The sequence below is a fragment of the Folsomia candida genome, unplaced genomic scaffold (genome assembly GCF_002217175.1).
Source record: "Folsomia candida strain VU population unplaced genomic scaffold, ASM221717v1 Fcan01_Sc032, whole genome shotgun sequence".
Classification (NCBI taxonomy): domain Eukaryota; kingdom Metazoa; phylum Arthropoda; class Collembola; order Entomobryomorpha; family Isotomidae; genus Folsomia; species Folsomia candida.
The window spans coordinates 1,047,925-1,108,872 of record NW_019091224.1 but is presented as its reverse complement, the minus strand read 5'-3'; the positions used below and the strand labels follow the sequence as shown (position 1 = coordinate 1,108,872).

Below are 60,948 nucleotides of genomic sequence, written 5' to 3'. Positions count from 1 at the left end.
AAAAGATTGTCATCAAAATATTCAAACTGTCAAAATCCAACAATTACGAAATCACAAACACGAAAAATACCGTTTTGGTTCATTAAAAAATTCACCAAAACTCCAATTTTGCTACGATTTTCAAAATAATTATATATTCGTGATCCCAGATAGTTGCTTTATCATATTCAATGGCAATCTCAACTTTTGTGAAATTTTGATTTTTCCAAGTCATACATATGTACCCTCGCTCAGGGATTTGAAAATTAAAAAAATTGAAGTTTGACATTGGATATGATATATCATATATTGCAGTACTATAGTACTGCAACATATCCAAAGGGCATCCAGATCGGTGATTCTGTCGGTGACGGGTTGTCCTCCTAACTTCTTAATCAACAGCCTACATAAGTATATCAATGTGTATGAGTTTTGGTAAGATTAGTTAATCTGCGTATAACTTCTATGATACACTTTGGGTGAGGAACACGATGTGATCACCTACAATATTCCGCTACGTATATTTCAACCAACAAATTAAGATTAGCGACATGTTGTTTAATGTCGCTGGACCCCAGTATATATGTAATGAATTGTAGTTTTCGCTAACTCTAAAATTATTTCGTACGCGTATTAATTCCTTCAGTTAAATTGGGATAAAATTTATTTATTCAATTTTTTTAAAAATTATTTTATGTTCTAAATTAATCAAGTGTCTTTTCAACTATCTTAAGCTGGAAATGTCTGTCTGCAACGAAAGTGAAAGTTATTTTCCGTGACCGAAGTGAAAGTAAAGAAAGTAAAGTTTCAAATGGCGCGAAAATTCAAAATAAATTAAATTTAAAATATTAAAGACGAAGTCAACTCACACGGGACACTTTTAGCATGGGTGGAGAGTCCAGGGTACCCACTATGTTTTTTAGAATCTACTAGGACCCTAGATGAAGCATCCATTCATATTTCCGTGTAAAACTCATATTTGGCGCCGTGGCGTGGCGCCACATTCGCCAAATTGGAATGTTTTTAATTTTAAAACCGCCTTAAATTTTGAAATCCTGGAGGGATTTTCAAAATTTTTGACCAAAATCATGGCCATGAGTCGAATTTTCGAATTCTATGAAATTTTTGAAAAGATTAATTTTTCAATTTTTTCGAAAGTTTTGAGATTTTTTAGGCATTGGATTCGTCGACAAGATCGTCAAAATATCTCGAAAAATAAAATTTTTGTATGTTTCATTTTTTCTGAAAATTTTTACCTTTGTGATCATTTTAAGCATAAAATTTTGAAAATCCCACGGAAATTGCAAAAGTTATAGAGGTTTGAAATTGGTCGAAAACGCAGATTTTGAAGTTTGGCGCCACGCCATGGCGTCAAATATGAGTTTTACACGGAAATATGAATGGATCCTTCATCTAGGGTCCTAGTAGATTCTAAAAACATAGTGGGTACCCTGGACTCTCCACCCATGCTAATAGTATACCTGGTCAGACCAGTTACATGTTTTGTTTCTACCAAACAACCCCAGATAACCTTCCTAAGATAACCATCCCCCAGATAACCTCCCTAAGATAACCATCCCCCAGATAACCTCCCTAAGATAACCATCCCCCAGATAACCTCCCTAAGATAACCATCCCCCACATAACCTCCCTCCGATAACGCCCCAAGATAACCTCCCTCCGATAACCACCCCAAAATAACCATGCCCTTAAGTATTCTCCAATTCAATTTTTTGAATTTATTTTATTTTGAATTTTCGCGCCATTCGAAAATTGCTTCCTTTACTTTCACTTCCGTTTCAGAACATTTGCTTTCACTTCCGTTGCCAACATAGACAGCTGTGCTCATAAACAACATGGCCAACGGTGACTCTGATGATGGTCCACCAGTTGTTGTGCGTGCTGTGCTGTGCTGTGCATGCTCATAAGCAACTAGACCAATTGTAACTCCGATGATGGTCCACCAGTTGTTGTGCGTGCTGTGCTGTGCTGTGCTGTGCTGTGCGTGCTGATAAGCACACACGGCAAGTGGTGTACCATCATCAGAGTCACTTTCTGCCATGTTCCTTATAAGCTGGAAATGTCTCTTGGCGACGGAAGTGAAAGCAATTTTGGTGTGACGGAAGTGAAAGTTGGGAAAGTGATTTGATTATGAACTCCTTTGGAAAGTCGATAAGGCACTTCAGACATATCAATTGTAACTGGTTTTGGACCCTGAGCACGAATTTGACATTCAATTTGACCTACGAGGCCCCGGTGACCGTGTGGGGGAGGCTAAGGGTCACACGTGTCGAATACACGTCAGGCGTATCAATTCTGACTGATTTTGAACGCTGAACATGAATTTGATACTCAATTTGACCTTCGACACCCCCTGACCGTGTCGCCGTGGCGGAAGATCACACGTGTCGAATACACGTCAGGCGTATCAATTCTGACTGATTTTGAACGCTGAACATGAATTTGATACTCAATTTGACCTTCGACACCCCCTGACCGTGTCGCCGTGGCGGAAGATCACGCGTGTCGAATACACGTTAGGCGTATCAATTCTGACTGATTTTGAACGCTGAACATGAATTTGATACTCAATTTGACCTTTGACCTTCGACACCCCCTGACCGTGTGGGAGTGGCAGGAGGTCACACGTGTCGAATACACGTCAGGCGTATCAATTCTGACTGATTTTGAACGCTGAACAGGAATTTGATACTCAATTTGACCTTCGACGGACCCGTGACCGCGTGAGCGAGGCTAATTATGAAAAAATGTCTTAAAAGTCCCACAGGATTAGTTTTCATTATGTCTAACTGTTCTTAAATATTTTCCACTTTCACGTTCGTTACACATATCTTTGACTTACGTCTACAACAGAGAGTTTCAGCTAATGAGGCACAGAGGGTATCCGTCCATAAGGGTAGGTGTGGACGTGTCCACCGGCCGGACCTTGGGTCCGGCCGTACCACAGACCGGGGCCGTGAAATCTTGTATGGTCAAAATCAAATAGTTGAACGTGCGCAATATGAATATGAAAAGTACTTATAATTCATAGTTATAATTGCTGATTAAAATTGCAACTTGTGTTGAGCTTTCATTGAGTTTTATTTTGCCCCAACGAAACGCACTTGCGCGAAGTTCTTTGGTGATTTTGGTTATTTGTACCACAAGTTTCTGTTCCAAATATTGAAAAGAAGGCATTGTCGCTAATAATTTATCATTTTCTAATTTTAAGTGCTTGAACAAATTGTTAATTCTAATACCAAAATCGACCATTCGATCCATTGGTGGAGTGGAAAGACTTAAATGTAAGTAAATAAATATTTAGCTGGATTTCTTTTTACTTTAGGAGAAATATAATTCTACATTAATTAAACACGATTATTTTATCTGCGTACAAATCTGATGACGACTTAATAATTAATTAACAAATCAAACTATATTGCAGTTGGTATTTGTTTCTTAAATAATATATTAAGCATTTAGTTAGGTTTGAGTTATTAATTACACTTCATAGATTATTGTGGCAATTTTTAATATAGTTATCAAATTATTTAGATGGGCCGACCCCCCGAAAATCTGAAGCCTGTTGCCGGAAGGAAGGAACCTGGCGGCGCTGAGAAAGAGAGGAAGCGGAAAATGGAGGCCGAACAAAAGTTGAAGGATCAAAAAATTGCAAAAACGTTTTTTAAGCCTAATGAATCCAAATCTACAGAAATTGACTCCACGGAATCAGCTTCTCCATGTAGCGATATCCCTAGTATGTTTGACATACAAATCAATCAATAATCGGTTATCAAATTTATTATTTGACTTGTCGCAGGCAAAAATTTATCAGATACTCTGAAAATTCCTTCGAAAGATGCTGAGAAAACCGCTATTGCAAACTTCAACCCCAATATACATCCCACTCGGCTTGAATTCGACCAATCTGACCCAAGTTCCTGGCCTACTCCACTAACGGGGATGAGCAGAAATTTAATTCTCCTCGACGGTCCTAAGCAGCACATTCTAGAATCTTATCCAAAATTAAATGGCTATCGGTTCTCGCTTAAATACTTGCAAAAGCGAGATTGGTTACTATACAGTGTAACTACTAATAGTTTATTTTGTTATTGTTGTTGTCTATGGGATGGATCAGCAACGTCATTATCCTGGACGAATTTTGGGAACGGCCAATCTGGATTCAACGGATACAAGAATCAATCCATAAGAATTAAGTCCCACGAAGAAACTGCCAGTCACTTCCGTTCGATCCTGAAGTGGAGGGAATATACTACCCTTCAACAGAAGTCCAGATTATTAGACTCATTTTAAGCAAAAGTCATGGATGCGGAGATTTCATTCTGGATTGATGTGCTGACTTCAATTTTGGATGCAATATTATTTCTTGCGAAAAACAAGTTACCATTCATAGGATCTTCTAAAGATATAAATTCCCCAAACTGCGGAAATTTCTTGGCCCTGATTAAGTACACGGCTAAATATAATCCGACGTTGGCCCTTCATATTGCCAGGCTGGAAAAAGGATCACCAAGTTATTTATCGCCACGTATACAGAATGAATTTATTACTACAGCAGGGGAGTCAGTACGAAAATCTATTTATCAAGATGTGAAGAAAAGAAAATATTTTGCCATTATGTTCGACGCCACGCCAGACATTTCTAAGAAAGAACAAGTGTCACAGATAATTCGTACTGTTCACTCTGACGCAATTGATACATACATCGAAGAATCGTTTATCGATTTCGTTCACTGCGAAGGGAAAACCGGCCTGGAAATCTCAAACATGATTATTCAAAAGTTGAAGGAGGATGGTCTACAAATTGAAAACTGCCGCGCCCAGGTTTATGACAATGCGAGTAGTATGTCGGGAATTTATAAAGGGGTTCAGACAAGGATTAAGGAAGTAAACCCTTTGGCAGAATATGTTCCATGCGTCCCACACTCCCTAAACCTTGTAGGCCAGAATGCGATGCAGAAAACCCTGGTGGCAGTACTTTTACTCGGTCAGGTGCAAAATATTTATACCTTTTTTTCCGCTTCTACGAGTCGGTGGAATTTGCTAAAAACCTTCGTCAAGAGAACCCCCAAAAATCAGAACGCAACTCGTTGGTCGTCCAAATCTGATGCAGTGCATATTCTGTTGGAAGAATTTGGCGGAGTAATTAACTGTCTTCAATTTATGATGGATTCCGAAAATACTAACATGCAGACAATCGCCGACGCCCACATTCGCTTCAACGACATCTATAATCATCGTTTTATTCTCGGCCTTATTATTTGGGATAAAATTCTGTATAGAATTAATATTTGCAGTAAGGCTGTCCAATCAATTTCTTGCAATGTGGACTCCGCAACCAAGCATCTTCAATCGTTACTTGACTGGATAAAGCAATTTCAAATTGACGGATGGGAAAAAAGTGTAAAAAAAGCGAGCTCTAAATGTGAAGAAATGGGAATTGAACTGGAATCAGGGTTCAACTATAGAGCAACAAGAAACTCGGTCCCTGCCAGATTTCGAGATCCGGATGAAATTAATTCAGTCCCTCTCTCCAATGTTGAAAAGTTCAAGGTCGAGTTTTTCGACAAAATAATGTATTCCCTGGTAGAAGAATTTGAACAACGATTCAGTGCACTGAGGCAGGTTTGCTCGCATTTCCAATTTCTATGGGGGAAAACCTTAGACGAAGCGAAAGAAGAGGACCTTGCAGATTTGGTCAAGATTCTTGCAGCGAAGTACCCGCAGGATTAGGACGTGGATCGATTATTCCGCGAAGTAGGATTTCTGAAGTCAGCAATTTCAACGTTTCTACCGGAAGATAAAAACGTTAAAGATTGTACAGCACTCGAAGTTCTGAAGATTCTGTCAGAAAATAATTTGGCTTCCCAGTTTGAAAATTGTCACACAGCTTTGAGAATTTTCTTGACATTTCCTGTCAGTGTGGCCTCGAATGAGCGATCATTCTCAAAATTGAAGATAATTAAGAATTATCTTCGCTCGACCATGTCGCAAGAACGTCTCAGCAACTTGTCTATTCTATCGATTGAGAGCGAACGAGCAGATAAGTTATCATTCACAGAAATAATTACTGAGTTTGCGACAAACAAGTGTAGAAGAGTTCCTTTGCTAAAGTCAACCACGCAGGAGATGGATGAGGATAGTTAAGAGCCAACCACCATAACTGTTTTTTGTTATTTATTTCATGAAAATTAGCTAGTGATTCATTATAATACAAAGCTTTAATAATTTTGGGTGACTCAAATTAACCAAATAAATTTCTTCAATTAAAGGAATAACAAAGTTGTGCACAAATGTTTTAAATTGCATTACATGATTTAATTAAATGACCGTGGTGCAAATTTTGGCATCCATTTATATGTATGGATATGTAGTGTATATCTTATATATGTATAAATTAAGATACGTAACATACCGGCCGGACTTTTAGAAATTCCACAGGCCGTACCAATCCCAGGATACCCACTGATGAGGCAATGAAATATTTAAATAAGTCCTGCCTGGCGGGAGACAGGCTTATACGCTAGTTAGTAAATATATTTTACAAATTTGGGGATTAATTTTAGTCAGGTCAACTTTGTTAATATTTAATACGAGTTACACACATGTTGTTTGATATTTTTTCTTATTATGTTTTTGCAGAAACTCCTCGCAAAATTTTTTCATACACAATGCGTTTTAACGTTAGGAATTATTACTTAAATTTTAATGATATTATATATAGTTTAAAGTCATATTCTTATCCAATAGTTTTAAAATTAGTGTTATGACTCATGAGCTCAAATAAAATTTAGGAAACGGTTACTTCAAATCTTTTTTATTGCGTATTGGCGTCTTTAGAGCAGTATATTACGAAGAATATGTGATATCAATCAAGATTATTAAGCAGGTTATTTATAAATGGTCTACTGGAAATCAAATTGTGGAGAAAATAAATTGAAAATAATAATTACTTCTTAAGTCGTATGTACATACTTATACATAATACAAATGACCTAGGATGACACTTGAATATAATTGAATTGTTTGTGCTTTTACATATCTGTACTTTGTTTAGCTTTATTATACTTCGCATCGGTAAAGGTCTGCTAAGCATTCCAAGCATGGTTGAATTTTTAAAAGAAGACACCAATTTTCGAAAACTTGTCAACCATGATCCCTCCTCAGTGACCTCGGAGGGCGTTGGTGAGCGTAAAATTACGGTCAATTTCTCATCTTAAAGGTAAAGCTCAATTAATCTCGAATTTTATGTCACACCATCGCCTTCCGAGGTCACTGAGGAGGGATCATGGTTGACAAGTTTTCAAAACTTGGTGTCTTCTTTTAAAAATTCAACTATAATAGAACCTTTAATAGAATCTTTCAAGGTAGAATCTTTCAAGGTGGTTGCGCTTAAAGAAATCGTGAAGAAATATTCCAAGAAGTGGAAACTTCTGATTAAAATACTCAGCATATTTCCCCTTGCAAAATTTCCCATTCTCTCCAAAGTAACAATCCTCATTTACCTCTTCTTTCTGGCTACTAAAATGTGCCAGTTTATCTCTAATTAGTTCTATGAGCTTGATGCACGACTTGCTGTCATTGCTATAATTTTTTTTCCAACTGGCGGACAATAACGCTACAAAGTTGCTGGACATTTCTTGTTCAAAATCAAATTCAGATCCAGTCTCTTGGAGATGATATTTACTGTACGCTTTGTCCAGGTCTTCTAGTGTTTGCAATTCCTTTACCTTATTGTCTAAGATACCTGCTACATCTTGTACAAATTCCAGAAACTTAAAATTATCCCAATGAAAAGGATGTTTCAAAACAGTTTGAATTGTCGGACGTTCTGTTGGTTCCCTTTTTACCATTTCAAGTACGAGCTTAATCAGTGGGATATCATTATCACTCATTTTTTTCATCATTTTTTTCAAGTCTCCAGGATTTCCAGATAATACATTGTGTGCTCTAAACACAATATTACCAAATAATTTTTCTCCTTGGGAGATACCATAAAAGTAAGTCTGCCCTAAACAGAATATGTCAATGGCAGTTGTGTTTGGAAATTTTATTGGAAGTTTGTCGTCATTGACCTGATTATAATCTTGAAGTACCTCGGGCGCCATCCAATCATAGGTCCCCTTCCCCACTGAATCTGTCTGGTCAGAATTCAGCTCTATGATTCTGCTTATTCCAAAATCACCCAGTTTTGCAAGGTCATTATGGTCATTATTAGCAAATATCATTATGTTAGAGGGCTTGATATCCCTGTGAATAATATTCTTGCCATGCAAAAATTCCAGACCTTGGCTAGCATCATTCAAATATTTTATGCATGACTCTTTTGTCCAGGCAGAGACATTAGGTTTTCCAGTTACAACATCATCTAAAGTTCCCAATGCCAATTCCATTGCTATAAAGTATGCACAATTTTTAGTATCTTCATATCTAGCATAATAACCAACTATGTTAACTAAATCTGGAGTAGTTAATTTCCTCCAAACTTCAAGCTCATTTTCAAATATCTTATAATGATTCTTAGGAATACGCTTAACCGCAGCTTTTCTATCTTGAACCTCATGAAAGCCACCGTATACAATCGATGTTGCACCATTCCCAAGAACGTTATTAGGGTAGTAGACAATGCTATCGCCAGCACGGGAGTAGTCAGGCACAACGTTTATGGTCAAATTTACTTGACGCTTTTTTACTTTTCCTACAGAAAAATAATAATAATAGGAAATTTTATGTCCGACGGATTTGGTTTAGGAGAGAGGATGACGGATACGTTCCATCGCTTTTCGCATCGATTTCACTGAATCAAATAAAATTAATTGTAAATGCAATTGTGGGTACAAGGACAAATGTACCACAACATTTTTTGAATTCTGTGCAACCACACCCCCTATAAAAATAAAGGAAGAAAGTTCGGAAAAATGAGAAAGTCAATGTACATCGTGTAGAACAAGAGTTAGACCTATACTTGCATTTGCAATTTGACTTCCCCTTGGAATATGAACATTTTAATGCATCAAGAGTTTCAAAATTCGAAAATTGGCGGTTTTTTTACATACACAGAAATCCTTAAAAACCGAATGGTACCAGCCATTTACTTCGGACAACCCGATGCCAGATTTTTCTCCTTGGGAACAGCTACATTTTCAGCTTTTGTTGCCCGAAGGGAAACGCTGGTACCATGAGAAATTTGGGGTCAAAGTTTCTGAGGGAGGGACTTATACGGCAAGTGCCGTAACTAACGAGGGCTAGTGATATATCAACACATCATTTTTTTGTATTTTGATAAGCCTACATTTAAGTAACCCAGTATAGTTAATTAAATGAGACGCATGATTGAGTGAGGTTGACAAAGTGCGACGGATACGGCACTGACGCACGAATCCGCGCGATGGTGGTGGATACCCACCAGAACCCAAGTTTAACACTTTGTCTTGCGAAATATGGAAAATGCTTTTGTGGAACACTTCCTCTGGTTTAACTCTTAGATTTATAGTTATTTACGCGATTTTTTAGGCATGATTCGGGTTTATCCCCTCTTGTCTGAGGAACGAATTAAGAGTCTAAAATAAATAATTACATATGCAAATTTACAAAACTAATTAACTTATGAAAAAACTTACCAATTATTTAATGTCACCAGAAATTGTGATGGAAATTACGATGTTTTTTATAATTAGAAATGAAATTATTTGGTGTAATTTAGACATGAACTTATTTGGTGGAATATAACACTTGAACCGGATGGACGAGAAGACTGGGAATATAATGAGTGGATACTGGAGATTAATTTTCATGATTCAATCCATTATTGTACATATGCAGTGGATCCCTATCTAATCTAACTTCAGACCATAATTTTGTAGTAGGAATTAAAGTAGAAATTATATAATATGCATACAAATAAAAATATGTAATTGCCATCGGCTGGTGAATCGACGAATGTAGGATCTACTTGACAATACCAGACATGCACTAATCAGTCAGATAAGAAATTTATGACGATTAATTACAATGGGTTTTTGAGCCATCACTGTTCCAATGTTATCAGAGCGAAATAAATATGAGGCATTACCTAAAATGAGACATCATACTTTCCGTTATGAGTTGAACGTCAGGCACAGTTTGATATACGTGAATGAACCGAATTAACTTTAACAGGTACAAAGCACTACTAAGGGGCGAAATCTCTTTATAGATAAGATTGTTATGTCCGTCCGCCCGTTGGTCTGATAACGTGTGAGCGAAACAAAATTTTTTTAGACTCATAACGTCAAATGGCAAGGGTACTTCGAGGATATGAAATATGGGCTACACATGTCAAGGTCAAAAAAGGTTAAATTGCATATGCATGTAAACCTTAACGGGAATTTAACCCTACTAAAAATTAGTAATTCAATAGTCACCTCCATTTGGACCTGTACGGTAACGAAAGATCATGAAATGGTCACTAAATACATTACATTTCGTACACTCAAAACAAAATTGTACCCAAATCAATTCCGGGCGGTGTCAATATGTGACTTAACCGCATTGGAATTAAATTAACTCGCGCGCGGATATAATATTCATAATTCGTCACCTCAACGGAGTTGTTTGTTAAAATGAGGTAACCGTATCTTCACCACGCTGTTACGATAGTTCGCGCGGGATATAATTTCGGAGATAATATTATTTCCGTGGCCGTTATGTTCGTTATCACTGGAGGACGGTTATGATTTTTTGTGGATATTAACACCACTTTGCTAAGAGTGTATATATGTATGTATGTACCTGTCACAAAGTTCTAAGACGTGTATATTTTAACAGATTTTGACGGGCAAAAACAATGCGATATGCATTTTGACGTATGCCACACCTCCTTTCATCCCTTGATGACATGCGTTGTAACAGTTTATTACATTTTTAATCACAAGTATATACGTAGAATAGAATCATGCTCTTCAAGAAGAACACAACTGAATTGTAATATACATATTTATTTATTATAGAGTGCAGCCCTACTAAGCTAAGGCTTTGGCCGTCTGTCCGTCCTTCCTTTCGTCTGTCCGTTTGTAAGCAGGATAGCGGGAGAACGAATTGATATTATTGAGATATGTTTGCGGAATCATACGTTTGACCTCAGGAGGCGGATAGTATAAACTTTTGGGTCAATCAGACCAGTCCCCCCCCCGCATCCAAGAGGTGTGGTCGCATAATTTTTGGGGGGAATTACTTGATTTACCCTTGTTTCATTGCGTTTGCTAAAATTTATTAAAGCAGCAATCACATTTATGACACATACACATTTATGTAATTCCCACCATCTGGGGATTCGACGTAGGGTCAAAGGATTAGGAAATTACATATTTGCCAGAGTCAGAGCTTATGGAACCGTAATGTCGTTCTGTCCTCCGCCTGACACGATAGAGTCAAAAGGTTGAACCGAATGACATGAAATTTCGGCCATACCTATAAATATTTGGTAAACTTTAGAAACGATTTAGAACATATGTAAAATAGCAGTGGCTCGTAAAGGTGGGTGGGGTATTATATGCCAAACCCGTGGTAAAAATACTAAAATTTGGAACAGAAATTGCGGTTGAAAATCAGAGTTGTTGGCTCAACGTTTATCAGAAACCCATCTGATCGATCGATTTTTCGGATTTTCAGAAATATCCGATCCGACCCGTTTTTTAGATTTTCCAAAATGTCCGATCCAATCGGACGGCCACGGATTACAAAAACGGATATCCGACTCAAATCTGTTTAAGCTGTTTCTATCTTAACTTACATACATATGCGGCAGGCCAAGTAAGCATGTGACATTTACAAATCAATAGCAATTTTCAACCGTGTCAAACGAACATAAAAAAGTGGCGTCAGCCGCATCACACTTTCAAATTCTAAACCACACCCCCTGGCGCTGTGGAGGGTGTTCCGATCGACCAAATTTGCGAACTCGACCGAGAACTAAAATTTAGAAACACAACGGCGAAAACCGCTTTTGATTATGTAGAGGCGTTCTGACATATCCTGCTTACAGACGGACAGACGGACGGACAAAGCGATAGCATAAAGCGGCTGACGCCACTTGATAACTACTAATACTAGCTACTAATTTATTGTGTAATAATTGTATAATCTAACAATTTTTTTTCATCAACGAAATTTATATCTACGTTAGAAATCTTAACTTGACCGTGCTATTGTTCAATAGCACGGTCAAGTTAAGATTTCTACTTACTTAGAAGAAAATTATCGATACATGTAATGTGTATGTGAGCATGTCCAAACTTATTTTTGCTTGTTCGTATTGAGCGTTTCCTGCAAAACGAATTCGATTCGGTATCCGATGACAGTTGTTTATCCAACTCCAAAAATTGCATATTTCAACTCGACCAGACTCTATCCTATCCGATCGGGTTTTCCAACCATCCTATGTTGCCCCGAACGCGTTTATCGTGTATTACAACTTATCACAACGAAAAACCAGTAAAAAATATTCGCTTAAAAATTGTTTATCCAATACGTGTTAAAATTATTTGACGTTGTTCTGGAAAATCTGTTGTGTATTCAAGTACTACCATACATTCTACATATATGCGCCAAATTATTTACAAAGGGAGGTTAAACTACTTGTGCCTAGTAGTGGTAACTCTATGCATGCATGATACGAGCAGTTTTCATATGCATACCTGTGCAGCTTCACTCTTTTACCGCAAAGCGAGGCTTCCTTCACGATGAAGGAGTGAAGGAGAGTGAAGCTGAGTGAGGGATTTGAAAACTTTGATCGAGTGAGTGAAGGAGAGTGAAGCCGTCACGGTGAAGGAATGACAAAATGAAGGGAGTGAACTTCACTTCACTAATCTTTCCCTCCTTCACTGGTGAGTGGTGAGGAAACAATTTGGGAACAATGGAGATGGAACAATTTGGGAGATTTGCATGGGGCTCAATGAGATTTGTCAGAGAAAATGTGAAATTTTATGGGGTAACATGAGATTTGTATGGGACAATACTCGATTAGTAAGGGGCTATGTGAGATTCGCGTGCGGAAATAATTTACTGAAACAATATGATCCAGCAAATGCAAAAAAGCCATTATGGTAGCGCGAGTGAGGGAAAGAACGTGAGTGAGTGAGGGAAAAGAGTGAAGGATTTTTCGCTCAATATAGAAGTGAGTGACGCTTCACGAAGCCTCCCTTCATTTAATGAGGGAGAGTGAGGGATTGTTTCACTCGGGGTGAAAAGAGTGAAGCTGAGTGAAGCTAAACCCATTTGCACAGCTATGTTCATATGTTATGTATGTTGCTTATTCTACATACGTATTGTGAATTTGTGAATCAGTAAAATTCATAAGTACATGCATGATGAATTATTTCAACATCATGTGTTTGCTTTAATGATATGGGTTTCCTCATGCAGCCGCTGAAACGATTCTGATAAGCAGTTTTATAACTGATAACAGTTTATAACAGTTTTATACTGATAACATGTTTTTCAGGACAGAATCAACGTTTGATCAAGGCTGAAAATTGCAAATTATTCATCCGCTGGTGTCACCAAGTTATAAATTAGCAGACAGCATAACTGATAACCAGGTTTATCCACATTTCCTTACTTCTGCATTGTTAATTTTAACCTCAAAATTATTCCAGCTAAATTTGACTAAACTGTACTGAAATACACAAACTAATTGTACTTAATTCAATTGGATGACAATTAGAAAGAATGGGAATTCAAGGTGAGCTGTTCACAGTATATGAATCTATATCAAAATATATCTATATTTTGTCACTGTTTTATCCCACTTGGCAAAGATTCTGAGCGACCATCGGTGAAGGACGCCAATCCAGGAATAAAATTGGATAAAGTTGCCTGGACAAAATCTAATAAATATTCGAGACATTTTATCCGTAAGTAAATTAGTACTTTCTCCAATCTATTATGTAGTTGTTGTTTGTCGTATGCCCCAGATTCAATTAAAGTCTACTAATGCATTCATTCATTAGATGGTCAAAACAGAAGAAAACATGGCAACCGAGCTAATCAGGATAGACACGAATTTAAGGATATTGAAGATATGAGGCAAGTTGGGACATCTAAAATTTACTACAACCCAAAACAACTTGAGCTTGGTTGTTCAACAACCTTGGTATATAAAGGTTACTTTGCTTCACCTAAGACAAAGGCTGCCGTAAAAGTTATCCTATTACGTAATCATGAAGTAATTAAGGAGGATTTTGCGATTTGGCAAAAAATTAAAGGGGGCGTTAACATAATAAAGTACTATGGTTATTTCGACATAAAGAATAATGGAGCACCAATGCGTTACGTGGCGATGGAAGTGGCAACCTCAACGTTGAAGCGCCAGGTCAAAGAATTAAGATTATCTACTCATGACATCCAGGGTTACTTAAGGGATGCAGCAAAGGGGATCGAATGGCTGCACAGCAAAAATATCATTCACAGGAATATTAAACCAGACAATATTTTAATTATGCAAAACGGTAGGGCCAACCTAAGTGAGTTTGGTCTAGTTAAAGTTATAAATCCTGACGGGGATCAATTTGACTCACTGGGGAGGGGAGTTTTTGATTGGATGGCCCCTGAAGCTATTACGTCATGTGTGGATTCTGTTGAGCTAAATGCGACAAAATCATTAGATATATTTGCATTTGGTGTAACAATCGCTTATGCGGTGCTAGGGGGGAAACATTTATTTGGGCCCCCTCTATTTCGTGCTGTCAATATAATTCAGGGGAAGGTTATATATATGGATAAAGTCGCATCTGTCATAGATGAGAGACACGTCACAATTATAAAAGAAATGGTGAAAACGAATCCGTCAAGTAGACCAACGATAAGCAATATTATTAAAAATGCATTTACGGACTAAGAAAAAATTTGATAAAAATAGAATACAATAAAAATAAGAAATCAAAATAAATCGTCACGAACGTCGAAAATGAACTATAGGCTCATTCTGTAAGGGGATGTAAGGGGATGTAAAGATTAAATTTCAGTAATATCTCACTTTCCCCCCGACACGACGCCTGAGTGTGACCGTGACCTCGGTATTGTACCATATGTTGAGGCCAGACCTTAAAAATCTTGACTCGTTCAAAAGTTATCCTATAGTGTTAAAAACACCCAATGAGGTGTGGCAGCGTTGTCACATATTCTTTTGAGTTAAATATAAGTACTTGTTTAAATTAAATACTTACGTAAAATTAATTAGTTTAGTTAAAATTTTTCCTTCATCTGAATATGTAAACTTAAGTATAACCAAATTTAAATATTTGGTATCCTATTTTGCACGGTTTGGGAGGACATTTTTTAAACAACAATTTATTGATAGCTTTCGGATCTTCTTGATCCTTCTTCAGTCAATTGATTGTATAAAATTTTTTTTTTTTTTTTAAATAATTTAAATTTAAATAATTGTCACTTCGTATGTAAAATAAGCAGAATTTTATTAGCTCATTCCATTTGTTTCATAATAAATAAAGCATTAAAAAACATTGTAATAATAATTACGTCGCAATTAAATTGCTTCGCTATGTGTGTACACACGTACGTAACGTCATGTGTGCTTTATACATTTTTATTTTCAATAGATCTAATGTATCTATCATAAACCATGCATTTGATAAAAATAAATTATGGGCCGTAATCCTTTTAATCTGGACCGCATTCCCTCTAAGTTAGGATTTCATTACCTCAATTAAAATTTTAAGGCTCCAGTAATCTTGTAGGCCATACTAGATTACTTTTGCGGTGGGGGAAAAACTACTACAATGACAGTTTATTTTATTTTATTTTTATTTTCGGTCGTACATAAATGTAACATCAGCACAAAAATTATATTTGACCGTATGCACGTATGGGCGTACTCATAAACACCAGGTGGCTGGAAAGTTGTTTTAAAAAACTTAACAGTCTTGCAAGACTTTGACAAAAATTTTCCTCCGAAAATATGGGATTGTTGGTTTTTTAAATTCGTTTTTGTTATTAATTTTTATTCGCTACCCAGTACACAGCAAATGAAATTTTTTATGTCATAGGATAATTGCCAATTATCCTATGAAATAAAAAATGAAAAATATTAGTGTACCCAATTAATAATTGGGTACACTAATGGGGATATTAGTGGGGATATTAAGTAAAATATTGCCGTGAGTACGCCCAGTGATGATGGCTTCGCGTGAGTACAATCGATCCAGAGCGAAGTGAAGAGCGTACATAAGTATTTACATTATAAAGAATCTTGTAGAGTCGCGTCGATACACTCTAAACAAAATTTTAATGAATCATTACTGCGCGGAGTGCATATATGACTCTACCGCGATAGTAATGATTTGGTATTAAAACAATACTATATGGTAAAAAAAGTAACACAAGTTAGTGTTAAAATTATTACCAAAAAGTGTTATTTTATTACTAAATCTATACCAACCTGGTGTAAATTTTTAATTCCGTCACGGTAGAGTCATATATCTACTCCGCTTGTTTTTTTTTATTACCAAGTTGCTAAGAGTGTATGTACTCGAATATAGATACTCCGTTCATACTGATATTGTCCGCTTATCTAACAAATTTACAATTTGTGTATAAGTTACATAAGCATTGTTCCTCTCAAAGTTAATTACTTCAGTTAATCACAATAATGCCAGCATTTGAAGATACTTAACTTTACATTTAGAGAGACTTTACATAATTTTTAGTTGTTCTGGAAAATTCAGCAGGAACAATCCACGTATAATTTGTGTATATTATTAATGGACAATTAGTGATCCTTGAAGGAGTTTAATCTCGCACAAACATTTTGCAAAGATAAATTAGAGATTGATTTGTGTATTTATGTTGCTACATGCATATAATTAAAATCTTGCAGAAACGAGATGAACTTTGGAACACGTTTCTCAAGACTCTTTATGCTGCGCATGTTATGTATTGCAAAGCCGGAGAGATAAAGATTAATGGTAATTTGAATTAAATTTTCATGAATTCCTTTCGTAAATACATATGCAAATAAATAGAACTTAAATGTAACCTGCGTATTCACTTACTGTAGAATTTAGAAAAGTTCCAACTCTGATGAAGACGGAAAATCATTTTTTTTCTGCCCATCCTTTAAAAATTTGGCGTCCAATAGATACAGATTGACATGCCCGGTGTGTTTAGCATCGTCTTCTAAAGAGGTACACAAAATTGATGGAGCACCAGTCTCGGGAAATAAGACGCATATGCTTCAACCCGAACAAATTGTGGGATCCAACTACGTTACTCATAATAATTAACAAATATTTAAATAATTGATAACAAACAAATCATTTTTTAGCATGAACATGGAGATTGAACCCAACTTGAAAATAAAATTTGATTTGTACATGGAGTTCTGATCATTTTCAATAAGTAACATTATTAAAATTTAACCGTTACAGAATTGCAGTTAAATTTTTAAGATCAGGTGCCTGAAGCAATTGTTAATAAATAATTTGAAGTTGAAAAGTTGGGATGGACTGGATATTAAACGTACCATGTATATCACAATTTACACAAATACTTATCTTATCAGCTCTTATCTTATCATATACAATTTTAAGCTACCTGCTTGTTTGAGTATTATGTCGTTTAAGAGTCACATTTTCATGAGTTTGTAAGAGCAAGCAATGCAAAGTGACAACTACTTTATTTATTTCCTGTAAGTGGAGTGGGATGCATATTCTTCGCACATTTTATTTGCCCACTTTCGTAACTTGAATTCATGAACGTATTTATGCAAGGCTTGCATTATATTCGCAGAGGGGTTGTGCATATTCCACCAAAATTATTAACTATTTAGATCAAGTTGAAGACTAAATTACTGGGACCATAATTGAGTTTTTAACCGATTTAGATTAAGGGTATGCTAAACACTGATGTCAACTCCACCTTCCCCCCTACAAGGTCGATGTGAAGTTTCGAGATAGGCCCTACAATGTTGTATTCAAAGCGAGAGGAAAGGTTGAGACTGTTAAATTACTCCAAGCATCAACTTGGCATAATTGTTGCATAAATCAGATGGGACCGGATAATGAAAAAATGACAGTTGTGGACTCAAATTTACGGTAAAAACTGAAATATGGGCTGGTTTTAGATATACAGTGGGTTGCCATAAGTATTGGTGGTGTATTTTTCGCTCGGTACCGTTGAAGATATCTTCGCCAAGGGTTATCCCTAGAATAAATTCTGGCTTTGGTTTACAGCCACACTAATGTGCTAGAAAGTACATTAAACATAATTTGAAAATCTCACTCCTTTCGCGGGAAATTAAGAAAAAACCGCAAAAATTTCATAAAAAAGCGTGCCAAAAGTATTGGTGGTTTCTTATTTTTTATATCCAAAAGCCACAAACTTTTGAATTCGGAGCCACCAAGTTAATATAATATTCTTTATTGTTCACTTCAATTAAAATTCTTCTAAAATGGTCAAAGCAAGCAGGTTGTGCATGACTGACAAGACGGGTATCATCCACATGCATGAAAGTGCCAGTGGACCTCCGAAAATTAATCTCCGGACCTCAGTTAAACTTCGGACAGTTCGAAATGTGATTATTTGCCCGTAGGTCCAATAGCGGCTGCGTAAAAGTGGGATCTCTATAAAAGCCACTCCCCCTCCTACCACGCCCCACGAAATATTAAAAATTTGGCGATAATGATTCTCCTCCATATGTTAGGGTCCCTTAACACATACTTCAAGGATTTCAAGAAAATCGATTTTTGACACCAGGTCCATTACCATAACTCGTAGAGTAACCCTATTTCATTTTTTTGTGCTTTGTTGAATAATTATGTCTTCGGACTTGTTTATCTCCAAAAAATTGGCAATTAACTAATTAACATTCATTAATTAATTAACACTAGTTCACATTAATTAACATTAATTAATTAACACTAGTTCACATTAATTAACATTAATTAATTAACAATAATGTGCAATTAACACGACGTTGATTTGTTGCCTTATGTGAAACTAGCCCGGTTTGGAATTGTTCCTTTCTGCAATGCACAGATTTTAGAGATAGATATGTAAGAATTATTCGGTCATTTGGAAACGTTTCCCAGTTTGTTTCATTACGCTAATCTCAAGTTTTTCTTGCAAAATTAATATAATACGATACATTTTCTAGGTATTAAAACTTTAAAATAAAATAAAACTTACACAGTAAATGTGCTGTTTAAGCACTATAAAACTCATTTATGAGTTTTATTTTTTTCTTAGGCAAATACCAATCAACGAAAAAATTACTAAGTATGCATTTGACCCTCCCAAAAAAGTGACCATCGGCGATATCTCAGTCATTTCTCAACCGATTGGGCTGAAATTTTGCATCGATCATTGTTAGACAAGTTGAAGACGATGTGATAGTCGCCTTTTTAAATTTTTGTTTTTTACGAAAGTTATCGACAAAAATCAGTTAAAATTTTCCCCTGGAAACACATTTCTTTTTATAGTTTGTTATTGGGACACTGAAGCATACTAGCTTATTGACAACATTGTAGACAAAGTTAAGGATTTTTATGATACCTGGCAACAAAAATGGTACGCATTTTGTAGTGTACATCTCGTCATGCATCTCGTACATCTTGTCAGTCTCTCGTATCTCAAACATTTTAAAGTGATTTTCTCTTTAAATATAAAGATACTAATGGCCAAAATCGGTTATTGTCAAATTACTCAATTTAGAAATCTTGAAATTTTCCATGCTTTTCTATTTGTTTAAAGCTAATTATTTTCCACATTCACTTGAATCAGGTTAATTCTTTGTGTTTTTCATGCACTAGGATGTCTTCTACTGCAATTTGTGCAGAATCGTTCAATGGAATGACATTGGGGAGAGTTTGGAGCCTTTTGCTCGCGACCGACAAAATTAATATTTTTTGACTCGAGGAACTCGGTAACAGTTTTGGGTTCGTGACAAGTAGCCATGCCCGACCAAAAAAATAATTGTTCTAAAGAATGATGCTTATTGATCAAGGATTTGAAAAATACCTTGTTTAATTTTTCTATATAGGTTCTCCGGTTCAGGGATCCATTTATAATGAAGAATTCGGACACATTTTTTGATTAGTCCACCGCTGGTAAAACCAATTATTTTCTGAGAAACTTGTTGGTCGCATCCAATTTGTCTGCATATGGTAGTTCCTGATATCTGACTGCATAGTAAAATTGGCGATTTGGAAGTTCTGCTTAATCCATTGGAATGTATGTAGCGTCAATCATAATGACAACGTTTCGAGCAAATTTTTAAGAAAATAATTTTCTCCGCATTTATTTTCACTTCTATTAGATTGACTTAGAACCACAAATAAAGTACGAAAAAGTACATTTTGTACAAGAACCAAGCCTTATCAAACTTTATTTCCTCATACGAAAAAAAAATTTAAACTATCTTAAAAAATTTAAACTATTTTAATTTAAATTTAAATTAAAATTTAAACTATTAAATATAAACAATCTTTCGCCAGCATCAGTTATTCCTGTCACTTCTCTAATTTATTGAAAAAATCCTGATTGCGAATTTTAAAGATTTAACAAATTAATTATACTTAAACGAATGGATTAATACGCATGCATATTTTTTTGAGAGACAGTTTGCAAAAGAAAACTTGCACAAATAAAAATATATAATATATATATATATTAATATTAATATTATAATATATATATATATATATATATACCTAAATAATAAGGCAAAAATGATTCGAAACAAAATTTAACGATATCTTTATGCATAAATATGTAAATATTCGCAAAAATAAAAATTTCAACAAGATGCACACAAAAATATTAAGGCAAAAATAATTACAGAAATTAATTTACAGAAACTGTACGCATAAATACGTCCAGATTTGCAAAAATAAAAATTACAAAACGATGCACACAAAAACATTAAACCAAAAATGCTAGCAAAAATAAACCTATAATTTCACACATAAACATGTATTAATTTGGGAAGAAAAAGATTGCAAAAAGATGCACAGCGAGCAATAGTTATAAATTAAAAATACATAGTTTCTTATACAAATACAAATTTGCAAAGAAACAAGATACATACTCAAATATCTATTTAGGCAAAAATGATTATATTTGTAGAAATTAATTTATACTATACCTACGCGCATAAAAATATACACATTCGCCAAAACATAAATTAACCATGCCTTCATGCATAAATATATACATATCTATTTGTAAATAGATGCACATGAAAATGCTAAGACAAAACTGATTCCCAAAATACATTAACAACACGTTAACACATAAATACGAACAAAATTCGCAAGGAGAAGGGTGCAAAAAGATGCACGCGAAAATAATAATTCCAAAATTACTCCAAAACCGAATTTACAACATCTCAACACATAAATTCGTAAAAATTTGCAAGAAAAAAAGTGCAAAAACTGATTAGCAAAGCGCCGTTTCGATCGGCGGACCTCTGGGTTATGGGCCCAGCACGCAGCCTCGCAATGCAAGGCTTGCATTGAAATCTTTTTGACAATTTTGCAATTGCAAATTTTATCATAAAATAGAGATTGAAAAGAAATGAGATTCTATAAAATGAGCAATTTTATTAAGTACAAATTCCTCTACTTATGGAAACATTTTATTGGACCTAATAACCATTTATGAAATGAATATACATATGCAGAAAAAGACCCTGAAATCTTTAACAAATCACGAAATCTTCTCCAGAATTACAAATTTGAGGATATAATCAGTGGCGTGGCCAAGGGGACCCAGGGGGGCTGGCGCCCCCCTCCCCCCGTACCAGGGCTCGGAAAATACAAAAATAAAATACGAAATTAAAAATGACATTTAAATTTAATTAGGTCACAAATTAAAGGTATAAGGAAGTGTGAAGTTATACATTAATAATAAGCGATTATCTTAAAATTCTCAGATTATATGTAAGGTAGTATTTTATTTTCCCGTTTTTTGTTGGAAAATTTTTGTTTAACAATTGCCATGCAGTTTTTCTGCCAAATTCTAATTTCGATGTGATTCTTTTACAAGCTTGTAGTTTTCCATTTTAACAAATCAATATCTGAATATTATAATGGTCACGATCAGCTTATGTATTAAAACACATTGCTTACACTCTTAGCAAAACGGGGAGCCCACATGACGTAACCAAATTGTGATAATATTTTACCCCACATTCAAACGCCGAAATGGTTTGGATTATTTTTTAAGCACAAAATACTTAATTGTGTAACACTCACATTTTCTTTTTTTTTGTCAGGTCCCCGAGTTCAGAATTCGTGAAATCTACTCCAATCTTCTAACTTGGATAGACCTGTACATATATATCTAAGTATGTATAATACAGAACTTGATAATTTCTTTTAATTTATATCAGTCAAAAGAATTAAGTAATTAATGGTACAAATATATACAGCAATACTATCAGTATTTAGTCCTCTTTTCCTGACAATCAAACCAGTATTCCAGACTTCACCTGAGTAAATCTATCTTTTCTTGTCGCAAATTAACTGTTACTTTCATACGTATGTGCATATGAGTGAGTCACAATATTGGGATGCATTTCACTTGACTGCTTTTTTGCGAAAGTTCACAAATCATCGTGCACACTAAATGTTTAGAATGCAATAAACGTCACAGGAACGACGTATGTATGTACACACGTAGCATTATTGCACTCTTTACACAGTTCGTGATTCATTCCATTCATAATAAACATTACATAATTATTAACCTGCTATAGTAATGTGACTAACCCATCATCACCAAGCAAGCAACATTACTCATCCAGTGATCCTAACCTAAAACCAACGTCATCATCATCGTCTCACTCTCAGCTTCACTTTAAATCGTCTCACTTCACTCTCACTCCACTCACGGATACTGAAACGGATACTACACGGGATACGGATTTTTGCACTTTTTTTAGTACAAAAAATTTAATTTTATTCATCTGAAAATGGTAATACAACAAATAAAATTTGGCCATTTTGTAAAAAAAAATTGAGTTACTTTTTCCATTAAATGAGACAATTTGCTTGAGAAATATGTATATGTATATGCATATACATTTCCTCATGAACAATCGTATACTTGGACTTTGTATGTGGAGTAGAAGTATTTATCTCTTTAGGTTGTACAAAATTGTAAAAATTATATCGCTAAATTATTTGCACAATTTAGATATTTAGTGAAAAAAAATTACAAAAACATTTACGATTCCTAAAGTATGGAAAGATTTCTAAGTAAAATCGTACACGTGGACAATTTGTGCAGATTTAAAGTGTCTCTTCATTTTCGCGAAAATCATTTTTCTAATTTTTTTGCATAGATTAATTATTTAATTAAACCCTATAATTAAAAGAACATTGTATATTTTTCCAGGAACCATTCCTACCTCTCCTCCAATTTATTTGTACCGGACTTACAAATATTTTCCTATCCGTGCAATCTCTCTCAAACCGGGTAGACTCTGACTATTCGGATTCACCCGAAGTGAAAATTCCGATGGGCGAGGTTATGTCCGAAATGACAAGTTTATTCGAAGCGGTAGATCTGATGAAGCCAATTATTGAAGAATTAAAGCGACACGAAGGTCAATTACTGGACCAAGGCACCGTCAACAATATTACAGATCCCGTCATGTTGATCATTTACGGGGCGGACCCATTATTCAAAAAACTTGAAGGTCTTGAAAATGTGCTACAACCCGGGGACTCTGAAGGAAGACAAGTTATAAAAAATATTTCCGACGTTTTAACTCAAACGAGCGAGACGGTGACCAAAGTTCTAAAAATGTTGAATGAAATGGATGCGCTGATTAATTCGGCGTGAAATTAGCATAAGACAAAGGATAATAAGTAAATTATGTGTGTTACAAATTAAATTACGTTAAACTAATAAATATTTTTTTATAATGTACAAAAGTTTCTTTATTTTTCATGAAAATATCAATTCAAAAAATCAATTCAAAATTTGAAAATAGCAAAATCGTCAAATATCTCAGACAAATAAATTTCAATATAAGAGCTTCTGTATAATTTCGGCGTTTAGCTTTCTCGACTTTTTTGCAATTTTGCATATTATGCAGTTTTTTTTATTAAATTCCCAAATCTAATAATAACATTTTATGATAAATGCTAGAAAAGGTGAGGGGCTCTAAATTGTGATATTTTAGAAAACAAAAAATCATACATAATTTGCGAATATTTTGGAATAATTTGCGAATATTAAAAAATACAGATGTTAACTCACTCATCCTCAGTTTTAAAATAAATTAGTAAACATGTGCATAATTTTGCGACACCTTTTTCTCTCTAACGTTGACAAAGTGGTCGCCAACAAGTCGAGTCGCACGGAACGTTAATCCACAAACAAGTCTGTCTACCTGTGTACTCCTGATCGGAGACGCATGTCACGCAGTTGACGTGAGGACCACCGAGAGGGTCGATCACTGGGGAGTCGGGTGCCCAGTTGGTGTACCCTTGTAAAAGGGTGGAATTCTGGTACCAGCGAAAAGTGCCTTCTCGCTCGTTATCGTTCAGGCTTAGCCAGAAGGGGCGACCTGTGTAATAATTTACATGCACATTTAGATATTACTGTTCATCCAATATTGACAGATTTAAAAAATGTGAAAGGTTTCCTGGCAGAATATTACTTTCCTAAAAACCAGATAACCTCTCAGAAAATTTGGTAAGGAATTTAGACTGGCTGAAACGGAAGTCGTACTCACAATAACGTTAGAATGTACATATTTATATGTGGAAAGATATGTTTAGCTATGTATGGCACGTAAAGTTTGCAAATTGATCATAAATAGTAAAGAAATCTGCAAAATTTCGCACAACTGGAAACTCGTGCCATTTTTTCTCGTAAGTATGTATTCCCTAAATGGAAATGTTTTTACTTGGCACAATATTTTTCCAAAGGAGCTACTCTGTAAAATTACATATTGACATGAGTACGCCCATTATTAACCATGACAAGTATTTATGAAACGTAGAATTTTACATTTACAAGTTCTGAAAAAACTTGTCAAAAAACCTTCACCCGTGTAAAAAAATGTCCTCTAAATTAAATCATCTCACTGTTATACGTCGAGTTTCCAGATAACCGCTGCAGAAAATTGTACAGCATGAAATCCACGTCGGGTCCTTTAATTAAGGTTGGTTCCATCCCGTGACAGAGACAAAACTCAATCGCGTCGCTGTACGACATCCCCTATGCAAAAGTATGCCAAAATTATTCGCAAATTTGCCCGGTAACTAATTGAGATGACAATTCTCACCAGGTTTCCAAGATTCGTGTAGTGCATTTTGCCTCCAGCCCATCCAATGTAATTGATCTTCAGCAGGGTGACATCCACCGGCGTGCAAGGTGTTTGAGAATTTATTACTGAAAAAGATTAAAACCTAGTGTGAATTCCGGTGTGAAATGCACAATTTTTATTCCACTTACCACCAAAAAATCCTACAAATATTGGGATGCTGATCAGTAGTTTGTTCATGTTTGTATGCAAAGTATGGGGGTCCAATTTTATTTCCTGGGGTTTGTGTGATTTTGTAAGATTCTGTAGAAATAGATAATACACATCCTAGGAAAATTTATTGAGTGTATTTGTACCGCCAACAAAATTATTTTATCTATTGTAAAAATATAACAGAATTTTTGTCAAGGACTCACCAAATTTGAAGTCAGGGCTGTCTGAATTCCAGAAATAAAATGAAGCTATTGAACTCTTGGCCCTGATTTAATATATATTTATGTACATATTACTCAGAGACTACTCTGCCTTCTATGAGGATATATTTATTACCCACATCCTCGTTAAAAAAGGGTACCAAATTTTACTCGGTGTTTTCTCAAGTGAGTGAACCCCAAGCCTCTGCACTATGGGCCAGGATCACTAAATTCTGGCCAAAAATACAATTAAGCTTCAAATGAGGTCAAGTCTCATGTTACCCCCATAAATTACAAAGATCTCGGCGGGAGGATTCAGAATATATATACTTTGTGGGGTCTGGGACCACCTTCTGAGTATTTAGAAACCGAAGAATATTATGGAGTTTGCGTCGACCAACTGCTGTGTTAACTCTCAATCTCCTTGTGTGTTAACCTGTACATACCTGGAAAACTAAAACTCAAAAATGTTCATCGGTCTCTAAATACTCAGGAGGAGAACTTCACTTATGTCAGTCACCAATCGACTCCAAACTTTTACACAATTTAGAACTATGTAATACAAGAGTACATGTCGCGGCTTTTGACTCCATGGCCACAAACGTCGGAACTGTGGCGATTTGAAATCGTCATTTTGACCTATTTTACGCCATAACTAATAACATGTAAAATTTGAAAATTTTCTTGCAGGGTCAGTTCTTGATGGGATTTCAAAATTCCAACTGTTTTGCAAACTTTCAACTATTGTGCGAAATATATATTTTCAAAATTTTAAAATTCGACCCCACCCACTCGATATCAAGGTCTCAGTTTCTTTAAAGTGAGTATTATTTTTGTTTGAGATTTTTTAAATTCTCGGACTTATCGTAACACCGTAAGACCATATATTCATTGGTTAATTACTTGTCACACTCAGGTAAATCAGCGACAATGGTTGGCCACACCCCCAGCCGGATGGGTGTGACCATTGTGGGGGTTGCCTACATGAATTTACCTATTAATTTAAAAAAGTAAATGTCGTTTCGATGGTCTCTTCTCCAACATAAGCTACACATAATCTTATATGTGTCGCTCCGTGGAACAACATTAAATGTCAAAAGCCCATTGGCGACGGGGGGGTGTGGTTCTCAGCGCTTTTGTTTTAACAGGGTCGATGCCTGGCATGCGACATATCATTTATCTCAGCACGTCTAGGCGATCACTGTAATATATTTTATATTTTGAAACCACACCCCCTGTGGGTGTGATCATTGGCGCTTTCGCGAATCTGGCCACAATATGGCATGCGACATATCATTTTTCTCAACCAATCGAGGCAGAGAACTTCACTTACGTCAGTCAGCGATGCATCCAAATTTTTAAACAGCTGATTTACCTGAGTGTGACAAGTAATTAACCAATGAATATATGGTCTTACGGTGTTACGATAAGTCCGAGAATTTAAAAAATCTCAAACAAAAATAATACTCACTTTAAAGAAACTGAGACCTTGATATCGAGTGGGTGGGGTCGAATTTTAAAATTTTGAAAATATATATTTCGCACAATAGTTGAAAGTTTGCAAAACAGTTGGAATTTTGAAATCCCATCAAGAACTGACCCTGCAAGAAAATTTTCAAATTTTACATGTTATTAGTTATGGCGTAAAATAGGTCAAAATGACGATTTCAAATCGCCACAGTTCCGACGTTTGTGGCCATGGAGTCAAAAGCCGCGACATGTACTCATAACTCATGTACCCATGACATAAGTGAACTTCTCCTCAGCGGGTGGTCCCAGACCACAAAGTATATATATTCTGAATCCACCCGCCTAGACCTTTTCAACGATACCCCATATGTGGGGCTTCGTGAGACTTGACCTGCCGACCTTTGACGGGTTAAAACAAGGTCATGCAGGTCGAATTTTGGTTTGAAGGTAACTTGAACATTGTTCAGGACCATCAGGGCTACAGCATATCAAAAAATCAGCCAAATCGAACCGGCGAGCATTTTGCCATGCTTTGTGGAAACCTAGTGTTTGGGAAATCAAACCGTGATGAAGGCTTTGTGTTTGCATGGAATAACTTTTGTTTGACAATTTCATCAAATATCGGTTAAGAATGGGCACCACAGTTGCCCCGAATTCTGGTGGCACATTTTTGCACCCAATTTCACCACCACCACCACCAACCGCCAATCGCAAATCCAGCCATCCTTTCATCCATCAATCACACAGTCTTTTATACTTTTACTTATTTTCTAGGTACATAAAATTCACAATATGCTTTAATTGCAAACCAATACCAATCCAAAATCGGATTAGGTTCTGGCATACTATTTCATGATAAATTTTCCTTCATTTATTTACCCATAACTAATTTGCAATTATTTTTCTCCATCTGACTCTTTATATAAATATGTACATTTATTTGTTTTATTTTCCCTAACTTCACATATCCCACGGGTCTTATGAATTATTCCGTACAATTTCCTACCAAAAAATATTCCTCTCTAATTTTCCAAGTCTTGTCAAAGTCAATTTTCTAGTTTAAATAAGACGGCAAAAAAATCGATAATGATTACCTCTCCTAATCACAAGATTGTTGTTTACTTCTGAACAAATAAGTTATATAATCCCGGGTCTAAGGTCGAAAAATTGACACTATTAAAAAATATTGGGTTCTCAATAATTAAATACAGGTTACTTCAAATAGATCTTGAATTAGATACTTACGATAGTACAGACAACACTATGTTATATATATATATATATCGCTCCAACCGTCCGTAATATAATCCTACTTTAATACTTGACTTTTACGTTTATCAAGTTGTTCCATTATAACATTAAATAGTTGGAATACTTTCAAACTAATTAATTTCCATTAATTAGCGTGAATTTTTCCTATAATTTTCGAAATTTTTGTTCTCATTAATTATATCCTCGTTAATTTTTATCCTCAGGACCGGTGGGACAAGTCGTATACAAATTTTGAAATTCTCGTGCATTTGCTGTTGAAGAGTCGTTTTTAGACTAAAAAATTTCATCTTAATATATCAACTTTTAGCATTCGACTTTTAAAAATCGATATATATCGTATCTTATCGACGATTTTCGATACGATACGATATGGAGTCGATATCGTATCGATTCGATACGATACGAAACGAGACGCTTTATCGTATCGAAAAGTTTTCAAACCACCGATTCGATACGATACGATACGATACGATATGAAATGTTGGTATATCGTATCGTTCGGAACACTGCTGCTGACGGACGGACAGACATACGAACAAAACGATTGGAGCGATATATATATATATATAACATTGAGGCGGTTACGTACGGCGTAGTATATGTGTACGTGTACGTAGATTTTGCACAATGTGCATTTCAAGCCCGCCACCGTCAACCGTACACAATTTCTCAATTTCTGATGGATTCCCCACTTTTCCAAACGCTCCCGACACAATAAAATAACTCTTTCGTCATAAATATAACATGAAAGATAACAATGATCCAATACACAAACTGGTAACTTGTCTTCCTTATCTTGTGGCAAAACAATATTTGAGCACACAAACTTCCGATCCAGCCTCCGAGAAATTCTAGGAGATGCAAGTAAGATTCTGAAGTTCGCCATCGGCGCCCACGTGCTGCCAATTTATCTCTTCCCATTGCGAAAAAGCTCCAAAGCCCAAATACAAGGAGAGAAGCGCCATAATTGATGCGGTAGAATTGCTCGACCGGATGCATTGCTTGTTCGTTTTTAGCTGAAGAGACCAATTTCCTAGGCACAAATAAATTAATAAACCAATTAGAGGTTAGAAATTACGATCATATAATCTAAACCTTAATTGTTAGCCTAAGCTCGATCTAACATTTGAAATATTTACATGTATAAAAGAGAGATATTTAACATGTCATGAGACACTCTTAGGAAATTGGTGTTAAATCATTACTGGCCGGAGTACACATCCGACGCTACCGGAATCGTAATATTAGCAATATCGTTTGGTAGTGTTTTAATAATTAAAAAATTATCAATCAGAAACAAACATCTATTTACTCGTCCGGTAAGAAATTACTACCAGTATGGAGTACGTACTTACGTGACTCCACACTACCGGATTTTTACGTTTAGATACATATGTATGTACATTAATGTATATATGGTGTGCCCCTTTATTCGCCGGACTCTCGATTTAATGATTTATTAAGACTCATGATACACTAAATTAAGAAAGGTTGATTAGTAACTATAGTTAATACATTGAACAAGTAGGGTTAAAATCAATTTGCCCCATCCACCGCTTTGAAACCAATTTCTCACAGCTTTCTCCAAGCGCTGTCCATCACCTGTTTTCCCGACTTTGTGGTCACACTTTGTATGATTTGACCCCTAATCCGTCCGAATCCCTTAATGTTCTTGACTGGTTTTCGTCGTCGGGTATATACTTGTTTGGATAAAGCCTGATTTCGTCCAATTCCTCCATCTTGCGGAGCAGTTGAAGCATTTTCCTCCATAGGTCGAAAATCAACTTTTTCCGCCCCAATGTGTCTCACAACAATTCTCCACCAGAGGCAAGTTGCCATATCCGGCCGAAATGAAATGTCTTGCCCATTATGGCCATAAATGAAGGGAATCAGGCGCCGTTGAATGCACCGATCCAGATAACCCTCTGAAGTCATGGTTCCTTCCGATATACGGGGCTCAGAAATGTGTCCGTTTTCGACTATGACCAACCAAACGAAGCGTCTCGTGAAAAATCTTGCTTTTTTAATCATTCTTTCTTCATATTTTACTTAACTGCGAGTATCTGCATGGAAAATTGTAAAATTGGTACATCAAATGTATCGAGTGTGAAAAATCTCTCGTCGAAAATAACCAAAAATCTGGATCCAACTTTCTCATAAATTTTTCGTAGTCCTGATTTGTCACTAGAATTTTTACTTAGGTATTTTGCATCCCTCTGTTTTTTTTATCAGTAATTATTCTGCTTTAATTTCCTATACCGTGGTGGGACAGTTCGAGTTTTCAGGAAACGCTGCAGTGAGGAGTGGATGGCTTCCGTTTGCGCAGGCGTTCATGTTTTTGGGAGACGACTGTGACACCGGGCGTCGGGGAATTTTTTTGATAGGCGCAGTTTTTGTTACCTCATACCTTTTGCAATATACCGTAAATAGTTTAATTTGGGTGACCTTCACTTCCATAATTTTGCCAGACCATTTTCTTGTAAAAATCGGCCACATTTTCATAGTAGTGAAAAACGGAAGTAGCGAATGCCTCATATTCGGCTCGTGCTATTTTGTACTAATTGTTGGGTCATATTATTGATATGCAATTCTTGTTGGTACATTAGTTACTACTTACGACGACATAAAGAGATTTAAATTATTCATGCGTTTTCTTACAAAATTAATACAATTTAAATCAGTCCGGCGAATAAGGGGGCACACCATATGTATGAAGGAGTTAATAAAATGCTCACCAGATTGCAATATGTATTTTCCGATTTCGGTTCACTCTACAAATTTCCACATCAGCATGCGCAACCTATAATAAATAATTGAAGCTGAAATTATGTGGTCCCATATCTTCGCCCATAATATGCTATTGTTTACAGATTTATTTAGATTAAAAATGATGTCAGATAAAAATTAATAAATTAAAATAGTGTTTTTATTTTTGACTTTGAAATTTTTGTTGTCATGGTCAATTAAAATATAAGTTTACCATGGACTTCCCATCTAACTAATTATGAATATCAAGTAAACAAAACTGTAATCAATATATATTGAGAGTATTCATTATTTCTTCGTAAACTACATACGAAGGATTCGAAGCAATAATTAGTACCCAACATATTTATTAATTGCTGATAGTAAATTATATTAAAAAAATAAATATAAAACCACTTACTGATATATTCCGTATACATTAAATTGCGTGCTTATGGATCTTTATGACCGAAATCAATATTGAATCAAAATCACGTTGTCCAGGGCTGAAAACCAGTACTTGTACTGACGCTCGTTCGACACTGTTAATAAACTTCAATCAATCAATCAAAAAAGTATATAACCCAGTGAATTAACCAAACTAATGTATGTATCCTAAAGCTTTGGTTAAATATATACATACATTTAATACAATACGCGTAATAATTATTATTCTCCAGCTGGAATATGTATGATTCTTACTTAGCAGCAAGGATACAGATATTTGGGATGTGGAAAAGGATGCAATGCTGATTACAGTTGAATAAAATGGTGATAAGGGGATGGGGAGAGTTGTAAGGTATATGGTTAATGCATGCATAGGTAAATATGCATACATACATGCATCAGTTAAAGCAATAATTGTTAATTATCCGAGGGCGGCCCGAAGGGCCGGCCGACAGATAATTGTAATTATCTGAAGTCACACGGAATCTTGAGGTATTAGTCGTTAGTTATCAGTCAATGGTAGTTGTCTCCTGATATGCCCCAGTCTTCCATCCATTCAAAGCATAAAAACGAGAAAAAAAATGTAGCATGCATGCCTGGGCCCGCTACTTCCGTCACAATCCAAAGCCAACATTTTCGAATGAATGTGCAATTGTTGGGGAGGTGGGAGGGCGACTAATACCTCAAGATTCCGTGTGACTTCAGATAATTACAATTATCTGTCGGCCGGCCCTTCGGGCCGCCCTCGGATAATTAACAACTATCTTTCAGTACACTCCATCTATCAGTATTAGTCGTTAGTTATCAGTCAATGGTAGTCATACAAAGCTTCATGAGAAAATGTAAAGTTGAAATATTTATTACAACCAATAGTTGAAAAAATTACATGTTCATAACTGCATTAGCAAACTCATGTCTATTTACAATAGGTCTACAATAATGTTTTGCAAATACTTTAGAATTATTACACCATCCAGCAGCTTTAAAAATCGAATCAATACAAGCACCTCGTTCATTTGCCTTAGATGTTGAGGAATGTCGAAAACTATGAGCTGAGTAAATATTTACATCAATCCCTGACTTAAGTAAAACGGTTTTTAACCAACGGCTTAATGTGTCACGAGTCGCAGCTCGATGAGGTGGCCTTGTGGACACAAAAAGTTTATCATCTTGTCTTAATTCTTTAGTAATAGTCAAATAATGGGTTAAAGTATTAACAACACACAAATTATTATCTGTAAATTTGGGTAAGGACAACACAGTTGCATCACCCGGCTTCGTGGATTTTAATTTAGTTAAGATTACAATTTCGCAGGAACCATCGCCAAGAAGTTTTATATTAGATACATTAATAGCAGACAAGGTTTGTACTCTCTGACCTGTTGTTAGGGTAGGTAGAGCAATTAATTTTAAAGACATATCAAATAAATTTAGTGTAGTATTTAAACCTAGCTCTCTGCAAAAATTTAAAACCAAGTCAGAATCCCAAGTTTGTTGATATTTAGGTTTAGGAGGACGTGAATTTGAAACTCCTTTTAAAAGCCGACAAACTAATGGATGAGAACCCAAACTTTGACCATCAACTTTACCGATAATCGTAGATAGGGACGAGCGCATAGAATTAATCGTTGTATAGCCTAAACCACTGTCAAACAGAGATGCTAAAAATGATAAAACAGAATTAATTGTAGGATTCCAAACAGAAGACTTATTCTCTACACAAAAAACTTCCCATTTTTTAAAATTTGACTGATATTGCTTCCACGTTGAATCTTGGCATGACGATTTTAGCAAATTAGTTACATTCTCGGGAAATTTGTCTGATTGCCAGACAAAACAGCTACCAGAAGATTCATTTTCCTACACATAGGATGAAAAGAATTAGTATATGGAGATATTAATTCATATCTACTTGCTTTTAATACAAGGACGTTCGAAATTAGCAGCCTTGAAAATTGAGGATACCATGATTGAGAGGACCAATCAGGGACGACAACAATGCCAATGGCATTATCATCTTTTATTTTACGCAACAGTTTTGATATCTGAGAAAACGGAGGAAATGCATAGAAAAATTCTGACCAATTAATAGTGAATGAATCCACCACCTCGGAATTCGGGTCAGGAAACCAAGATGCAAATCTTTGACATTTGGTAGAGGCACTTGTTGCAAATAAGTCTATCACCGGATTTCCAAAAGTCTGACAAATCAAGTTAAATGACCGAGAATCGAGTGCGAAATCACTTTCATCAATTGCTTGTCTGGATTCTTTGTCAGCAATAAAATTATCCTTAGATTTAATATATGAAGCAAAAATCCAGATATTTCTCTCTTCGCACCATTGCCAAAGTGCTTTTGCCCATTTTAAATTAATTGCGGAACGACAACCTCCAAATTTGTTAATATATGCGATAGTGGTTGTGTTGTCGCTACGAATCAATACATTACAGCCAGTCAGATTATTGCACAAGGATTTTAATCCATTCAAAACCGCAATTAATTCGAGCGTATTAATATGTTGGAACTGCTCCTCTCGAGACCAAAAACCTCTTGTAACTTCGAGATCTGTATGAGCTCCCCAGCCAGTGGTTGAAGAATCAGTGGTCAAAGTTACTAAATACTTTTGAGATCTTATAAGATTATAGCTATGTGGTAAAATAGCCAACCACCAATTCAATTGAACTTTGCACTCTTCTGTTAATTCGCATTTTGCCAAATAATTACCATTGGACTTGACTAAAACTTTTTTTGAATGAGTATTCTCGGAAGACATGGTTGAGTAAAGAAAATTTGTTTATTTTCCGAGCTTTCGACACTGTACTTGTATCATCATCAGGGATAACATTGACTAAAACTGCATTGCGTAACATTTCCAAATCCCTAGTATGAATTGCAGAATAATTTACGGCCGGAGAGGCTGCAACTAAATGACCAGTCAACTTGGACAAATCTTGAATGTCCATTCTTGGAGCATTAAACGACTTATGTATTAGTGAAGAAATTTTTGAAATTTTACGATCTGGTAACGAAATTTGCATTAATTTTGAATCATAAACAAACCCTAAATATTCCACGACACGATCAGGGTTTAATTTAGATTTCTTGACATTGATTGAAAAACCTAGCCATTTAAGCAGAAGTTTCGTCGATCTAATATTTCTCAGACATTCCAATTTAGATTTCCCAAGTAATAACAAATCATCCAAGTATTGATTGGAAATATTGCCTTGATTTCTTAGTAAACCCATGATCGGCCTGAAAATCTTAGTAAATAATCTTGGAGCACAAGAAATTCCAAAAGGAAGACATGTAAATTGGAAAATTTGATTATTAAATTCAAATCTTAAATATTTTTGATGATCCGGATGCACCGGAATCGCATGGTACGCATCTACTAAATCTATTGTCGCCATATAAAAATCCTTCTCAATCAGAGATATACCATATTTATAACTTTCAATTTTAAAATGCGGCGAAATAACGAATTCGTTTAAGTGTTTTAAATTGATTACAAGTCGATAAGAACCAGGTTCTCTTTTAGGTACTAAAAATATTCTGGAAATAAACTGACCATCACATGGTTCAGCCTTGATAATGGCACCTGTTTCAATTAATTTTTGAATAGCTTTTTCCGCATGAGGAAGCTCATTTTTTGAAAATTTAAATGGTGTAGGAGGCTTATCTTGTACTGGTAAACTCAAAAATGGAATCTTATAATTTTCAACTGCTGCTAAAATCTCTTTGTCTTTTGTAATTTTACGCCAATTGGCAACATGTAAACTAAGTGACCTAGCCCTACTTACTACTGGTGGTGCCTGAAGGGTCTCAGTAGAGGTCGAAACGTTGATCCCCTTTGGTTGAAATTGTAGCGGTATTGGGGGCGAAGGCCTCCTCTGCCGAAGGAGGCCCGATTGAAGTTTAAAGACGAGCCTCTATTGGAATGAAAATAATTTCCTCTGCTCCTGTTTGCAAAAGTCGAACCAGTTGATGTCCGTGTAAAACTTGAAGATCTCATTACCGCTGCTGCAGACTTTGTTGCCTTAATGGTTTCGCAAATATTGTCTCCAAAAAGTAGCTCTGGCGTGGAAGGCGTGTTGCACACTGCCGCAATGTCATTATTTAAGCATGGTTTGATTTCTTGTTTCCGTTTGATATTTAACTCTTGAAATAATCTTGAATTTAGGGTAGCAGCCTGAATAGCGAGCCTCAAAATATCTTGACTAAGATTCGAAGGCATTTGTTTTGAATTCTGCATAATTTTCTCAGAAAGTTTAGCCAATGCCACCGATGAAGATGACAGAGTGCTTTGCATTTGTTGATTTTGAAAATCAGATTGCTTAATCTTAGGCGATAACACACCCCAAATTTCCGGATTCACTCTCGGCACGTCCAGTTGTTTGCAATTTTGAGGGGTTAGAAATAGTTTCTTAATTTCATCAAACTTTTCCTTAGGTAAGGCCGTTTTTGATAAGTTTGTAAAAGATTCGGCAACAGCTCCATTCAAATCAGGACCAAATTCTGGTTCAACCTGGTTCACATTTAGTATTTCAAGAAGGTCCTGAGATGCACCATCTTCAGGCTGATTTGTTATGTCTACAAAAATGTTTTTGTCTTACTAAACTCGTTTTAAAATAGCAATTAAATAAAAATATACCTCCGTCTATATTCAGTAGGTTCTGCATTACGTCCCCGACCACGTCGTCGCACTTTGACTTCCCATCCTTAACCGGATTAATTAGCAAATCTCGTATTTCTTTGATTGCTTTAGAGTGATCAGCAAGCGTCCTTGAAATTTTATTCTTTTTCTTTGGGGGCTGTCCACCGGCATCACCCACTTCTTTGCTGATAAAAATAATGTAATAGAAAATTTTTAATCTCAAAGAATTTTGTAGAAAGTAGGAGTGGCCACGCCATCTCCAAAAAACATGTGTGCGACCACGTCGTCACACTGGCCAAAAGAAATATACTTAAGTACTGGAGCGATTACATCATCTCCAAAAAATATGTGCGCGACCACGTCGTCACACTGGCCAAAACTCAGTTTTGGCCAGTGTGTTACTTTGATTTTTCAATTTCCTCTGATATTTAACTAAAAAAGGCCCAAGCAAAATACATAAATAGCAGGCTTACCTATTCCTCTTTGGGGGGGACGACATCCTGAAGCAGAAATTTGCACAAAAAATTTATTTTCCAACAAACGTCAGGAGCTACGTTTCAGTGATGTTGACCGGGGCTGCATCAAAAAGACTGTGACGGAAGTAGCGGGCCCAGGCATGCATGCTACATTTTTTTTCTCTTTTTTATGCTTTGAATGGATGGAAGACTGGGGCATATCAGGAGACAACTACCATTGACTGATAACTAACGACTAATACTGATAGATGGAGTGTACTGAAAGATAACTTAGGATTAGCTATGTAAGCTGACTGTCGGATTCGAGTAAATATTTATGCAAACTATGCACGTATTTACATATAATTGTGTAAAATATAATAGAGATCAATTCACCATTTTTAAAATTGCTTGTTAATTAAATGAGTGTCTTTATGTAAATAGGTATATGTTTTATTTCCAGATTGTTCCATTTTTTGTCTCTACATGTATTCCACTCTTCAATTTTTTGTCTTAACAAATTCACTTTAATATAATTGTTACTCATTTATGCACATAAAAGGTTGGCTTAATTATGTATATTTGCATAGTGCAAGCTCTAAACCTACTACGATTGAAAGTAAAATCTGTACATATCTGTAAATATTCTTACAATTCGAATATTTTATAAATATGCCAGAGTACATGGTAAGAAGGGTATTTAGTTCGGGATAAATCTTATAAAAATAATTTTGACTACATTGACCCCAGTTGTCCAACTAATTATAACGATATTTTGGAGCTACATATTCAACCCATATTACTGTAGCATGGATGACGATGCTCCCTCCATTTCTTTACGATCACTGGAAACCACCTCGGTCCCGATGATGGCCTCCATTTGCTTCACGTCCACATTATGTCCCCTGGTGGTCAGCTTGACCTAAAGAAAAATAAGCACTCACCATGACCTTCACTAATGTCATTTGAATTTACAATGGAGGTCTCCCAGCGTATGCTCTCCGACTCTGACCAAATTAGTGTTAATCAATTACAAATTTAATTCGTACGTAGGACATTTGCAAAATATTTGCAAAATACACTAAATATTAAACAATGGACAAGTTTCGCAGATATACTTGCATTCAAAGAAGAGGAATCTCTGAGTAAATTTTGAAAGCATAATTTATCAAATTTCTCCTCATCGTAAAAAATATCTGCGTCAAACGTGCCCATTTGGAGATCGTGTCTTTTGCGAATTTCATATCAATTAATCACTAAATTGCGTAAACTCGGAGAAAATATGCTGGGAGACTTCCATTCACAAACCTCGACCAAGTAGCGAATTCTTAAATGGGGTTCGTCATCCGAGGCAAACGTGGGAATTGGATCTTTGCCCTGCGACAACTTTCCACTTCTCGTGAAGGATTCTCTTTTCAGAAATCTTCGAAAAACGAGGCAATCCATGACTTCGGATTCGGACGAAATTTGTACTTCACTCTCTTGTTCGACGCATCTTTGTACTTTTTGCGAGTGTGAGATTGTTCTCGTGAGGGATATTTTGACTCGTTTTACGGCACTGCTTTCTCCTTGGGACGTTATGATGAAAGGGATACTTTGTCCGAGGAGGAACTCCTGCTTGGAAATTTCCAAAACGACGGTAACCCCATCGAGAGATAGCTCCTTTGTTAGTGGGGAGATTGCATTAGGATTTGTCCTCAGGGGTAATCGGCCCCCGTAGAGAATTATCTGCAATTTGAATTTTACAGGGTTAGAATGGGCGTACTCACGAATCGCGAGTTACGATAAATTTCGTAACATGTAACCTTCGCAAATTGAGAAGTACAAAGTTTGTTAAGAAGTGCCGCAATCATGCGCCGCACCGTGGGTTCCGTGGAGCCGGACAAGTGGTCAGTCTCCGTCCATGAATCTACCGACGTCCAACTTCTCCACTGTCGATACCCTCCCAACATTAAGGGTGAACTTCCCCCTTTCCCGGAGGGACGACCGTGATGGAAATATACTCCGGCAGACATTGCAAAGTAGTGGCAATCTGTTACCGGTCGGTGACCAAAATCATTACCAAAATTAAGTGCTTAAAGAGAGCAGGGACTGCAAAATAACGGATTGTACATACCTACAGTTTTAACAAATTTTAGTCCCACCAATTAGTGTCTTGTCGTCTTAAATATTTGACACCCACTGGTAATAAATCCTTGTCAATCGTGAAATCTAAATCCGTGATAAACCGATTAAAAATAATTGCCAATTGTACCAATTGAATTTTTAAGGCGAAATTTCCATCAGCTTGTGTAGGTAACTCGACCACTATGAACTACTGCCCACAAATTACACTTTTCTAACCAACAACGCAATAACTTTGGGTTGGGTCAAATCAATAGTTTACTAAATTGTGGTCGGGATAGGTATCAACAAATAAATAAATGCTACCGAGAAACTACGACGAATGTGCTTATGTATTTAGTGGAGTGGAGAAAGCCAAGAGGGAGGACGTGCATAAAGGATATGACATTTAAAGATTAAGACATTATATTTCTTACATGCTAATTATGACACGGGGTCACGTGTTTAGAGGTCACGATGCTATATGCGAAAATTGGCCACATTCTTTATGTATTATCCTTAGGTATGAGAAGTTGAGGAACTTTCCCGATACAATTTTCCCTTAAATCGATATTTACATACAAAAAAGTGTGTATAAGTTATTTGCCAATTCTCTTATTCTCTTTCACATAATTCCTTATTATGTTCTACCAACTCTGAAGAGTGTCTTTTGTTTCCTTATCCGATGAACACGAGGGGAGGTTTAATCGTGATGAATAAATATTTAGTTAACGACATTCGTCATTCGGCTGGGTTGAACTTTGCAATTTCTTCCGCAAATATTTGCACTTGTGGATTAATAGGATTAATGCTTAAAGTATGTATGAATGTGGTCGATTTGACGAGGGCCTGTCCTCCTGTCCTCGTCGTGCCAATTGCAAAATGATTGAGGGATCAATTCCGATGTCAAAATTCCGCAAGAATCGCAAATGGCTTGTTAAATAAGCCTTATTTTATATACATACATGTATACATACATGTATGTATACTAATGGTATAAACCTTGGTTGTTAGTATTTGTAGTGAAATCTATATTTTATTTTTTAATTCACGACTTAAACCTTGCATTAATCGTGTCCATTTATGCATGCATACACACGATTAATTAACGATTAATAGTGCACTGTTAGAAATCTTATAAGGTCAAGTAGGTGTTGGCTTCCCGCTATTTAATTTGCTACCGCTTGGTATTATAATTTTACCGGATCATACACATTAGCGAAAAATGTATACTAAACTAAAACAAATTAATAAACAGTAATGCAATTTATACTCATTCGCATCTTCCAAACAGTTTATTACTATGTAGTAAATGTTTAGTCCAAAATATAAATAGACACCGATAAATTAATTTTAAAGGCGGTATCTAAATTGCACAGTATTTATATGTATTTAACTGCCTTTATGAAAGCAGATTAATTTCAATTAGGAACAATTAATTCAATGCTAAAGGATTTGGAAAAAAATATTCAAAGGATTTGGTTCTTAGTAGTATTAAGATAAAATGTATATACATTACAACTTAATTTAGATACTTACGATAAATTAGTATACAGATGAATTTGTGCACAGATAAAATCCGCCATATCTTCCAAGCGGTTTATTAATAAATTCGCCAAAAATGTTTACATACATAGATAAAATTAATTTAAAGGTCAACTGAATCGGCGAAAGCAAATAATTTAAATAAGGATACTTTGTAAAATCTCATCTTATCTTGTAATGATTGAGCTATATCGAGAAAATTAATCACCGATAAGAAACGTTTAACATGGAATGTTAGACAGTCTAACTTAGACTGGAGAAAATTAATCACGGATAAGAAACGTTTATCACGATCTGCAAGAGGATAACTCCACCCGCTAGCGATACAATCCCATAATTCTGCCCGCATATACCAAACATGAACGATAACAATGGTCCGATACACTAATTTGTAGCTTGGCTTCTGTATCTTGTGGCGAAACAATTGTTGACCAAAAAAACTTCCAATCCAGCCTCCGGAAAGTTCTAATAGATGCAATTTTAATTCTGAAGTTCGCCGGTCGCCTCCACGTGCTGCAAATTTATCCATTCCCATTGCGATAAAACTCACAGATCCAAGTCCCAGAAGGATTTTGCCATAATTGGCTCGATAGAATTGCTTGATCGGATTCATTTTTTTGGGGAAAGGGACCAATTTTCTATAGACAAATTACATAAGTAATAATTATAGTTCTGTTTTGCATATTCATTCATCTAAAAAAAGGTTGTAAAATGTTAAACCTGATAACGTATTGATCGATTTCGGTGAATTAGGTTTCTACGTCAGCTCAGCACCTATAATAAAGGTTGAATTATGGTCGATCCAGAAAGTACTGAGCTATGGAATTCTCAGGAGGCTAATTGGCCGACCTCGCCATAAGCTATAACATGTAGAGTTTGAAAATTCACCGTACGGTCAGTTCCAGATAGATTTTCAAAATTCAGCCCGTCTTGGAAACATTGAACCCTTGCGCGAAATATATAATTTCAGATTTTTGAAACTCAGCCCCACCCCGTCGTTATCGAGGTCACAAGGTCAGAAAACGAGTAAAATTTCTACATAGAATTTGAAATTTCTACGACGGTATTTGAAGGTCGTCGACGTAAATTTTTGGCGGCAATGACTGAAATAGTCAGGGCGTCGTATTGGCGACTAGTTGGTTACACCCCCTGATGTTAAATCATTGTGGGGGTGGTCAAAAATCAAGTCACAATAATTATGGAGACAAAAAAATCCCTCCACACTTGGTTTCTAATGTCACTACCGCACACAATCGTACTCAGGCCCCTCTTCTGAGTGATTTGATATTGTAAGTGACCCCATGGCGACGGTGGGTATGGCCATCAGCGCTTCTTCCAAGACCCTGCCCAAGCACGGCATGCGACATATCATTTTTCTCAGCTCGCCAAGGGGATTGCAGTGTCAAAATTCAAATTTTAAAAAACCACACCCCCTGTGGGTGTGGTCATCGACCTCCGATGAATTTTGCTAAACCATGGCATACGACCTATCATTTTTCTCAACTCGTCAAGGCGAATGCGGAGGCATAATTCAAAGTTTAAAAACCACACCCACTATGGGTGTGGTTGTCGACTTCAGCTGAATCTAGCTACATTGCGGCATGCGACATATCATTTTTCTCATCTCGTCAAGGGGATCGCAGTGACATAATTAGAATTTTTAAAAACCACACCCCCGGTGGGTGTGGTCAGCGATTCCTGTAGAATCTTGCCAACACATGGCATGCAGTGCAGCTTTTCTGTGAATTTTTTTTTGCACTGGCCAAAAAATTTTTATTGCATATTTGCATCGATCATGATGTGTAGATTCCAAAAAACATGTTTTCAAAATTTCGAAATTTTGGGAAAAAATTTCTAAGTTTTTAACATTGGCTCCCCCTATACCAAAAAACGACTAAGTTTTTTTGTGTAACATGTTGGGACAATGTGATAAAACAACGGGGCAACGTGAGATCAACCTGGGGGAATGTGAGAAACTCTAGGGGAATGTGAGATACGGCTGGGGGAATGTGAGAAACACCGGGGCAACGTGAGATTACACCGGGGGAATGTCAGATATGACTGAGGGATTGTGAGAAACACTGGGGGAATGTGAGATAAGACTGGGGGAATGTGAGAAACACTGGGGGAATGTGAGAAACACTGGCGGAAGGTGCGATACGACTGGGGGATTGTGAGAAACTCTGGGGGAATGTGAGAAACTCTGGAGAATGTGAGAAACACTGGGGGAAGGTGAGATAAGACTGGGAGAATGTGAGAAACACTGGGGGAAGGTGAGATAAGACTGGGAGAATGTGAGAAACACTGGGGGAAGGTGAGATACGACTGGGGGATTGTGAGAAACTCTGGGGGAATGTGAGAAACTCTGGGGGAATGTGAGAAACTCTGCGGGAATGTGAGATACGACTGGGGGAATGTGAGAAACACTGGGGGAAGGTGAGATACGACTGGGGGATTGTGAGAAACTCTGAGGGAATGTGAGAAACTCTGGGGGAATGTGAGATACGACTGGGGGAATGTGAGAAACACTGGGGGAAGGTGAGATACGACTGGGAGAATGTGAGAAACACTTGGGGAATGTGAGATACGACTGGGGGAATGTGAGAAACACTGGGGGAATGTGAGATACGACTGGGAGAATGTGAGAAACACTGGGGGAAGGTGAGATACGACTGGGGGGATTGTGAGAAACTCTGGGGGAATGTGAGAAACTCTGGGGGAATGTGAGAAACACTGGGGGTGTGATCCCTCAATCCCTCAGTCATATCTGACATTCCCCCGGTGTAATCTCACGTTGCCCCGGTGTTTCTCACATTCCCCCAGCCGTATCTCACATTCCCCTAGAGTATCTCACATTCCCCCAGTGTTTCTCACATTCTCCCAGTGGTATCTCACCTTCCCCCAGTGTTTCTCACATTCCCCCAGTCGTATCTCACCTTCCCCCAGTGTTTCTCACAATCCCTGTCATATCTGACATTCCCCCAGAGTTTCTCACATTCCCTGTCATATCTGACATTCCCCCAGAGTTTCTCACATTCCCCCAGACGTATCTCACATTCCCCCAGTGTTTCTCACATTCCCCCAGACGTATCTCACATTCCCCCAGTGTTTCTCACATTCCCCCAGTGTTTCTCACATTCCCCCAGTCGTATCTCACATTCCCCCAGTGTTTCTCACAATCCCTCAGTCAGATCTGAGATTCCCCCGGTGTAATCTCACGTTGCCCCGGTGTTTCTCACATTCCCCCAGAGTTTCTCACATTCCGCCAGTGTTTCTCACATTCCCCCAGTGTTTCTCACATTCCCCCAGTGTTTCTCACATTCCCCCAGTGTTTCTCACATTCCCCCAGTGTTTCTCACATTCCCCCAGAGTTTCTCACATTCCCCCAGTCGTGTCTCACATTCCCCCAGAGTTTCCCACATTCCCCCAGAGTTTCTCACATTCCCCCAGTCGTATCTCACATTCCCCCAGAGTTTCCCACATTCCCCCAGAGTTTCTCACAATCCCCCAGTCGTATCTCACATTTTCGCAGAGTTTCTCACATTCCCCCAGTGTTTCTCACATTCCCCCAGTCGTATCTCACATTTTCGCAGAGTTTCTCACATTCCCCCAGAGTTTCTCACATTCCCCCAGAGTTTCTCACATTCCCCCAGAGTTTCTCACATTCCCCCAGAGTTTCTCACAATCCCCCAGTCGTATCTCACCTTCCCCCAGTGTTTCTCACATTCTCCCAGTCTTATCTCACCTTCCCCCAGTGTTTCTCACATTCCCCCAGTCGTATCTCACATTCCCCCAGAGTTTCTCACATTCCCCCAGAGTTTCTCACAATCCCCAGTCGTATCTCACCTTCCCCCAGTGTTTCTCACATTCTCCCAGTCTTATCTCACCTTCCCCCAGTGTTTCTCACATTCCCCCAGTCGTATCTCACCTTCCCCCAGTGTTTCTCACATTCTCCCAGTCTTATCTCACATTCCCCCAGAGTTTCTCACAATCCCCCAGTCGTATCTCACCTTCCCCAGTGTTTCTCACATTCCCCCAGTCGTATCTCACCTTCCCCCAGTGTTTCTCACATTCTCCCAGTCTTATCTCACCTTCCCCCAGTGTTTCTCACATTCCCCCAGTCGTATCTCACCTTCCCCCAGTGTTTCTCACATTCTCCCAGTCTTATCTCACATTCCCCCAGAGTTTCTCACAATCCCCCAGTCGTATCTCACCTTCCCCCAGTGTTTCTCACATTCTCCCAGTCTTATCTCACCTTCCCCCAGTGTTTCTCACATTCCCCCAGTCGTATCTCACCTTCCCCCAGAGTTTCTCACATTCCCCCAGAGTTTCTCACAATCCCCCAGTCGTATCTCACATTCCCCCAGTGTTTCTCACATTCTCCCAGTCTTATCTCACCTTCCCCCAGTCGTATCTCACATTCCCCAGAGTTTCTCACATTCCCCCAGTCGTATCGCACCTTCCCCCAGTGTTTCTCACCTTCCCCCAGTGTTTCTCACATTCCCCCATTCGTATCTCACATTCCCCAGAGTTTCTCACAATCCCCCAGTCGTATCGCACCTTCCCCTAGTGTTTCTCACATTCCCCCAGTGTTTCTCACATTCCCCCAGTCTTATCTCACCTTCCCCCAGTGTTTCTCATATTCCCCCAGTGTTTCTCACATTCCCCCAGTGTTTCTCACATTCCCCCAGTCGTATCTCACATTCCCCCAGTGTTTCTCACAATCCCTCAGTCATATCTGACATTCCCCCGGTGTAATCTCACGTTGCCCCGGTGTTTCTCACATTCCCCCAGTGTTTCTCACATTCCCCCAGTGTTTCTCACATTCCCCCAGTGTTTCTCACATTCCCCCAGTGTTTCTCACATTCCCCCAGTCGTATCTCACATTCCCCAGAGTTTCTCACAATCCCCCAGTCGTATCGCACCTTCCCCTAGTGTTTCTCACATTCCCCCAGTGTTTCTCACATTCCCCCAGTCTTATCTCACCTTCCCCCAGTGTTTCTCATATTCCCCCAGTGTTTCTCACATTCCCCCAGTGTTTCTCACATTCCCCCAGTCGTATCTCACATTCCCCCAGTGTTTCTCACAATCCCTCAGTCATATCTGACATTCCCCCGGTGTAATCTCACGTTGCCCCGGTGTTTCTCACATTCCCCCAGTGTTTCTCACATTCCCCCAGTGTTTCTCACATTCCCCCAGTGTTTCTCACATTCCCCCAGTGTTTCTCACATTCCCCCAGTCGTATCTCACATTCCCCCAGCCGTATCTCACATTCCCCTAGAGTTTCTCACATTCCCCCAGAGTTTCTCACATTCCCCCAGTCGTATCTCACATTCCCCCAGTGTTTCTCACATTCCCCCAGAGTTTCTCACATTCCCCCAGTCGTATCTCACATTCCCCCAGTGTTTCTCACATTCCCCCAGTGTTTCTCACATTCCCCCAGTCGTATCTCACATTCCCCCAGAGTTTCTCACATTCCCCCAGAGTTTCTCACAATCCCCCCAGTCGTATCTCACCTTCCCCCAGTGTTTCTCACATTCTCCCAGTCTTATCTCACCTTCCCCCAGTGTTTCTCACATTCCCATAGTCGTATCTCACATTCCCCCAGTGTTTCTCACAATCCCTCAGTCATATCTGACATTCCCCCGGTGTAATCTCACGTTGCCCCGGTGTTTCTCACATTCCCCCAGCCGTATCTCACATTCCCCCAGGTTGATCTCACGTTGCCCCGTTGTTTTATCACATTGTCCCAACGTTACACAAAAAAACTTTTTTGGTATAGGGGGAGCCAATGTTAAAAACTTAGAAATTTTTTCCCAAAATTTCGAAATTTTGAAAACATGTTTTTTGGAATCTACACATCATGATCGATGCAAATATGCAATAAAAATTTTTTGGCCAGTGCAAAAAAAATTTCACAGAAAAAATCGGGGGTCCCCTTTCCTAGACTCCAACCGCGAAACTTTGATTTCATAGAATTGCACAGTTTTTGAAGAAACATTTCTCACCTAATCCAGGTTCGTCTTTAATTTCGTCGCTGTCGAGATTTCCCCCATTGAAAATCCAATTGCTATCGTCAGTCTCGAAGTCCTGGTCCGACTCGACCTCAACTTTGACCCCGGCATAGTCCCTGAGTTGTGAAAGTGCAACCGTGAGGTGGGAACACGTAGATGGGAATTGTTGCGAAATTAATATTTCCAAAGATTCCGCCAGTTGTGATGGCAACATTGCTAAATTGTGATTTGGTTAATAAAATCATTGCAAGTATCATAAAAATGTGCAAATGTCACATTACTTATTTTCAATCAAATTATGGAAATGAATTAATTTCTTACGTAATGTTGATGATGATTTTAAGAGTACTTTAATGTTGACCACTAATCGAGCAATGGCCGTGGTCAAGTCTTCCATTTCGGAGAGGACCTGGTCCATTTTAATTTAATTTGTTTGAGAAAAAGTGGACTATTTTTTCAGGAGAGCGAAAAACATTTGTACTGGAGGAAAATATGTAAATGTTGACAATCGAATTTGAGCAGAAAATTCGTGCCAAAAGTGCTTCGTATGAAAGTGAGACTGAATTCGCTCGACAAATCCATGAAATTTTGAGTTTTCAGTTTTACATGAAATTTTTATCATGATTTATTTTTGTTAGGTGAGGCAAAATAAGTAACCAAGCAACCCCGAAAAAGGGGTCAAAGGTTACGGCGAAGCCTAAGTATGCATTCCTGTATACCCTTCAAAAATGTCGACAAACGTACAGCCCAAACGGCTCATCTTAGAGCTTAGGTGTAAAAATGTGGATCAAGCTACCGCGGACCACGGATCAAGATACCACGGACCGCGGAGGTCCATCAACCTACCGCGGACCGCGGTACCACGGATCAAGTTACCGCGGAACAATAAAAATTGTCACTTTACCCCCAAAATCCTCACTTGACCCCAAAAATCTCACCTTACCCCAAAAATCGAATTTGACCCGAAAAATCTCACTTGCAAAAATTGAATCTGACCCTAAAACTGCATATGACTCCAACAATCTCACCCGCCGTAAAAATGGCATGTCGTCGTACTAATACTAAAAAGGCTTAAGTGCAGTAGTTGGGCGTACTCACGACAACATCTTATTTCGCATCGCCACTAATTTAGCAAATTTGCCAAGTTAAACAAGTGTTTGTCGTGAGGGATTCGCAAAACATGACTTCGCAAATCTAGCAAATCTTTTGTAAAAACACCTATTTTGGCGTTGTTTCCATGAATTTCTGGCTGGTAATGCTGAAGATGAGTTTGCGAAATAACTTTGAGAAATAAGAGCATACCAATTTGCTGGGTAAATTTGGGAAAAAAAATTCCATAGTTTTCCAGCCAAAGTTTTGCGAAATCTCGCAAATTTCGAAAAACTTCGCAAGTTATGTTTCTATGCTCAATTTGCGAAATATGCGAGACATGCGAAGGCTGACGTGAGCACGCTCAGTGTTCAATTTTAACAAGGTCTAAGTGCACAGTAAAAACTAGAAAAACGCCTAGCCGCAATTCCAAAATTATAAAGCGTGAATTATGAATATAAAATCATATTGTGCACTGGAATGTAATGATTTAGTCAGATAATCCTGATATAATATTCGAAATTTTGAAAACACACCCACGGGGGGTGTGGCTCTCGTCGCTTAAATCAAGTTAAATATTTCCTGACATGCGATACATATGTATATATAATTTTACCGAGCCCAATGCGGCAATCCCAACTGAATATTCCAAATTTGGAAACCCATACGTGGGTGTGGGTTTCAGATAATTGTTTCAGATAGTTGTTATATAATTAGCATTATGTGACTTAATCATTGCATTCCAGCGCACAGTATGATTTTGCATTCATAATTCACGCTTTATAATTTTGGAATTGCGGTTAGGCATTTCGGCCGTTTTAAAATTGTGAAAAGACTGCACTTAGGCCTTGTTAGAATTAATACGACGATGTGAACCCAAAAATCTGTGGAATTGGAAACTTGTTGAAATTATGAAAATGTAGTTGGTTGTGATAAGATGTATGTAATTATGAAATCATCGCACTAAATGAGAAGAATTGGTGGTACGAGAAGGGTTCATGCCGTATGGTTATTTATTGAGATATAAAAATGCGCAACTTTGTATTTCGAAGTAGTTGTGCTTGGCTCGGACATTAAACTATGCATGTTTTCATCATTTCAATTTTATTGTAAATGGAAATATTTATTTTCATGATCTGCGTATTACTTGAAAAATATTTCCTCCATTTTACAAAAATAATTACAAATCCGTCTTATTTCTGGGATAAATTAATGAGGGATTTTTCAATCAATTCGATGAATATTGTTTACGCATAAAAACGACTAGGCAATAAATGATACATGCATATTTTGTGTAAGTTTGAGAAATGATGTCACCAAGTCCAAAAGGTTTCATAGAACCTTGCATACATGAAATGCCTTCAAAAACTAATTATGCGTGGAGGAGGAGGAGATGAGAAATAGACCGATTGCCCTCTCTCTTTCTTGCTCCTTCTGACCCTACTGGGCACTGTAAATGAAACTGGATCCGTTGCATACTTCGCCACTGTTCGGGCAAATTGTTCAGATGTTGTTGCGCTACAAGGAAACAAGGCAGCCTAGCTAGGCCGGCTAAAAAATATAGTATGCATCCCACGTATAAAAGCATGTAAGAAGTTTGGGTTAAGTGGTTGAGATAAAGAGGTGGGACAGTTGACGAAAACCGAACTAAAGAAAAACAATGGTGCTGACTGTTAAAATTTTCCCCACGCTCAACACCATTCTGACAAAGGCTACACCCAACTGTTAACTCCGTGCACATAAATATGTCACCGAAAATCCTATTTATGGCTCTCGCCCCAAATCCATGCACACGACACGCTCAATTACAAATTAGTGACAAGGGGAATTTGTGAGGTGTACATATTTATGTATTATTTGCTGTACACATCTGTACGTATAGGGAAATTTAATTATTTTAGCGATGCAGCCACATTAAACCAGAGATAATTTGTTAACGGCGTTCGATTGTTAAGCAATAATTGATTATCCTAAAAATATAAGTCATTAATGAACAGACAGGACATCAATTACTTAATAATTTTAAACTATAGTTTAAAATTGCATTATAATGCAATTCATTTATGTAAAACATGAAATCTTATTCGTAGTACCATCATTTTTACTACGCTCTTGTAACAAGAAAATTTGTGCTACTTAATTTCTCATCACTTGCCCACAAAATTTGAAGCATTAGATTGTACATATGTATACATTTGTACATAGGTATACCTATGTATAAGATGGTACTTGAAAAAATGTCAGTTATGATTGGATATTGACATGCACAAAAAATTGAAAATCCAAAATTCAAATTATATAATAGTGTCCTAATTTTATTGTTTTTATAAGTTAAATAAATAATTCTTAAGTCAGTAAAGGAAATAATTGGCAAATCCTTAAAATGAATATTTAAAACCAACTAGTTAATAGGTAATAATAAACTCAAGTCGTTAAATATTTAAAATTAAAACAATTAAATCATCAAATAACTAACATGATCTAACAAAGATTTGTAGCTTAATTAAAGCTTCTCAGCATCCACTACGTAAAGTCGAAAAGTAGCCCTTGTATGCCTGCCCAATCCAGCTGGTTAGGTTTTCAACACTAATACCCGAATGAAAGAGCGAGAAACAGTTGGATTGAAATTTGAAACATTTTATTGTTTCAAAGAAGTTTACGAAATGGGGAACTTATCTTGGGAAAATCGGACTACTTTCCCAGTGTCGTTATCCCTTCGTCGAGACACAGTCAAGTTAAGTGTAGTTTGTGAGCGATTCAATTTAGAGGAAAGTGGCTGGTTGGAACAATGGAAAGCCTGGTGAGTAATTGCAAAGTTTGAAATTTTAATTTTGTACGCTTATTTAACCACGATAAAAAAATTGCCCTACATTGAAGTTATCATCTAACCCCCTACACAGGGTGGTCTAAAAGTGTCGCTTCGAAGGAAAACACTTTAATGGAAAAAATTTCACAACGGTACATTATTTTCCGAGTCGCCTTTGAAATTCATCATTTCAAAGGAACGATCGTGTACCATGTTCCATCAGTTTTACCAATAAAAAATCCCAACTTCAAATCCTCACGGCTAATTAAAATTGATGGCATAAATTGATGATTTTCCGTTTACAAAACCTTCCATTGTAGTAAGCCATTAAAGCCATTCTGTATTAGATTAACGTTAAGGTAATCATTACTACGCCAAATACCAACGTGTGGGGCTGGATGGTCTCGAAACTGCTCCCTCCAAAATACGGAGGGGCACTTGGATGATGCTCATAAGATTAGCTCCACCCAAGTGTAAGGCTCATGAGGTTTAGCTCGTCAAGGTGTAGTACTCGTGGTGTGGACCTCTTTATGAGAGGTCCACCTGTGGACCTCTTTATGAGAGGTCCACCTGTGGACCTCTTTCATAAGTTAATTGACTTTTTAAATTAAAGGGGTATCAACCTTCTGGTAATGAGAGCGATGGCAGCACAGGGGATTCCTCTTCTTCGGATGAAGACGACAAACCTGGTAATTTATTATCGCTGTTCGCCTGCAAAACAATTTGTAATTTAAAATTCATTCGCATTAAAATTTATGCATACGCCAAACCCTGAAAATGATTGTCAAGGCGAGCTCCGGTTATGTGCGATTAAAATGACGAGGTAATACCTTCTTCCTCCCACACTAAGAAGAAGTCACGTAAAATGAGCATAGCAGCCCTAAATAAAATTTCTGAATTGTGTAAAATAATTAGGCTGCTCTGCCCCAATTTTGCATAAATAAACCTAGTTGACTGACAATGCGATGACGCCAGAGGTCTCGCTACAATTTTTATGAATCTACGTAATTATATAGATTTATATAAATAATTAGACACATGTTTCGGGTTTTTTCATAATGCTCAGTTTGAACGAAGTTATGTTAGCACCAGTGAGCGAAAATTGGCAATCTTCTTTGGAAATGCGTTGACCTTTGTTTTCATTTCTCCTCTTTTTTTACTCACTTTCGCTTCTAGCAACTTTGACTCTGCGGATATTTTTTAAAATTTAAAAATATAAAATAAATGTATAACGGATATTTGAAAAATAGAGTTATTTAAAATTAATGATAATCGCTATTTTATTTTATTAGTTATTCAATTTGGACTATTTTGACAATTTTTTTAATAATAGCAGGAAAAAATATTCTCAGCGGACATAATTTATTAAATGAAATAACCATTACCATTAATTTTAGATAACTCGATTTTTAAGTTCTTTAATAATTTAATTTAATTTCTTTAATAGTTTCGAAATATCTGCAGACTCAAATTTGCAAGAAGCAAAAGTGAGTAAAGAAAGAGGGGAAATGAAAACAAAGGTCAACTCATTTGGCAGGGAAAAATTGCCAATTTTCGCTCACTTATACCACCACAACTTCGTTCAAACTGAGCATTATGAAAAAACCCGAAACATGTGTCTAATTATTTATGTAAATCGAAATAATTACGTAGTTTCATCAAAATCGGAGCGAGACCGCTGGCGTCATCGCATTGTGAGTGTGGCATCAAAAAGATGGAATAAATCGAACTTCAATATTTGTACGTCACAAATTCTTTCTCAGGGCGGCGATGCTCGTTTTACTAACAATTTCTCTCCGCTATAAGAAAAGGGTTATTTGCTCCTGTTAATCGCACATATCTAACCAAGTCTCACCCAACCAATCGTTTTTAGTAACATGCACACTCTATTGGTGTGTTTAGATTCGGAAATAATTCCCTACCGGATCAGTTTGTTTCAAATTTGGGTTGTCATTACCAGAACGATAATGGTCGTAATTAACATGCCGTTAGAGTCATATACATATGTATATCCTCCTAGTAGAAATGATTTAATAACAATTGTCCATTTCCAACCTTTATTTTGCTAACAAAGCTTACATGTAGTGTCAAATAAATTAGTATTTGTAAAGTTTTTTAATGTTTGGCCTGTTAATCGGCCATGAGTTTTTGAGTTTTGAGTACAAATTCGATTAGCAACGATTAACAAAAACAGCACTTACAATCGGGAGGCAAAGAGCACCTAAGTTTAAAAGACCATCTGTTTAGAAACAATATTTGGCACATAACTCAGAAAGTTATGGGCGCCGCAAGATCGCAAAAAAGCTTGATTTCAATAGGACTTTATGCTTTGGAACACCAGCTCAGTCAGACTTTCCATATTTCTCGAGTTTTAACTCTCACATACGATAAGAAATTCTTGTTTCAAAAATCCCGGGCATCAATCTGTCATGCAAAAAGGGATGTAAACGTTTGCCAATTTTGTTTGCCAATTGTAAAAATTTGCAACTTATATAAAATTCCAACCAAATTAAAAGTTAAAAACCTATCAGTACAGCTTTGCGGAGCCCGACCCAGGGTAATGAAATATCGGTGTGGGTCACCCCAAACGGTCACTCACGATGAGAATTTTGTCAATTGCACGTCATATCCTTTCCTTAAAAGCCACTGGCTTTCCTTATGCTAATTTTCATCTCCATTGAATGACTTTGAAAAATCGGTATGGGTCACCCGTTGGGGTCCCTTCGAATGAAAAATTTTCATATTTCACCTCATATTCGTTCATTAGAAGCAATTAGCTACCTCCATGCTAAATTGCATCCTTCTATCTCCATTTCGAATATTCAACAGACCCCCACCACTCAAATGACCCCCACCGGTCAACCACTAGACCGATTTTGCTCATCTTCGAACTTGATTCCTAATTTGGCATGTTCTAAATGTGTGCCAAATTTCCAGTCGATAGGACAAGTTTAAAGAGAGTAATCGATAGACGGACAGACAGACAGACAGACGGACATCACGGGTACATAAGCCCTGGGTCGGGCTAAAAATAAATATGTTTCTTATTGCAAAAAAATGCGAAATTTTTCAACGAATGAAATTTGTCACAATTTTCATGAAAAAATATCAAATTGACGAATTTTTCATAATTATTTGTTATATTGCGCAAAAACAAAATTTTTTAGTATTGAGAAACTTTTCTGCAGTATATCAAATTATTAAACTTGTTAATTTTCTTGGAATTTCCCCAGAACGACGAGATTTCAATTAGGAAAATTTTGCAAATTTGTACAATTTGCAAAAAAATTGGCAAATGTTTGCATTCATTTTTGCAAGACAAAAAGCCGGGGATGTATGGAAGAAGATTTCCTTATTGTATGTAAACTTGAGAAATAAGGAAGGTCTGAGCTGTTGTTGCAAAGCATAAATTAATATTGAAATCAAGCGTTTTCGCGAACTTACAGCGACCATTTCTGTTTATGAGTTTTGTGCATCTGCGCAAATGCCGGACCAAATGTTGTTTCTAAAGAGTTAGTCTTCCAAACTGAGGTGCTCTAAAAATAATCTGGGTTGAACATGGTTTGTCTCCTCATTGTTAGTCACAAAATAATTAATTTTATGTCACGTGATTACCATCGGCAAAACATTTAAGAGGAGGACAAGGTGTCATCCCTGAATTTAAGCTGATTTCCAATTAATTCGTGTTGTCTAACCAAATTTTTTAGCCAAAAGCATAGCGTATTTACCCGTCATGTCCGGAAAATACCTTTTTGAGCACGGTATAATTTGCACCAAATTCCAGGTGGTAGCAGGAGCCAAAACGAGTGCACGACGCCACACATGAGCCCGGAATCAAGCAGGAGTCCTACTAGAGGCAATACTCCATAAACTCTTGCAGCACAAAATCTCCTAAACCCTTTGTTTGTAAGTACCGAGTGATTATTATAACTAATTTCTAGGTGTTTTTGCGGTTAGAAGGGTTATGTGGGTGTATAATTGAAATCCTCAGAAAGGAAATCTTCAACAAAATGGGAAGCCAAACTCAAGCACGGATGAAGCAACAAGACTGCAGTTACAAAATCCACAAAGCTTTGCAACTATAAAGATGAGCGAGCTGAGTAGTATTATAAACAACTCGATACTACAACCTATCACAAAGGAGGAGAGCCGATCATCAAGCAATGGATACGTAAATACTGCAAAATATTATAAATTTACATACATACTTAATGTTCGTACATTTATAATATTAATTACAGATATCTCCTCCTTCAGCTGTTGATCAATTTCATCTGAACATTAATTCCGCGTTCGAAACGATAATCAAGAACCGAGCCAAGATTAAAAGTGTGAAACCTCTAACCCACAAAGAGGTAATCAGGGCTAGCAATATTTGAAGAAATGGTTGATAATAATGCCCTAATAGATACCCTAATAGATTAATTATGTTCGAATAATAGTGTGTGCACTTTTAATTTTGATTGTGATTAACGCAAGAATTCATGAAATTTAAGGAATTTTGTTGTTCTTAGCCTGACAGAAAGTCGATGGATACCCATAAGCCTCTCATCGGACAACTGATCAACGATAATGGTCAAAACAATTCGGATGTACGTCCTGTCATGCAAATGAAAAAAAGTAAACCAATGGTACCCAACACGCAAATTGCTCATCACTCGCGGAGTATTAAAGACTGCTGGGAAGATGTTGGCCAGAAGGAAAGGTCAAGTCCTCACCGTTCGAGGTAGGTATAAAATAACTATTTTTAAATTCATTTCACAGTGTACATTGTACATCGTCCAGCCTCACCGAACGTCACACAAACGAAAAGGTGGATCGGAAAAGAATTCATTCTAGGCGCTCAAGGGAGAAAAGAGCGGCTAAGACTGACGAGCGTAGCCGGTCGAGGTATAGCTTACATATTAGTTATTTTTAAAGCAATGCAAAAATATCATTTTGGTCACAGATCCTCCAAGCACTCAGGCGAGAAAAGTACGGCAAACACTGACGAGCGTAGCCGGTCGAGGTATAGCTTACATATTAGTTATTTTTGAAGCAATGCAAAAATGTCATTTTGGTCACAGATCCTCCAAGCACTCTAGCGAGAAAAGAACGGCAAACACTGACGAGCGTAGCCGGTCGAGGTATAGCTTACATATTAGTTATTTTTGAAGCAATGCAAAAATGTCATTTTGGTCACAGATCCTCCAAGCACTCTAGCGAGAAAAGAATGGCAAAGACTGACGAGCGTAGCCGGTCGAGGTATAGCTTATATATTAGTTATTTTAGGAGCAATGCAAAAATGTCATTTTGGTCACAGATCCTCCAAGCACTCAGGCGAGAAAAGTACGGCAAAGAGTGACGAGCAGAGCCGGTCAAGGTAAGGATAAAACGAAACACGTTACAAGTTGTCACAAATATTGCTTATTTCCAACACATAACCAACACCCACGATTTAAGTAATGAAAACTAAATATTGTGGTTATTTGTTTTTTGCTGTTATTTCGTTGTGCAGGGCATCCTCATCCCAAAACGAACAAGAAGCAACAGCAACGATAACGTCTGTCCGAGAGAGGTAAAAGAGAAAAAATCGTGATAAATTTTCATCACTGTCCATGACTTTTAGTTCAATTATCAACTATTTTTACTGCAACTCCATTTTTAGATCTAGCTGTGAACCAGTAAATTGGGAAACTAAAAGGCAAAACTCACCGTCATCTTCTTCATCTGCAAACCTACTTGAGCTGCTTCAAAAACAAAAAGTATTGGCAGAAACGGAGGAAATTCGGGTTAATCTAAGCGGCAAGTTAAAAAGTAATCCTGTATTTCTATTAATTTGAATATTCAGTGACCTCTATCAGAATTAATTGTGGAATGTACTAATGCAGGACACGCGATTGATGTTAACGATGTCGATGAATCTTTTTTACTGGACAACGAGGAGCGTCGAAGGATGATAATTCAATCCGCAGCAATCCAATACGGGATTGAAAACTTCTCGACACTTGTGAAGAATAATTCTCCTACGTTATTTGCTCAAATTGAGATTGCCCAAGGCAGGCACGGTATTATTAAGAAAATGATGGCGGCATGTACAACGTTTCGCCAGGCGTTGAAAACGTATGGAAAGGAATTATCAGATCTCGAAGAGGGGCTATGGCTGAAAGATTTCGAAATGGCAAAAAAAATGACAAGTATTTTCAAATTCGTACATACAAAATTTGAACCCGATGTTGATCTCGGTAAGCACATTTATGTATAAATATTTAAGCTATTTCTAGTTACTCTATTAGACTTCTTTCTCACCTGAATTTGAGTGGAAGGATTTTTCTTCAATTTATGTAGGGTTTTGTATAATACTAGTAGCCACAAATTTATATTTTGGTACTGGGTTTAATTGGTTTTGGGTACATGAATCAGATAAAGGTCATTTTATTTTCTCCTTAGAAATTCATCACCAACAATGATCTTGTACTTATCCTTCGTATTGTATTTGTTCACAGCTAAACCTAAACCTCTCATTGTCGTATATTCTGGTTTGACGGACTTGTTGATGTAGTATTTTTATTGCAGCTTTTGACTCAATGTCAATCGCCCCCACTTTACCGGCTATAACCGTTCCTTCTAGCCCAGGGTCGGAAATTAGTGAAGCAGATGACTCAGACGAGCAGAGTTTGGGAAATTCTGCCAAGCAGAAAAGAGGAGGCAGAGAAAAGGAGATGCAGAGGCTACCAACCTGTCACATTTGTAGTAATTTTTTTTAAATAAATAATACTGTGTGTCATAATAATAATAATGTGTAATACTTGCATTGCGTTCATTACGTTTTTTATTTTTTTTTAATTTCAGAAATTAGTTTTACAACTGGTTACAGTAAATCCAGACACATCAGGGTAGCCCATGGCATTGGAACTTTCCAGTGTCCCTTTGTCGAAAATAAGGACGGTAGAATGGAGCAGTGCACGTATTACACATGGGTGAAGCAGGATTTTGTTAATCATTATACGGCAAGACATTTAAGAGGAGGACAAGGTGTCATCCCTGAATTTAACCTGCACAAATACGAGGAGGGAAAAACAGATAAGCACAACTCGAGCAAAAAATAAAAATAAAGTTGAAAATCATCAGGAATTATGTATGATTGCATGATGTCCTTAAAGTTAATAATTGAGCTGCGGGTTCAAGTATTTTCGTGTTGGTTTGTTTTTGTTTTATGGCTTTTTTCACTATGGAGGACTTTAAGCAGTGTTTTTTTCGTGCGTAATTATTTTTAGGTATCCATGCATTGGAACATTATAATATTTTTTACGTTTTTGCATTAGGATTTCCTGTACCTTTGCAGATATTTCGTGGATGTTATTAAGCAATGAAAAACAATTTTGTGCAGGTCTTATTTAAAATCAGAAACATTTTTTATTTTAAATGACATCTCTAGTTATGTTTTAAATTCTATTTGTCTTTAGTGTTTCTCGCTAAAAGTTTGTGTTGGTCATTTTGTTTGTTACAATTTAATTCGCTATTGTTAGTTTTAGTTTATTATAATTTATGACCAATGCGATATACTTAAGCACGCTGGTCAATGTAATTCCATAATTTAGTAGTTATGCACATGCAATTCTAGGGTAAGTCATGACCGTAAGGCAATAAATTATGTATATATATCTGGTAATTGAAATGAGGTGAATATGTAGAGATTTGAGCATACAAGATCCATAAACTTTATTCCATCTTCATATTTTTACTTTTGCCATTATTGCACACAATACATACGTCGCCTCCCACGCTCAACTTGAGGGAATGGAATGCGTTCACCTAAACATACACTTCAACCAAATAACATGTTGGATAAATGTGACATAGAAAAAGATTCTTTATTTTTGCCTGTTACATATTCTTTACTGCTCTTCCATTTTTCCACCTTCGCGTCAATTGAGAAGCCTAATACCAATTTAAGAAATTAGTCCGCATATTTTTTATGTCAACTTAGCCCATATTTATTGCACTACTTACAAATTTGCTTTCTGTATGTAAATTAGCATAAAAAATAACAGGTTGAATTATCATCGCCAACTGATCTTGATTAATTGTCTTTTTGTACAAAAAACAGGAGCAAAGAACGGAAAGAATGCCGCAAGTCGTTGGATCGGAACTAACCACCGTTAATCTTCTACAACACAGGTATCATGATCGGAAATATTTAAAATATAAAATCGTACAAAATGTTCATTGTATTCGGTTAGTATAATAATTTCTTTCCAGGTCAACAATTTTTTACGTTCTACATATGCGGGCAGTATTCTTAATATTTTTGCAAATCTGAATAAACAGTGAATAATAAATTATTTAATAGGAGGCATGAGTTTTGAGAAATGATCTGGCGAAACCGTGGCATGCCCACCTGATAGGTTAATTTCGAAACAAAATTCACATGGTTTCAATGCAAATTATTTTCAAACTCATTCTAATTTAAAGTAATCTTATGCTCAAGTTCTTAAATATACAAGAAATAGGTTGAGGTGAGCACGCCCAATTAAGGCAAAATGTCAAAGAATTTGTTTTGGAAAAAATATGCTCACCAACCGTGACCATTTACAGTTTTACTTGAAACATGTAAATAATCATAAATATTGTTGCTAGGTCATAATCCGAACGAGGCCGATGACGTGATGGCATTGAAAACAACGAAAACTATACTAAAAGTCATGTCTCTATGTGCCAAGCTAAAACTAAACACCACGTCGATGTTGCCACTTATCAAAATGTGGCAACCACTGAAGGGCCTGCTCCATACCTTTACGTGTAGAACGAAAGAACCCTTCTATTTCTAGCTTGGCATAAAAAGAGTTGACTTTTATTATGCCTGTGGAACACTTTCTTGATATGTAAGCTATATCCGTCCAAACTAGTAATGGAAATGCATTGAATATTCATACACGGTAAAACCAACCAGATTCATATATAAAGTTAGGTACATCTTTCTCATCATACTCGATGCATTAAAATTCTGTAATAATGCAGGTACATACCATCGTCTACCGCACAAAAAGTGGTTTATCCAGTGGGAGGCATTGGTTGCATATAACACACGATGCAGCACAACCAAGTTATTTACGAAATGCTAAAAGAACTTTCTTTCAGTCTGCCAGTTCCAATTCTTAACCCGCCTTGCACGAATGTATAAAGAGATGATTATTTGGCGTTTGGAAATAAAATCAGAAGAATGACTGGAAAAATCGTGCTTTTGTTAGGTGGCATTTTAGCTGTTCAGTCTTTGTATATTACCAGTGTGCCAATCACGAATTGGGGTAATTACCTTGACCCTGTAGAGTGTCCTACCGGATCTTTCGTAACCTCATTTAAATTACGAACTGAGTCGTATCGGGGTCAAGCCGTTGACGATACGGCCCTAAACGATATTGAAATTCGTTGTACCAACCCCACAACGAAACGTGTAGTATTCACGGGAAAAAGCCTCTCGCCACATGGTATGTGTAAAGTTATTTATGTGCGTGTGTCTTATACATATATATTAATTCTAGACGGCAAGCTATTTTTAAAATTGTAGTGGTTAATTTGACCAACAAGGGGACCGTAAGAACTGTCAACTCTCGATTTCCTTCCGAATAGCCTTACTTGATAGCTAATATAATGAAACTCAAACCTAGTCATAGAACACGTGGTGCAAATACACGTTCCGCGAAATATTTAGCGAGAGCCACACCGGAACCAGCAATTTTTCCAATGCTATTAACATCTGTAATTTCATGCTGATTACGAATTTGCCAAAATGTAATGCAAAAGTTGCAATTTTTTTGCAAATTGCGAAAATCTTGTGAACTTGAAAAATTGGATTGTTTATGCGAAAAAATTTTAGTTCAAAATAAAAATGTTCCTTACTGCAAAAAAATCGCGAAAATTCCCGACAATTTACAAAAATTGGGGTTCATAATTTTTAAACCCCAATTTGTTCAAGAAAACAGAGACGAAACAAAGAAGTTTGTCTTTTTCTCATTTTGTCATTCCGAAGGCTGAAAGCTATGTTAATAGCATTGAAAAAATTGCAGCTTTTGTTGCGGATCTAGCTAAATATTTTCGTAATTTTGCACCGCGTGTTGTACTACAAAGTTTGAGTTTCATTAAATTACCTATCAATTAAGGTTATTCGGAAGGAAATCGAGAGTTGGCAGTACTTAAGGCTCCCTCACAAGATTTAAATCGTTTCTAATTGCAGATGGGTGGGGAAATTGGGGAGCCTGGAAAGATTGTGGAACTGATCCCTACGTCTTCAGCGGTTTTCAGCTACGAGTAGAACCAAATCAAGGGGAAGGGGATGACACAGCTACTAATAACATCCGGTTTAAGTGCCGGGGAAATTCGAATGGAACGACATTTGCGGATGTGGTTGAGGGAGACGGTGGTAATTTTGGGTCATGGGGGAATTGGTCGCTTTGCCCGGCGCTGCACGGGATATGTGGTTATAGACTCCAATTCGAAAAATAGCGAGGAACTAAAGGTATGTATGTAATGAACAACACCATTTTTTTCCAGTATGCATAGTTTTAACTGATAGACGACAAAATACTGCTTGAAAAGTTGCTTCGTACCAAAAATTTTGTGCATTCCACACGAAATTTGCCATGGTCATTCACTGAAAAGGCCAAAATTTAAAACTT

General features: G+C 37.0%; 6 protein-coding genes and 3 long non-coding RNA genes across 13 annotated transcripts; 4 read left to right on the top strand and 5 right to left on the bottom strand.

Moving 5' to 3' along the window:
* Positions 1-288: 288 nt before the first annotated feature.
* LOC118439228 lies at positions 289-8,840 on the top strand. Its single transcript, XR_004837291.1, has 3 exons — positions 289-301; positions 4,564-4,566; positions 8,752-8,840. It is a non-coding gene; the product is annotated as an uncharacterized LOC118439228 (long non-coding RNA).
* LOC110860417 (serine/threonine-protein kinase/endoribonuclease IRE1) lies at positions 6,802-9,840 on the bottom strand. 2 transcript variants are annotated; one of them, XM_035860346.1, is made up of 3 exons: positions 9,621-9,840; positions 9,502-9,560; positions 6,802-8,698 (listed from the first exon to the last, which is right to left on the bottom strand). In XM_035860346.1, exons 2-3 carry the CDS (start codon positions 9,515-9,517, stop codon positions 7,350-7,352), a joined length of 1,365 nt encoding a protein of 454 aa, XP_035716239.1. In that variant the 5' UTR covers positions 9,518-9,560; positions 9,621-9,840; the 3' UTR covers positions 6,802-7,349. The 2 variants fall into 2 exon arrangements, with proteins under 2 accessions (XP_035716239.1, XP_035716240.1); XM_035860347.1 differs by having other exon boundaries at positions 9,502-9,540.
* A 1,028-nt stretch (positions 9,841-10,868) lies between these two features.
* On the bottom strand, positions 10,869-13,075 carry LOC110860474. Its single transcript, XR_002548966.2, has 3 exons — positions 12,224-13,075; positions 11,343-11,448; positions 10,869-11,240 (listed from the first exon to the last, which is right to left on the bottom strand). It is a non-coding gene; the product is annotated as an uncharacterized LOC110860474 (long non-coding RNA).
* Positions 13,076-13,449: 374 nt separating this feature from the next.
* Positions 13,450-17,375, top strand: LOC110860437 (serine/threonine-protein kinase/endoribonuclease IRE2). 3 transcript variants are annotated; one of them, XM_022109474.2, is made up of 5 exons: positions 13,469-13,720; positions 13,797-13,892; positions 13,989-14,064; positions 16,874-16,961; positions 17,054-17,375. In XM_022109474.2, the coding sequence occupies exons 1-4, from the start codon at positions 13,708-13,710 to the stop codon at positions 16,950-16,952; spliced, it is 264 nt and encodes an 87-aa protein (XP_021965166.1). In that variant the 5' UTR covers positions 13,469-13,707; the 3' UTR covers positions 16,953-16,961; positions 17,054-17,375. The 3 variants fall into 3 exon arrangements, with proteins under 3 accessions (XP_035716298.1, XP_021965166.1, XP_021965165.1); XM_035860405.1 differs by lacking the exons at positions 16,874-16,961; positions 17,054-17,375 and having other exon boundaries at positions 13,450-13,577; positions 13,635-13,720; positions 13,989-15,661; XM_022109473.2 differs by lacking the exons at positions 16,874-16,961; positions 17,054-17,375 and having other exon boundaries at positions 13,475-13,720; positions 13,989-15,661.
* Positions 17,376-22,824: 5,449 nt separating this feature from the next.
* LOC110860469 lies at positions 22,825-23,930 on the top strand. Its single transcript, XM_022109517.2, has 2 exons — positions 22,825-22,972; positions 23,395-23,930. Exons 1-2 carry the CDS (start codon positions 22,970-22,972, stop codon positions 23,842-23,844), a joined length of 453 nt encoding a protein of 150 aa, XP_021965209.1. The 5' UTR covers positions 22,825-22,969; the 3' UTR covers positions 23,845-23,930.
* A 53-nt stretch (positions 23,931-23,983) lies between these two features.
* Positions 23,984-25,737, bottom strand: LOC118439242. The gene is made up of 5 exons (XM_035860378.1): positions 25,693-25,737; positions 25,468-25,579; positions 25,298-25,404; positions 25,098-25,230; positions 23,984-24,574 (listed from the first exon to the last, which is right to left on the bottom strand). The coding sequence occupies exons 2-5, from the start codon at positions 25,514-25,516 to the stop codon at positions 24,327-24,329; spliced, it is 537 nt and encodes a 178-aa protein (XP_035716271.1). The 5' UTR covers positions 25,517-25,579; positions 25,693-25,737; the 3' UTR covers positions 23,984-24,326.
* A 2,968-nt stretch (positions 25,738-28,705) lies between these two features.
* On the bottom strand, positions 28,706-31,706 carry LOC118439246. The gene is made up of 3 exons (XR_004837307.1): positions 31,598-31,706; positions 31,167-31,231; positions 28,706-29,464 (listed from the first exon to the last, which is right to left on the bottom strand). It is a non-coding gene; the product is annotated as an uncharacterized LOC118439246 (long non-coding RNA).
* A 5,495-nt stretch (positions 31,707-37,201) lies between these two features.
* On the bottom strand, positions 37,202-39,045 carry LOC118439248. Of its 2 annotated transcripts, XM_035860385.1 has the most exons (4): positions 38,853-39,045; positions 38,542-38,768; positions 38,045-38,464; positions 37,202-37,658 (listed from the first exon to the last, which is right to left on the bottom strand). In XM_035860385.1, exons 2-4 carry the CDS (start codon positions 38,749-38,751, stop codon positions 37,536-37,538), a joined length of 753 nt encoding a protein of 250 aa, XP_035716278.1. In that variant the 5' UTR covers positions 38,752-38,768; positions 38,853-39,045; the 3' UTR covers positions 37,202-37,535. The 2 variants fall into 2 exon arrangements, with proteins under 2 accessions (XP_035716278.1, XP_035716279.1); XM_035860386.1 differs by having other exon boundaries at positions 38,542-39,045.
* Positions 39,046-50,012: 10,967 nt separating this feature from the next.
* On the top strand, positions 50,013-57,944 carry LOC118439272. The gene is made up of 16 exons (XM_035860433.1): positions 50,013-50,287; positions 50,907-50,982; positions 54,078-54,199; positions 54,285-54,464; positions 54,535-54,648; positions 54,808-55,019; positions 55,079-55,183; positions 55,242-55,301; positions 55,360-55,419; positions 55,478-55,537; positions 55,596-55,655; positions 55,791-55,850; positions 55,941-56,089; positions 56,164-56,517; positions 56,849-57,025; positions 57,125-57,944. Exons 4-16 carry the CDS (start codon positions 54,381-54,383, stop codon positions 57,379-57,381), a joined length of 1,752 nt encoding a protein of 583 aa, XP_035716326.1. The 5' UTR covers positions 50,013-50,287; positions 50,907-50,982; positions 54,078-54,199; positions 54,285-54,380; the 3' UTR covers positions 57,382-57,944.
* Positions 57,945-60,948: the final 3,004 nt, after the last annotated feature.

What these genes read in the sequence shown, in the direction of transcription:
- LOC110860437 (XM_035860405.1), top strand. An exon ending in ATATTCGAGACATTTTATCC is followed by an intron (nt 13,893 to 13,988) that starts GTAAGTAAATTA and finishes TTCATTCATTAG; the next exon opens with ATGGTCAAAACAGAAGAAAA.
- LOC118439242 (XM_035860378.1), bottom strand. Translation starts at nt 25,516, where the DNA reads ATGAACAAACTACTGATCAGCATCCCAATATTTGTAGGATTTTTTGGT. An exon ending in ATTTGTAGGATTTTTTGGTG is followed by an intron (nt 25,405 to 25,467) that starts GTAAGTGGAATA and finishes AATCTTTTTCAG; the next exon opens with TAATAAATTCTCAAACACCT. An exon ending in ACACGAATCTTGGAAACCTG is followed by an intron (nt 25,231 to 25,297) that starts GTGAGAATTGTC and finishes ACTTTTGCATAG; the next exon opens with GGGATGTCGTACAGCGACGC.
- LOC118439248 (XM_035860386.1), bottom strand. Translation starts at nt 38,751, where the DNA reads ATGTCTGCCGGAGTATATTTCCATCACGGTCGTCCCTCCGGGAAAGGG. An exon ending in GTACTTCTCAATTTGCGAAG is followed by an intron (nt 38,465 to 38,541) that starts GTTACATGTTAC and finishes TTCAAATTGCAG; the next exon opens with ATAATTCTCTACGGGGGCCG. An exon ending in GAATTCGCTACTTGGTCGAG is followed by an intron (nt 37,659 to 38,044) that starts GTTTGTGAATGG and finishes ATTTTTCTTTAG; the next exon opens with GTCAAGCTGACCACCAGGGG.
- LOC118439272 (XM_035860433.1), top strand. Translation starts at nt 54,381, where the DNA reads ATGAGCGAGCTGAGTAGTATTATAAACAACTCGATACTACAACCTATC. An exon ending in AACCTCTAACCCACAAAGAG is followed by an intron (nt 54,649 to 54,807) that starts GTAATCAGGGCT and finishes TGTTGTTCTTAG; the next exon opens with CCTGACAGAAAGTCGATGGA. An exon ending in GACGAGCGTAGCCGGTCGAG is followed by an intron (nt 55,420 to 55,477) that starts GTATAGCTTACA and finishes TTTTGGTCACAG; the next exon opens with ATCCTCCAAGCACTCTAGCG.